At 44.8% G+C, this 72089-nt stretch overlaps 2 non-coding genes across 2 annotated transcripts; both read right to left on the bottom strand.

Annotated features, from left to right (window-relative positions):
- Nucleotides 1-37664: 37664 nt before the first annotated feature.
- trnar-ucg (transfer RNA arginine (anticodon UCG)) lies at nt 37665-37754 on the bottom strand. The gene is given in 2 exon segments: nt 37665-37700; nt 37718-37754. It is a non-coding gene; the product is annotated as a tRNA-Arg (tRNA).
- A 22853-nt stretch (nt 37755-60607) lies between these two features.
- trnas-uga (transfer RNA serine (anticodon UGA)) lies at nt 60608-60690 on the bottom strand. The gene has a single exon. It is a non-coding gene; the product is annotated as a tRNA-Ser (tRNA).
- Between the last annotated feature and the right edge of the window lie 11399 nt (nt 60691-72089).

Here is a 72089-nt window from a genome sequence, read left to right as displayed (position 1 = left end):
TGTGACAGGTAAGTGTTGGATAGATATTGCCTCTCTCGTTCTCTGACAATATGTGACAGGTGAGTGTTGGATAGATACTGCCTCTCTCATTCTCTGCTACTATGTGTCAGGTAAGTGTTGGATAGATACTGTCTCTCTCATTCTCTGACAATATGTGACAGGTGAGTGTTTGATAGATTGGTGCATCTCTCATTCTCTGACACTTTGTGACAGGTAAGTGTTGGATAGATACAGCCTCTCACATTCTCGTACAATATGTGACAGGTGAGTGTTGGATAGATACTGCCTCTCTCATTCTCTGACACTATGTGACAGGTGAGTTTTGGATAGATACTGCCTCTCTCATTCTCTGAGATTATGTGACATGTGAGTAAGGATAGATACTGCCTCACTCATTCTCTGACAATATGTAACAGGAGAGTGTTGGATAGATACTGCCTCTCTCATTCTCTGAGACTATGTGACAGGTAAGTGTTGGATAGATATTGCCTCTCTCATTCTCTGACAATATGTGACAGGTGAGCTTTGGATAGATACTGCCTCTCTCATTCTCTGACACGAAGTGACAGGTGAGTGTTGGATGGATACTGACTATCTCATTCTCTGAGACTATGTGACAGGTGAGTGTTGGACAGTTACTGCCTCTCTCATTCTTTAATACTGTGACACGTGTGTGTTGGATAGATACTGCCTCTCTCATTCTCTGACACTATGTGACTGGTAAGTGTTGGACAGATACAGGCTCTCTGTTTCTCTGACACTATGTAACAGGTGAATGTTGGATAGATGCTGCCTCTCTCATTCTCTGACACTATGTGACAGGTGAATGTTGGATAGATACTGCCTCTGTCATTCTCTGACACTATGTGACAGGTGAGTGGAGGATAGATACTGTCTCTCACAATCTCTGACACTGTTGACAGGTGAGTGTTGGATAGATACTGCCTCTCTCATTCTCTGATACTATGTGACAGGTGAGTGTTGGACAGTACTGGCTCTTTCTTTCTCTGACACTATGTAACAGGTGAGTGTTGGATAGCTACTTCCACTCTCATTCTCTGACACTATGTGAAAGGTGAGTGTTGGATAGATACTGCCTGTGTAATTCTCTGACACTATGTGACAGGTGAGTGTTGGATAGATTAGTGCATCTCTCATTCTCTGACACTATCTCACAGGTAAGTGTTGGATGGATACTAAACATAGAAACATATAAAATAGGTGCAGGAGCAGGCCATTCAGACCTTCTAGCCTGCACCGCCATTCAATGAGTTCATGGCTGAACAGGAAACTTCAGTACCATATTCCTGCTTTTACGCCATACCCCTTGATCCCCCGAGTAGTTAGGACTTCATCTAACTCCCTTTTGAATATATTTCGTGAATTGGCCTCAACTACTTTCTGTGGTAGAGAATTCCATAGGTTCACCACTCTCTGAGTGAAGAAGATTCTCCTTATCTCGGTCCTAAATGGCTTACCCCTTATCCTTAGACTGTGACCCCTGGTTCTGGACTTCCCAACATTGGGAACATTCTTCCTGCATCCAACCTGCCCAAACCCGTCAGAATTGTAAACGTTACTGCCTCTCTTTCTCTGACACTATGTGACAGGTGAGTGTTGGATAGATACTGCCTCTCTTTTTCGCTGACACTATGTGACAGGTGAGTGTTATATAGATACTGCCTCTCTCATTCTCAACACTATGTGACAGGTGAGTGTTGGATAGACACTGCCTTTCTCATTCTCTGAGAGAGTGTGACAGGTGAGTGGGGGATAGATACTGCCTCTCTCATACTCTGACACGATGTGACAGGTGAGTGTAGGAGAGATAACGTCTCTGTCATTTTTTCACACGATGTGACTGGTGTGTGTTAGTTAGATACAGCCTCTCTCAATCTCAGACACTATGTGACAGTTGCGGGTTGCATAGATACTGCCTCTCTCATTCACTGACATTCCGAGACAGGTGAGTGTTGGTTAGATACTGTCTCTCTCATTCTCTGAGACTATGTGACAGGTGAGTGTTGGATAGATACTGTTCTCTCATTCTCTGACACGATGTGACAGGTGAGTGCTGGATAGATACTGCCTCTCACATTGTGTGACAGTGTGTGACAAGTGAGTTTTGGAGAGATACTGCCTCTCTCTTTCTCTGAGACGATGTGACATGTGAGTGTGGGATTGATACTGCCTCACTCATTCTCTGACACTATGTGACAGGTGAGTGTTGCATAGATACTGTCTCTCTCATTCTCTAACTCTATGTAACAGGAGAGTGTTGGATAGATACTGCCTCTCTCATTCTCTGACACTATGTAACAGGAGAGTGTTGGATAGATACTGCCTCTCTCATTCTCTGATACTATGTGACAGGTGATTGTTGGATAGATACTGCCTCTTTCATTCTCTGACAATATTTGACAGGTGAGTGTTGGATAGATATTGCCTCTCTCATTCTCTGACACTTTGTGACAGGTGAGTGTTGAATAGATACAGCCTCTCTCATTCTCTGACACTATGTGACAGGTAAGTTTTGGATAGATACTGCCTCTTTCATTCTCTGACACTATGTGACAGGTAAGTGTTGGATAGATACTGCCTCTCTCATTCTCTGATACTATGTGACAGGTGAGTGTTGGATAGATACTGTCTCTCTCATTCTCTGACACTATGTGACAGGTGAGTGTTGGATAGATACTGCCTCTCTCATTCTCTGACACGATGTGGTAGGTGAGTGTTGGATAGATACTGCCTCTCTCATTCTCTGAGGCTATGTGACAGGTGAGTGTTGGATAGATACTGCCTCTCTCATTCTCTGACACGATGTGGTAGGTGAGTGTTGGATAGATACTGCCTCTCTCATTCTCTGAGGCTATGTGACAGGTGAGTGTTGGATAGATATTGCTTCTCTCATTATCTGAAACTATGTGACAGGTGAGTGTTGGATAGATACTGACTCTTTCATTCTCTGAAATTTTGTGGCAGGTGAGTGTTGGATAGATACTGCCTCTCTCATTCTCTGATACAATGTGACAAGTGAGTGTTGGATAGATACTGCCTCTCTCATTGTCTGATACTATGTGACAGGTAAGTGTTGGATAGATACTGCCTCTCTCATTCTCTGATACTATGTGACAGGTGAGTGTTGGATAGATACTGCCTCTCTCATTCTCTGACAATATGTGACAGGTGAGTGTTGCATAGATACTGCCTCTCTCATTCTCTGACACCTTGTGACAGGTGAGTGTTGGATAGATGCAGCCTCTCCCATTCTCTGACACTAAGTGACAGGTAAGTGTTGGATAGATACTGCCTCTCTCATTCTCTGACACTATGTGACAGGTGAGCGTTGGATCGATACAGCCTCTCTCATTGTCTGACACTGTGTGACAAGTGAGCTTTGGATAGATACTGCCTCTCTCATTCTCTGAGATTATGTGACATGCGAGTGTGGGATAGATACTGCCTCACTCATTCTCTGAAACTAAGTAACAGGAGAGTGTTGGATAGATACTGCCTCTCTCATTCTCTGAGACTATGTGACAGGTAAGTGTTGGATAGTTACTGCCTCTCTCTTTCTCTGACACTATGTGACAGGTGAGTGTTGGATCGATACTGCCTCTCTCATTCCCTGACAATATATGACAGGTGAGTGTTGGATAGATACTGCCTCTCTCATTCTCTGACACGATTTGACAGGTGAGTGTTGGATCGATACTGCCTTCTCATTCTCTGAGATTATGTGACATGTGAGTGTGGGATAGATACTGCCTCACTCATTCTCTGACACTATGTAACAGGTGAGTGTTGGATAGAAACTGCCTCTCTCATTCTATGATACAATGTGACAGGTAAGTGTTGGATAGATATTGCCTCTCTCATTCTCTGACAATATGTGACAGGTGAGTGTTGGATAGATACTGCCTCTCTCATTCTCTGCTACTATGTGTCAGGTAAGTGTTGGATAGATACTGTCTCTCTCATTCTCTGACAATATGTGACAGGTGAGTGTTTGATAGATTGGTGCATCTCTCATTCTCTGACACTTTGTGACAGGTAAGTGTTGGATAGATACAGCCTCTCACATTCTCGTACAATATGTGACAGGTGAGTGTTGGATAGATACTGCCTCTCTCATTCTCTGATACTATGTGACAGGTGAGTTTTGGATAGATACTGCCTCTCTCATTCTCTGAGATTATGTGACATGTGAGTAAGGATAGATACTGCCTCACTCATTCTCTGACAATATGTAACAGGAGAGTGTTGGATAGATACTGCCTCTCTCATTCTCTGAGACTATGTGACAGGTAAGTGTTGGATAGATATTGCCTCTCTCATTCTCTGACAATATGTGACAGGTGAGCTTTGGATAGATACTGCCTCTCTTTCTCTGACACTATGTGACAGGTGAGTGTTGGATAGATACTGCCTCTCTTTTTCGCTGACACTATGTGACAGGTGAGTGTTATATAGATACTGCCTCTCTCATTCTCAACACTATGTGACAGGTGAGTGTTGGATAGACACTGCCTTTCTCATTCTCTGAGAGAGTGTGACAGGTGAGTGGGGGATAGATACTGCCTCTCTCATACTCTGACACGATGTGACAGGTGAGTGTAGGAGAGATAACGTCTCTGTCATTTTTTCACACGATGTGACTGGTGTGTGTTAGTTAGATACAGCCTCTCTCAATCTCAGACACTATGTGACAGTTGCGGGTTGCATAGATACTGCCTCTCTCATTCACTGACATTCCGAGACAGGTGAGTGTTGGTTAGATACTGTCTCTCTCATTCTCTGAGACTATGTGACAGGTGAGTGTTGGATAGATACTGTTCTCTCATTCTCTGACACGATGTGACAGGTGAGTGCTGGATAGATACTGCCTCTCACATTGAATGAAAGTGTGTGACAAGTGCGTTTTGGAGATATACTGCCTCTCTCTTTCTCTGAGACGATGTGACATGTAAGTGTGGGATAGATACTGCCTCACTCATTCTCTGACACTATGTGACAGGTGAGTGTTGCATAGATACTGTCTCTCTCATTGTCTAACTCTATGTAACAGGAGAGTGTTGGATAGATATTGCCTCTCTCATTCTTTGAGATTATGTGACATGTGAGTGTGGGATAGATACTGCCTCACTCATTCTCTGACACTATGTAACAGGAGAGTGTTGGATAGATACTGCCTCTCTCATTCTCTGATACTATGTGACAGGTGATTGTTGGATAGATACTGCCTCTTTCATTCTCTGACAATATTTGACAGGTGAGTGTTGGATAGATATTGCCTCTCTCATTCTCTGACACTTTGTGACAGGTGAGTGTTGAATAGATACAGCCTCTCTCATTCTCTGACACTATGTGACAGGTAAGTTTTGGATAGATACTGCCTCTTTCATTCTCTGACACTATGTGACAGGTAAGTGTTGGATAGATACTGCCTCTCTCATTCTCTGATACTATGTGACAGGTGAGTGTTGGATAGATACTGTCTCTCTCATTCTCTGACACTATGTGACAGGTGAGTGTTGGATAGATACTGCCTCTCTCATTCTCTGACACGATGTGGTAGGTGAGTGTTGGATAGATACTGCCTCTCTCATTCTCTGAGGCTATGTGACAGGTGAGTGTTGGATAGATATTGCTTCTCTCATTATCTGAAACTATGTGACAGGTGAGTGTTGGATAGATACTGACTCTTTCATTCTCTGAAACTATGTGACAGGTGAGTGTTGGATAGATACTGCCTCTCTTATTCTCTGATACAATGTGACAAGTGAGTGTTGGATAGATACTGCCTCTCTCATTGTCTGATACTATGTGACAGGTAAGTGTTGGATAGATACTGCCTCTCTCATTCTCTGATACTATGTGACAGGTGAGTGTTGGATAGATACTGCCTCTCTCATTCTCTGACAATATGTGACAGGTGAGTGTTGGATGGATACTGTCTCTTTCATTCTCTGACACGAAATGACAGTTCAGTGTGATATAGATACTGCCTTTCTCCATCTCTGACACTATGTGACAGGTGAGTGTTGGATAGATACTGCCTCTCTCATTCTCTGACACTTTGTGACAGGTGAGTGTTGGATAGATACTGCTCTCTCATTCTCTGATACTATGTGACAGGTGAGTTTTGGATAGATACTGCCTCGCTCATTCTCTGAGATTATGTGACATGTGAGTAAGGATAGATACTGCCTCACTCATTCTCTGACAATAAGTAACAGGAGAGTGTTGGATAGATATTGCCTCTCTAATTCTCTGACAATATGTGACAGGTGAGTTTTGGATAGATACTTCCTCTCTCATTCTCTGACACGAAGTGACAGGTGAGTGTTGGATAGATACTTACTATCTCATTCTCTGAGACTATGTGACAGGTGAGTGTTGGACAGTTACTGCCTCTCTCATTCTCTGATACTGTGACACATGTGTGTTGGATAGATACTGCCTCTCACATTCTCTGACACTGTGTGGCAGGTGAGTGTTGGATAGATATTGCCTCTCTCATTCTCTGACACTTTGTGACAGGTGAGTGTTGAATAGATACAGCCTCTCTCATTCTCTGACACTATGTGACAGGTAAGTGTTGGATAGATACTGCCTCTCTCATTCTCTGACACTATGTGACAGGTGAGTGTTTGATAGATTAGTGCATCTCTCATTCTCTGACACTTTTTGACAGGTGAGTGTTGGATAGATACAGCCTCTCTCATTTTCTGACACTATGTGAAAGGTAAGTGTTGGATGGATACTGTCTCTTTCATTCTCTGACACGAAATGACAGTTCAGTGTGATATAGATACTGCCTTTCTCCATCTCTGACACTATGTGACAGGTGAGTGTTGGATAGATACTGCCTCTCTCATTCTCTGATACTGTGACACGTGTGTGTTGGATAGATACTGCCTCTCACATTCGCTTACACTGTGTGGCAGGTGAGTGGAGGATAGATTCTGTCTCTCACAATCTCTGACACTGTGTGACAGGTGAGTGTTGGATAGATACTGCCTCTCTCATTCTCTGATACTATGTGACAGGTGAGTGTTGGACAGATACTGGCTCTTTCTTTCTCTGACACTATGTAACAGGTGAGTGTTGGATAGATACTGCCACTCTCATTCTCTGACACTATGTGACAGGTGAGTGTTGGATAGATACTGCCTGTGTAATTCTCTGACACTATGTGACAGGTGAGTGTTGGATAGATTAGTGCATCTCTCATTCTCTGACACTATCTCACAGTTAAGTATTGGATGGATACTAAACATAGAAACATATAAAATAGGTGCAGGAGCAGGCCATTCAGACCTTCTAGCCTGCACCGCCATTCAATGAGTTCATGGCTGAACATGAAACTTCAGTACCCCCTTCCTGCTTTCACGCCATACCCTTGATCCCCCGAGTAGTAAGGACTTCATCTAACTCCCTTTTGAATATATTTCCTGAATTGGCCTCAACTACATTCTGTGGTACAGAATTCCACAGGTTCACCACTCTCTGGGTGAAGAAGTATCTCCTTATCTCGGTCCTAAATGGCTTACCCCCTTATCCTTAGACTGTGACCCCTGGTTCTTGACTTCCCCAACATTGGGAACATTCTTCCTGCATCCAACCTGTCGAAACCCGTCAGAATTTTAAACGTTACTGCCTCTCTTTCTCTGACACTATGTGACAGGTGAGTGTTGGATAGATACTGCCTCTCTTTTTCTCTGACACTATGTGACAGGTGAGTGTTGTATAGACACTGCCTTTCTCATTCTCTGACACGATGTGACAGGTGAGTGTTGGAGAGATAACGTCTCTGTCATTTGTTCACACGATGTGACTGGTGTGTGTTAGTTAGATACAGCCTCTCTCAATCTCTGACACTATGTGACAGTTGCGGGTTGCAAAGATACTGCCTCTCTCATTCACTGACATTCCGAGACAGGTGAGTGTTGGATAGATACTGTCTCTCTCATTCTCTGAGACTATGTGACAGGTGAGTGTTGGATAGATACTGTTCTCTCATTCTCTGTCACGATGTGACAGGTGAGTGCTGGATAGATACTGCCTCTCACATTGTGTGACAGTGTGTGACAAGTGAGTTTTGGAGAGATACTGCCTCTCTCTTTCTCTGAGACGATGTGACATGTGAGTGTGGGATTGATACTGCCTCACTCATTCTCTGACACTATGTGACAGGTGAGTGTTGCATAGATACTGTCTCTCTCATTCTCTAACTCTATGTAACAGGAGAGTGTTGGATAGATACTGCCTCTCTCATTCTCTGACACTATGTGACAGGTAAGTGTTGGATAGATACTGCCTCTCTCATTCTCTGACACTATGTGACATGTGAGCGTTGGATAGATACTGCCTCTCTCATTCTCTGAAACTGTTTCACAAGTCATTTTTGGATAGATACTGCCTCTCTCATTCTCTCAGACTATGTGACAGGTGAGTGTTGGATAGATACTGCCTCTCTCATTCTCTGAGATTATGTGACATGTGAGTGTGGGATAGATACTGCCTCACTCATTCTCTGACAGTATGTAACAGAAGAGTGTTGGATAGATACTGCCTCTCTCATTCTCTGAGACTATGTGACAGGTAAGTGTTGGATAGATACTGCCTCTCTCTTTCTCTGACACGAAGTGACAGGTGAGTGTTGGATAGATACTGACTATCTCATTCTGTGAGACTATGTGACAGGTGAGTGTTGGATAGATACTGCCACTCTCATTCTCTGACACTATGTGACAGGTGAGTTTTGGATAGATACTGCCTCTGTAATTCTCTGACACTATGTGACAGGTGAGTGTTGGATAGATTTGTGCATCTCTCATTCACTGACACTATCTCACAGATAAGTGTTGGATGGATACTAAACATAGAAACATAGAAAATAGGTGCAGGAGCAGGCCATTCAGCCCTTCTAGCCTGCACCGCCATTCAATGAGTTCATGGCTGAATATGAAACCTCAGTACCCCCTTCCTGCTTTCACGCCATACCCCTTGATCCCCCGAGTAGTAAGGACTTCATCTAACTACCTTTTGAATATATTTCGTGATTTGGCCTCAACTACTTTCTGTGGTAGAGAATTCCACAGGTTCACCACTCTCTGTGTGAAGAGGTTTCTCCTTATCTCGGTCCTAAATGGCTTACCCCTTATCCTTAGACTGTGACCCCTGGTTCTGGACTTCCCAACATTGGGAACATTCTTCCTGCATCCAACCTGTCCAAAGCCGTCAGAATTTTAAACGTTACTGCCTCTATTTCTCTGACACGATGTGACAGGTGAGTGTTGGATAGATACTGCCTCTCTTTTTCTCTGACACTATGTGACAGGTGAGTGTTGGATAGATACTGCCTCTCTCATTCTCTGACACTATGTGACAGGTGAGTGTTGGATAGACACTGCCTTTCTCATTTTCTGAGAGAGTGTGACATGTGAGTGTTGGATAGATACTGCCTCTCTCATTCTCTGACACTATGTGACAGGTGAGTGTTGGATCGATACTGCCTTTCACATTCTCTGACACTCCGAGACAGGTGAGTGTCGGATAGATACTGCCTCACTCATTTTCTGACAATATGTGACAGGTGAGTGGAGGATAGATACTGTCTATGTCAATCATTCACACAAAGTGACAGGTGAGTGTTGGATAGATACTGCCTCTCTCGTTTTCTGACACTATGTGACAGGTGAGTGTTGGATAGATACTGCCTCTCTCATTCTCTGACACTTTGTGAGAGGTGAGTGGAGGATAGATACTGTCTCTTTCATTCTTTGAAACAATGTGACAGATGAGTGTTGGTTAGATACTGTTTCTCTCATTCTCTGACACTATGTGACAGGTGAGTGTTGGATAGGTACTGGCTCTCTCATTCTCTGACACTATGAGACAGATAAGTGTTGGATAGATACTGCCTTTCTCATTCTCTGACATTATGTGACAAGCGAGTTTTGGATAGGCACTGCCTCTCTCATTCTCTGACACTATGTGACAGGTGAGTGTTGGATAGATACTGGCTCTCTCATTCTCTGACACTATGAGACAGATCAGTGTTGGATAGATACTGCCTCTCTCATTCTCTGACATTATGTGACAGGTGAGTTTTGGATAGGTACTGCCTCTCTCATTCTCTGACACTATGTGACAGGTGAGTGTTGGATAGACACTGCCTCTCTCATTCTCTGACACTATGTGACAGATAAGTGTTGGATATATACTGCCTCTCTCATTCACTGACACTATGTGACAGGTGAGTTTTGGATAGAAACTGCCTCTCTCATTCTCTGACACTATGTGAGGTGAGTGGGATAGATTCGTGCCTCTCTCATTCTCTGACACTATGTGACAGGTAAGTGTTGGAAAGAAACTGCCTCTATCTTTCACTGAAACTATGTGACAGGTGAGTGTTGGATAGAAACTGCCTCTCTCATTCTCTGACACTATGTGAGGTGAGTGGGATAGATTAGTGCATCTCTCATTCTCTGACACTGTCTGACAGGTGAGTGTTGGATAGATACTGCCTCTCTCATTCTCTGACACTATGTGACAGGTGAGTGTTGGATAGATACTGCCTCTCTCATTCTCTGACACTATGTGACAGGTTAGTGTTGGATAGATACTGCCTCTCATTCTCTGACACTATGAGACAGGTGAGTTTTGGATAGATACTGCCTGTCTCATTCTCTGACGCGATGTGACAGGAGAGTTTTGGATAGATATTTCCCCTCCCATTCTCTGACACTATGTGACAGGTGAGTGTTGGATAGATACTGGCTCTCTCATTCTCCAACACTATGTGACAGGTGAGTGTTGGATAGATACTGCCCCTCCTATTCTCTGACACTATGTGCCAGGTGAGTGTTGGATAGATTCTGCCTCTCTCATTCTCAGACACTATGTGACAGATTCTGATTGACAGATGAGTGTAAGCTGGACACTGCCACTTTCAATCTCCGGTGCAGTGTCAGTGTGGTACTGACCGGTGATTATAGGATAGATACTGACACTTTCACTCTCTGATCCATTGAAAGGTAAATACAGAATTAATATTGTGGGTGTCTGCTATGGTGGATTTGAATCTGTATCTTCCCATCTCTGCTATGTGAATGAGTGTTTTACTCTGTATGTCAGTTTCTGATACAAGATCGTGGGTTTTATCTTGTACCTGTCAATTTCTGGTCATTGACTGTGGGTTTCATTCTGTACCTTTCCATTCCTGGTGTATGAGTGTGTGGTTTGTGCTGTACCTGTCCATCTCTGTTATCTGAATGTGCGCTCGACTCCACACCCATCATTCTCCAGTGTGTTAGTATTATTTTACTGTGTACCACCAATTCCTGATAGAGTATTCATTTTACTTTTTCACTGTCAATTTTTGTTGTGGAGGTGAGTGGTTATGCTGAATCTGTCAGTCTCTGGTAAATGAGTCTGAGTTTTACTCTGTCTCAGGTATGTGAGTATGGGCCTTTCTCAGTATCTCCATTTCTGTTATGGGAGTCTCGGTTTTATTCTGTACCTGACAAGTTCTGAGAGGTGATTATGGGCCTTCCTCTATTGCTGCCTTTTTCTGCTTAATTGTGAGTGGGCTTTCATTTGTAGCTGTCAGTTTCTGGTATGGAAAAGAGGTCTTTAACCTGTTCTGATTACTAGTGAATGAGTATGGGCATGTCACTGTATCTGTCAATTTATGTTGTGGGATTTTGGATTTTAATATGTCAGTCTCTGATATGCGAGTGTGGGTTTTATACTGTATCTCTCAGTCTCTGATATACAAGTGTGTGTATTTTTCAGTCACTGTCAGGTTTTGGTGTATGTTGAGGTTTAATCTGTGCCTCTCAGTTTCTGCTATGTTAGTCTGAGTCTCATCTATATTTGCCAGTCTCTGGTATATGAACTTGAGAATCAATTTTACATTTTACCTGTATTTCTCTGATATGTGAGTGAAGATGTTGCCTTCTACCTGTCATTTTTTCTGATGTAGGTGTGGGTTTTACTCTGCCCCTATCAGTTGCTGCGATGCAAGTAACAATTTTACTTACTGCATTTCAGTTTTCCGATATGTGCCCATGGGATTTACACTTTACCTGTCACTCTCTGTTATGCAAGTGGGGATTTTATTTAGTTACTGTCACTTTCATATATGTGGGTGTGTGTTGTATACTGTATCTGTCAGTCTGTGATACGGGAATGAGGGTTTTATTCTGCACCTGCCATCTTCTGGTATGTTCGGTGGGTTAAATACTGAATCTGTCAGATTCTGAAACATGAATATGGCTTTTGCTCTGCAACCATCAGCTTCTGATATGCGAGTGTGGTTTATACTTTCTGTTTGACATGTTTTCCAATAGGCGATTGTGTTTTTTATTCTCTACCTGTCAGTTTCTGGCAAGTGAGTGTGTGTGTTTAATGTATCTGTCAGTGTGATCTGTTTCAATGGTGAAACAGCATCTGATTCTACTGCTCCATGTGGCTGTAAGATTCACAATGTAACTCTGCCACTTCGGATCACTGTGGGACTGACAGCTTCTGCTGTCTGTGACAATAGGATTGAGGCCAGTTCTGTGTCACTGCGCTCTGTGAGTGATAATCTACTTACTGTGTGTGAGAAGGAGCTGCCTGCACTGTTCCTTGTGTTCTGGGTGGAGGAAAGCTCACATTTGTTCAGACTGGATAAAGAAGTTTTTTCTGAGAATAATAATACGAGAACATTATTAGTTCTAAGATATGGATGCGGGGAGAATATGATGTATCTGAGGGAGTGACAATGTATCTCTCGATCATCAGCAACACGGTTCTGGAGAACTCAGCTCACCGAAACAATATAACCCGTCTTTAAAATATCTTCTCCCACACTCCTCTCCTGGTGCCTGCAATAGATGCACTTTGTGAAACTCCCCACATCCTCACTGTCAGGCTGTGTTTCCACTGCTCACTGTCCAAGAACAACAGACACGGTGAGATTGGAACTGAATCAGGAACATTCACTGCTGATTTGCGGAAAAAAAGCAGCAATGATTGGAAAGAGCGAGTCGTTTACTTTCTCTGTTACCTTACACTGTCCACACACAGCCCGAGAATGGGCTCCCACTTCCCCCACTCACATCATGTTCCAGAACTAGTTCCTGCTCCACTCTGCCTCTTACACACAGCCCCCGACGGAACTAAACCAGGAATATGAACAATGGTTTGGAGTGAGAAAGCAGCAGATAATAAATAGCGGATTCTGCCCATTCTGTCTCCCTTACCCTGAACACACACTGTCCACACTCAGCACGAGAATGGCAACTCCCTTTCCCCACTCACACCATTGAGACTGGTTCCTGCTCCACTCTGCCCCTTACACACAGCCCCCGACTCCCCCTAAACTTTCTCCGGACTCAATGCCGATCTCTGAGCCCATCTGCGGACACACTCCCAAAGCGCTGTGCTGCTGTAAGGAGGCTGCTGCTCGCTGCCTTACCCCGGGGTCACGGTGTCTCCATTCCCGGCTGTTTTAAACCATCTTCTGCTCACTGAGTGAATGGTGATTACAGGCAGTGCTGGGGGAGGGGAGGGCGCACGTGCTATTCTGCTCACTGGGAATCGTCACACGGGGTGGGGCTGAACCTCGAATGCGCAGCTCCCTGCAATAATTCAGCCTGTAAAAATCAAAGTTCACTTTTCCCAATTTACTTTTATCAGAATCTGAGCAAAGGAACTGGGCCTGGGGGGAAAGGACAGAGAATGATTAAAGCTGGGAACCTTGTCCCTTGGAGATGCTAAATTTGGGATCATTCCGTGCAGGGTGTTTCTCTCCATGAGCCTGTCTTCACAAAGCAATTCTGCAGAAACATCAGAGGGACGAGGGAGTGGGAGTGTTTGCTGGGACCGTGCAGGAGTTAATATCTGACAGACACAATCTGAGATCAGTTTAATTACAGTAAAACACTGGGTCACTGAGAGTAATACCGAAGTGGATAATCAAGGGGCTATAGTGAGGGAGGAACTTGATACAATCACTATTCATAATAGTACTCAGAAAAATAATGGAATTAAAGGCAGACAAGTCACCTTGCCCTGATGGTTTACATCGTAGGGTCTTAAGAGAAGTGGCTGCAGAGCTCGTGAACACATTGGTTGTAATCTACCAAAATTCCCTGGATTCTGGGGCGGTCCCAACAGATTCGAAAACCTAAAATGTAACGCCTCTATTTAAAAAAGGAGGCAGACAAAAAGCAGTTAAGTATAGACCAATTAGCCTAACATATGTCACAGGGAAAGTGCTGGAGACCATTATTAAGGAAGCAGTCGCGGGACATTTGGAAAAGCATGATTCAATCAAGCAGAGTCAGTATGGCTTCATGAAAGGGAAATCATGTTTGACAAATTTGCTGGAGTTCTTTGAGGATATAATGAGGATCAGGCAGAAACAGTGTATTTTGATTACCAGAAGGCATTTAATAAGGTGGCACATAAGAGGTTACTGCACAAGATAAAAGCTCACTGGTTTGGGGGCAGTATATTAGCATAGATAGAGGATAGGCTAACTAACAGAAAACAGAGAGTCGGGATAAATGGGTCTTTTTCTGGTTGGCAAATGGTGACTAGTGGGGTGCCGCAGGAATCGGTGCTGGGTCCTCAACTATTTACAATCTATATTGATGATTTGGATAAAAGGACCGAGTGTAATGTAGCCAGGTTTGCTGATGATACAAAGATGGGTGGGAAAGCAAATTGAGTACACAAAAAATCTGCAAAGGGATATAGACAGGCTCAATGAGTGGGCAAAAATGTGTCAGATGTAGTATAATATGGGAACATGTGAGGTTATCCACGTTGGTAGAAATAATAGAAAAGAAAATTATAATTCAAGTGGAGAAAAATAGCAAGTGCTACAGGACAGAGAGACCTGAGGCTGTTTGTGCATAAAACACAAAAAGTTAGTATGCAGGTACAGCAAGTAATCAGGAAGGCAAATGGAATGTTGGCCTTTATTGCAAGGGGGAGAGAGTATAAAAGCAGGGAAGTCCTGCTACAACTGTACAGGGTATTGGTGAGACCACACCTAGAATATTGCATGCACTATTGGTCTGTGTATTTAAGGAAGGATATACTTGCATTGGAGGCTGTTCAGAGGTTGATTCCGGCGTGGAGAGGGTTGTCCGATGAGGAAATGTTGACAAGGTGGGCTGATTCCTTTGAACTCCAAAGTGTATGAGAGGTGATCTTATTGAAACATATGATAACGAGGGGACTCGACAAGGTGGATCCAGAGAGGATATTGCCAGTTATAGGTCAAACTAAAACTAGGTGGCATCGTCTCAAAATAAGGGGTCACCCATTTAAAACTGAGATGAGGAGGAATTTCTTCTCTCAGAGGGTAAATCTGTGCAATTATCTGCCCGAGAGCTGTGGAGGCTGTGTCATTGAATATATTTAAGGCAGAGCGAGACAGATATTTGAGCGATAAGGTATTAAAGGGTTATGGGGAGCGGGCAGAGAAGTGGATCTGATTATATGATCATATTGAATGGCAGAACAGGATCCAAGGGCCAAATGACCCACTCCTGCTCCTATTTCTTATGTTATTATGTTCTTATGAGATAATAACCCTGGGACTGCACATGGGGACTCTAGCCCTGTGACTGTACATGGGGACTCTAACCCTGGGACTGTACCTGGGGCTCTAACCCTGGGACCTCTAACCCTGGGACTGTACCTGGGGACTCTAACCATGGGACTGTACATGGGGACTGTAACCCTGGGACTGTACATGGGGACTCTAACCCTGGGACTGTACCTGGGGACTCTAACCCTGGGACTGTACCTGGGGACTCTAACCCTGGGACTGTACATGGGGAATCTGACCCTGGGAGTGAACAGCTCTGGGGCTTTCCTGTTACAAATGTCTGGGATGTATCCAGAAGCTTAGCACTGAGCAGCGCCTTCAGGAGATGGTGAGAAATCCGAGGTGTCGAAAATAAGTAAGCTGTTACTTTACCAAGATGGCCGCGCATGCGCTTTGCTGCTCACTGAACCAAGATGGCGGAGGACTGACCCTGCCTTCCTGTACAAAGATGGCCGCCGTTACCCGGTGCCTGTGACCGGGAGAAAGCCTCGAGGCTGCAGCCGCCGATATTCCGGTTGTTATTCCGGGATTCAGGCGGGCACCGGTTGTTTATGAAGCCTCCCCGACTCCCCGCTGGTCCTTTACTCACCTCCGCCCCGCGGAGAATGGACTGTTTTGCGGAACAGATGTTCACCATGTCCATTCCGCCATTGCACGCACCGCGCATGCTCCAAACACATCTTAGTCTCGCGCCTGCGCACTGGGCCTCTGTAGTCTGGGCTCGGCACGTCCTCCGTCGCGGGGAATGCTGGGTAAATACCCAAGACCACCTCAGTGACCGGGACAGGATTTACTGGGCCCCCATTGGCCACTGAACATGTTCATTCTGGCACTCAGTCATTGTTCCTGCTGCTCTGTATAACCCTGTCCCTGAGCTGGACAGTAATGTTGTGTCTCAGGATTGTTTCAAACACCCTGTGTCTAATATGGAATTTCTCCACAAAAATAGACTCATTAATGTTCCCGTCCCTTCCATTTTGGGCCTTTTCTTACTCTAGATCGTTTCACTTCTCACGCAATTCATCTTTTCCCACATCAAATCCCAAACTTGTTTCATTTGAATATCCGGCTTGTGGATGTCTCAGACTGAACCGGCGTGTCTCACTTTACACTCATTTAACGTTCCTTTCAACCAACCCTTGAAAGAACTATCTTTCCTAAGACGGTAAATCTGTTATTTTCTGTATTTAACGATTGTTGAATGCGGTTAATAGATCTCCACACATACTGCATGTGATCAACTTTGAAATGTTCTGACCTTTGTAATTGCCTTTGCTTATTTTGATGGGTTAGTTGATTACAATTACTTGTTACTAACATACCTTGCAGTATTTCTTGCATCAAAGTAATTGTTTAAATACTTCCTTTATCAAGTCTTTAGCTTCCCCACTGATCTCTGTTTCTTCTTGTGGGAGAATCGAGAGCTCGGTGGCAAAGTCTGAGCATAAGGGGGGCCCCAATTAAAATGGAAATGAAGAGGAATTTCTTCTCTCAGAGGGTTGTGAACCTCTGAAATTCTCTACCGCAAAGAACAGTGGAGTCTGGGTCATTGAAAATATTGCAGATAGAGTGATGTTTGAAAGAGAGTGGAGTCAAGGTTTATGGGGAGAGGGCAGGGAAGCGGAATTGAGGGCAAGATCAGATCAGCCAAGATCTTATTGAATTGCGGGTTGGGCTGAAGGGGCCAGATGGCTACTGCTGCCCCTATTTCTTATGTTGTTCGCGTTGGTTAGGGGCTGGGTTTAGATGTAGGTTTAGTGGTTGTGGTTTGTGGATATTTGTTTAGGATTGGAATTAGTGATTGGGATAGTCAATAGGATATTCGGCTCAGAATAGAATGATTAACTTAGAAAGCACTATTGGTAATATAAGTGTTACTGGACATGCCCTTTTCCATTTCATGTTTTTAACCTCACAGAGCCGAGTCACAAAACAGCCTCACAATGTGTTCATTCAAGGAACCAGCTTTCCTGCACAAGCCTCATTTCTTTCTGTCAACAACACATCGGAATCTCAACATTTCTCATGGAAAAATAAATTAGTGACATTAGATTTGGGTATTTTGGAACAATAACAGATGGATTCAGTTGTTGCACTGGTTACATCTAATCATCAACCTGCCTGAAAAGGACTTCTGGCAATAATCTGTCACCAGGCCCCACCAGTCACCGTCTGATTCCTCCATCGTCTCTTCATTCATTATCCACCATTCCCCCTAACTGGAGCTGCTTTCACCGGCATGACCATTCTCCATACTGAGGCTATCTCATTATCAAGCAGAGCATAATCACCGGCACAGACTGGTTAGCCCGAGTGGCTCATTTCTGTGTAATTCTCTAATTTTGTAGTCTCATTGTAAGTGGTCCCTGGATTTGATGATTCATTGTAACTAGTCCCTGGATTTGGTGCCTCAGTGTAAGGGGTGCCTGGATTTGGTGCCTCAGTGTAAGGGGTCCCTGGATTTGGTGCGTCAGTGTAAGGGGTCAATGGATTTTGTGCCTCAGTTTAAGGGGTCCCTGGATTTGGTGCCTCAGTGTAAGGGGTCCATGGATTTGGTGCCTCAGTGTAACGGGTCCCTGGATTTGGTGCCTCAGTGTAAGGGGTCCCTGGCTTTGATGACTCAGTGTAAGGGGTTCCTGGATTTGGTGTCTCAGTGTAAGGGGTCCCTGGATTTGATTCCTCAGTGTAAGGGGTCCCTGGATTTGGTGCCTCAGTGTAAGGGGTCCCTGGATTTGGTGCCTCAGTGTAAGGGGTCCCTGGATTTGGTGTCTCAGTACAAGGGATCCCTGGATTTGATGCCTCATTGTAAGGGGTCCCTGGATTTGGTGCCTCAGTGTAAGGGGTCCCCGGATTTAATGTCTCAATGTAAGAGGTCCCTGGATTTGATGTCTCAGTGTAAGGGGTCCCTGGATTTGATGCCTCAGTGTAAGTTGTCCCTGGATATGGTGCCTCAGTGTAAGTGGTCCCTGGATTTGATGCCTCAGTGTAAGGAGTCCATGGATTTGATGCCTCAGTGTAAGTGGTCCCTGGATTCGATGCCTCAGTGTAAGGGGTCGCTGGATTTGATGCCTCAGTGTAAGTTGTCCCTGGATTTGATGCCCCAGTGCAAGTGGCCCCTGGATTTGATGCCCCAGTGCAAGTGGTCCCTGGATTTGGAGTTACCATGAAAGTGGTTCCTGGATTTGTTGTCTTAATGTTGGTGGTCCCTGGATTTTGTCATGTATTCAACTATTATTGTAACCCATGTATAAGCTGACCTAAGTTGTACACCTTTAGAACATTGACCACAAGGGGGTGAACTTGTGGCAGACACTCCTAACCTGGACTTTCAGGTATAAAAGGGGAAGCTCCACCCACCTTCATCGCTTGAGATCTTGGTAATAAAGGCAACTGGTCACAGAGTGACCTTCTCTCAAGTATGGGCCTCGTGTCCATTTATACTGTATAGTAAGGACATATCATTTGCGACGAGAAATTGGGATTTACACCACGCGAGCATGGCCACTAGCAGCAGAAAAGAGAGGTACTGTGTTGGTGTTGATTGGGACGACTTTATTGAGAGACTACAGCAAAGTTTTGTCACTAAGGAAAGTTTGGGACAGGATTCGGCCGACAAACGCAGTGCTCATCGCGACGGTTTGTGGATCCAGAATTTACTTCCTGATGAAGGCCCTTTTAGCACCAGAGAAGCCGGGGACAAGACATTCGAAGAGTTCAGTAAATTGATCGGGGAACTCATTAAACCTGCGAGCAGCATGCACAAAGCGAGACACCAGTTTTACATGAACTGGCGGTGAGAAGGGCAAAGCGTTCCTGACTTCGTGGCAGATCTCCAGCGACTGGCGAGCCTATGTAAGTTCACACATGCCGGCAGAGCAGAAATGATGCGAGACTTTTTTATTGAGGGCATCGGGCATGCTGGGGTTTTCAGGAAACTGATTGAGACCAAAAACTTGACCTTGGAAGCGGCTCTGACAGGACAGACTTTAACTCAGGGGAGGAAGAGACCAGAATGATGTATGAAAAAAATCTTGGCTCAAATGCGGCAAATGACCAGGGAGTCAACATTGTTAACGCGGCACACAGTTCTCGAGGCAGACAAGGGCAATCGGACATGTCCCACCATGCAGTTGAACACAAAAGGGGAATTCAACAGAGACAATGGAAAGCTGAACGGTGAATCATGCCATTGTAATGGACAATGCGGCCAGTAATGGGGCAATCAACACGTGTTAATGGTGCATTTAAGGACAGTTACAGAGACAGTCAGAGACAATCGACTGGTAATGTACCTTTAGTTTCCAACAACGGGTCCTCCAGCTCATGCTGGACGTGTGAAGCCAAACATCCAGACAGAGCCTGCAGCTATCAGCAATATACCTGCAGAAACTGCAACGTCAGCGGTCATTTGGCGCATATATGCAGGAAGCCTGCAGCCAGGTTGAAGTACGAGGAGGACAAGCCCGATGTAAGCCCGAAGAGGCCAAATGAATACTGTGGAAAATTACAGGAAGCTGAAGTTCAGCGAGTTCATGTGGAGCACATATACAGTTCATATGCCAGGACGCCACCAATAATGATGACAGTGCTCCTCAAAGGCATCCCAGTATTAATGGAACTGGACACGGGGGCCATCCAGTCCTTGATGAGTATCAACCAGTTTGAAAGGTTGTGGGTGTCCAAGGCCAGGAGACCAAAATTATTGCCGATTGATGCACAGCTACGGACATATACAAAGGAGATTATTCCGGTGCTATATTCGGAGAACAGGTTGCCACTCTGGATTATCCCGGGGGACGGTCCCACACTCCTGGGGAGGAGTTTGCTTGCTGTCATGAACTGAAAATGGGTCGATGTCAATGCATTTCTTTTGTGGAGCGAGTATCATGCTCACAGGTCCTAGACAAATTTGACTCATTATTTCAACCCGGCATCGGCACTTTCATGGGGGCTAAGGTAATGATTCACATAAACCCGGACGCCAGGCCAGTACACCACAAGACCAGAGCGGTGCCGTACGTGATGCGGGAAAAAATAGAATGCGAATTCGACCTCCTGCTGAGGGAATGCATCATCTTGCCAGTTGAATTCAGTGACTGGGTGAGCCCGATCGTGCCGGTGCACAAAGCGGATGGGTCGGTCAGGGTATGAGGCGCATTACAAGGCCACCATCAACCGGGTCTCACTCCAAGACCAGTACCCGCTACCGAGAGTGGATGTCTCTTTGCGACACTATCCACTGGCAAACTTTTTTCAAAATTGGACCTGACCTCAGCTCCCATGACCCAGGAGCAGGCGAGTGATTCAAAAAGGCTGACCACCATCACGACACACAAGGGGTTGTTTGAGTATAACAGATATCTGTTTGGGATTCGTTCAGCCGCCGTGATCTTTCAGCAAAATATGAAAGCCTCCTCAAGTCGATTCCAAGGACGGTGGTTTTTCAGGACAACATCCTCATCACGAGTCGCAATGCTGAAGAACATCTCCACGACGTGGATGAGATACTACGCAGACTGGACCGGGTAGGGCTGCGACTGAAAAAGGCAAAGTGCATCTTCTTAGCTCCAGACGTTGAATTCCTGGGGAGGATGGTAGCAGCAGATGGGATCAGACCTACTTTGTCCAAAACGGAAGCGATCCGGAGAGCACCCAGACCCCGTAACACGACGGAGCTGCATTCATTCGAAAACTTTTTTGGTAATTTTCTTCCGAAATTGAGCATGCTGTTAGAGCCGCTACACGTGCTCCCACGCAAAGGTCGCGATTGGGTCTGGGGGAACAACCAGGAAAGGGCTTTTGATAGAGCACGCAACTTGTTATGCTCCAACAAACTGTTAACATTATATGACCAATGCTCTACCTGCATCTCTCTGGAAAGAGAAAAGACTGCCTGGAAGGATCCCAGAGTGAGGAAATTCAGAATCACGGTCACCTTCACAGCAAGTAGCAGCGCTGTCCTTGTCATAGTGTGAGGCTGCAGGTTTGGTTACAAGAGGTGGCAGAGATCTGTGAGCACCTCCGTTGTAAAGAGCAGAAACCTCCCACACTGCTTCTGGCTCAAGCTGAGGTACAAGAATTGCTCTTGTAAGGCCCTAGTTTGGCAGCAAATTTGAGCTGGAGACAGATCACGAATCCCTAACGTCCCTTTTGGCCAACAACAAGGCCATAAATGCGAATGCGTCGGCCCGCATACAGAGGTGGGCACTTACGTTAGCTGCCTATGACTACACAATTCAGCACAGATCGGGCACTGAACACTCTGCCGATGCACTCAGCAGGCTCCCACTAGCCAACACTGAGGGGGCAACTGAGCACGATGCTGAGATGGTCATGGCTGTTGAAGCTTTCGAAAGCGAAGGTTCACCTGTGAAAGCCCATCAGATTGAAGTCTTGACAAATAAAGACCCGCTACTGTCTTTAGTTAAGAAATGTGTCTTTAATGGGGACTGGGAAGCCACGTACAGGGCATGCCCTGACAAAATTAAACCGTTTCATTGGCGCAAGGTTGAACTCTCCATTCAGGCCGATTGCCTACTATGGGGAAATCGAGTCGTCATGTCCCAGAGGGGCAGAGAGGTGTTTATCAGAGAATTTCACAATGAGCACCCGGGCATTGTCATGATGAAGGCAATTGCCAGGTCACACATTTGGTGGACAGGGATAGATGTAGACCTGGAACTTTGTGTTCGCAGGTGCAACACGTGTGCTCAGCTGGTCAACGCACCCAGGGAAGCCGCCCTTAGCCCCTGGTCCTGGCCCGCCAAGCCATGGTGACGCATCCATGTGGACTACGCAGGTCCTTTCATGGGAAAACTGTTTTTGGTTGTAGTAGATGCCTACTGAAAATGGATTGATTGTGCTATTTTAAATTCAAGCACATCCTCTGCCACGGTCGAAAGTCTACGGGCAATATTCGCTGCCCATGGTCTACCGGATGTCATGGTCAGCTGCAATGGCCCGTGCTTCACAAGCATTGATTTCCAAGACTTCATGGCAGGCAATGGAATCAACCATGTCAGAACGGTTGATTATCTGCACTGTTTGATTATCTGCACTGCTCGTTCAAGCCGGCCTCAAATGTCCAGGCGGAACGAGCAGTGCAGATAATCAAACAGGGGATGCTCAGAATCCAAGGGCGTTCCCTTTAAAGCTGTTTTATCACGCCTCCTTTAGGCCAATAGATCCCGACCACACTCGCTCACAGGGATTCCGCCCGCAGAGCTGCTAATGAAAAGGACGCTCAAAACCAGGTTATCCCTTATACACCCTGCTATGAAAGAAATTGTTGAGAGCAGCCGCCAGTCACAATGTGACTATCATGAGAGGAATGCGAGGGCGCCATTATTGATGTCAATACACTGTTTTTGTCCTTAATTAAGCTGCAGGGCCCAAATGGTTTCCAAACCCTCTGATTGCCAAAGAGAGGAATTAGGGTTTTGGTAGTTAAACTTACCAATGGACAAATCTTCCGAAAATATGTGGATCAAACTAAAAGGAGGTTCAGCAACCCCATAGCAAAAGCAGAGGAAGAACACGACGTAGAGTTTACTCCACCACAGGTGACTGAACACCGGAACCAAGTGGAGGAGAGCCCAGTCACTGTGGGCAGTCCAGACAGGCCTGAGGCACCGCAAACAGCAGACACTCAGGCCAGCGCCCAACAACCGGAGCCCCAACTCAGGCGCTCTACAAGGGAGTGTAAACCACCAGAGAGACTTAACCTGTGATCTCGATAAGACTTTGCCGGGAGGTGATGTCATGTGTTCAACTATCAATGTAATCCATGTATAAGCTGACCGAAGTTCTACACCTTAAGAACATTGAACACAAGGGGTGAACTTGTGGGAGACACTCCTAACCTGGACTTTCAAGTAAAAAAGGGATAGCTCCACCAACCTTCATCACTTGAGGTCTTGGTAATAAAGGTAACTGGTGACAGAGTGACCTTCTCTCAGGTATGGGCCTCGTGTGCATTTATACGGTATAGTAAGGACATGTCAGATTTCGTGTCACAATGTAAGTGGTCCCTGGATTTGGTGTCACTATGTAAGGGAATCCTGGATTTGTTGTCAACCGCACCTCATCATTGGGACTGTGGACAATCCCGCAGCCCAGCAATGCATTCAGCACAGAATGATCCCGCTAAAATCTATTCCCAATTATCACTACCCACATTAATTCACCAGAAACAGCCCAGTGCCTGCAAGGAACTGCAGCCCCATGTCTAACTTCGGTGGAACACAAAATACAAAACATTTTAAAGGGAAAATAAACCCGATGATAGTTCAACAAAGGCAATTAATGGGCAGTAAATACTCCTCACTGATACACCTCCTTCACCTCTACTCTCCAACTATTTCTCCCCAACTACTCTTTCGCCCCTACTCTCCAAACCCTTCACCCCAACTCCTCTATACCCCATTTCTTTCAAACCCTCACACCAACTCCTCTTTCACCCTTCTCTCCAAACCCACCTCCCCCAACTTCTGTTTCAACCCCTACAATTTCATTTTCAACATCACTTACACAAGTCATCCACACTGGAGGTAAATCTGAGGAGCTTCTGTGTGTTGGTGAGGTGATCACTGGACAATAAAGTGCAGAGACTGATGGGAGGCTGCTCATTACCCTCGGTGAGATTTAATCCCCTTACCACTGAATACTGCGCACAGATGGTCACCTTGGTAACGGAATGGACATTGTGACATCACATTATAAACAAGGGCACACAGGACAATGGGTCATCAATAAATGGTAAAGGGATTAAACACTCTGCAATTACATTGTAAATAATAGGAAATAAATGCTGAAAAATAACTGGCGAAGATAATAGCTTATCTTTGTGGAATTCACTAGCAAACAATAAGAATGATGTGTTTAGTTTACACACACACATACTTATACATATATATGTAGCAAAGACTTTGTGTGCACACTTTTCAGTTGTTGTGCTTAAGCTGATCCAATATGGTTTATTAGGTCTTGCTGCGTCAGGATATAAAGATACCGTACTCTATTGCTCCTGGAGGAATGGAGCAGATATTTAAAGGGATAGGGACTCCCTTTTTTCTGCCTAGTTATACATAAAAGAACAGTCCAGTTTATCTCGGAGTGTCGGAGGACTTCACAAGCCGAGCTCCCATTAACAGTCGCTCCCTTCTGTATTGTGCAGTGATTGTAAAGCTGTTTATTTTCAGTGATTTGAGCCTTTCTATAATGTCTCAGTTGTTTTTGATGATCCATTTGAATTGATTTTCTAATTTGAAAGGATTTCAGAATTGTGCATTGTGATGAAGGTTTTGTTTAAAGGTGGATTTAATTTTCTTTGAAAATATTCTTTCTCACCCTCCCCCAACCCCACAAATTTTACAACACTCTGCATTACTGACTGGGAAGGTCCCAATTTCGGTCCTTGATCTGGGCTGTTAGTTGTTCTCAGTCAAGGCAGCAGTTCAGGGGTTCGAATTGTCCTCACTACAACTGGGCTAAATATAAGTAAGAATTATCCAGTGCCCTTGCTCTTGATACCGATCCAGTGACATAAACTGGGAAGTGTGTGGATGTCACTTGAGGGCAGGATTGATCTCGGCTCTGATGCCTATCACAGTGGAAATTTCTATCCTGTATTTAAAGTAACAACTTTTGTAACCTCCATTTGCAGGTTATTAGAAGGGGAGGATCTGCAGCTTGGAAACTCAAATCAACCATCACGTCAAGATTTGAGGGAATCATCAGTTTCATCAGGAGCACCTTATCATCAGCCTTTGGAAAAACACCAATGACAGCGGGGAGAAACAGGACACATGATCTGTGTGTGGATGCACCTTCAACCAATCGTCGAGCCTGTGAGACTCGTGTGCCCAGCTGACTCAACACTGCAAATGTGGGGACAGTGGGAATGGATGCAGATGCACGTCACGTGAAAACACATCAGGGAGAGGCCGTTTACCAGCTGAGTGTGGAAAGAGATGCAGTCGCTTATCTCAACAACTGCTGTAGGCACATGCTAAGTCCTGTCACTGAAAGTGATTAACAGACTGGATTTTGTGTTCAGTGATCCCGGGCGTGTTAGCTATCACGAACCTGGACATCAAGACAAAGAGAGGCACTCTGGAAGGTGTGGGGATCTGGGACTTGTCCCTGAGAGTAACCAAAGGCTTGAGAACTGAAATAATCGAGAATTAGAAAGGAGAAAAGGCCCCAAATGGAGCATTCTGTAACAGGACATCAATAGTCGCCTCTTATCATAGAGATATCAAATATTGACACATTGTGTAATTTGCAATGTCAAAATATTAAACTCCAGCCCAGTTTTCAGAATGATTAACATCAACAGAAACAAATCCCAACTGACAGGACAAACATGATTCAGTCAGAATGTGATTAACAGCAGTAATGACAGTAGAACCCAACCCCAGCAGTCACTTGAGAACTCACAATTCAGATGACTGAATTAAGCTCTTCCCACACTTCACCAGTGTGAACTCGCTGGAGTTTCAGCAGATGATGGAGTGAAACCCTACCCACACACGGAGCAGGTGAATGGCCTTCCTGGTGTGACTGTGACAATGAATTTCTGGATCAGACGGGGAGCTGAATCCCTCCCCACAGTCTCCACATTCCCACGGTTTCTCCATGGTGTGGGTGTCCTTGTGTCTCTCCAGGTTGGACGATCAGTTGAAGATTCGTCCACACACACAACACGTATAGCATCTCTCTGCTGTGAATGGTGCGAAGTTTTTTCAAGATGTGTAACTGGTTGAAGCTCTTTCTAGTGCACTGGAACAATCTAACTCGGATGTTTGTGTGTCGTGGTGCTTTCCCAGATGTTTGAAATATTTTGCCTCAGAGAGAACAGACAAACATTCCTGCTTCCACATTCAAAGGCCGAGGATGTTGATCATTTCCACCTTACATGGTTAGGTTCAGACCTGCAGCAGCTGTGTGCAAAGTGAGAATAAAATCAATGAGATGCTGATTTTCTCTGCTGGCCACTGGGTCTTTTGTGCTGGCCCAATAGGGTGAGACTGTGTTGCCCGATATGTTGAGCCTGGGTTGGCCCAATAGGATGAGGTTGTGCTGGCCCAATAGTGTGAGCCTGTGCTGCCCGCGAGGGTGAGACTGTGCTGGCCCAATAGTGCAAAACTGTGCTGGGCCGATCGGGTGAGCCTCTGCTGGGCCAATAGTGTGAGACAGTGATGACCCGATAGGCTGAGCCTGTGCTGGCCCAATATTGTGAGACTGTGCTGGCCCGAAAGTGTGAATCTGTGCTTGCCCGATAGTGCGAGCCTGGATTGGCTCGATAGGGTGAGGCTGGGCTAGCCCAATAGGGTGAGCCTGTGCTGGCTCAATGGGGTGAGCCAGGGCTGGCCCGAGAGGGTGAGGCCCGGTTGCCCCAATAGGCTGTATCAGTGCTGGCCCAATAGGGTGCGATGTCTGCTGTATAGCGTCCACATATCTGAGCCATACAGAGGGGGCGAATTACACAGCCCTGCAGAACATATGCTTGCTGAAAGATTTGAACTCAAATTGCTGGAGAAATACCATCAACGATGTCTTCACAAAATCCTGCAAATCCCCTTGGAGGACAGATGCACCAACGTTGACGTCCTTGACCAGGCCAACATCCCCAAAATTGAAGCACTGACCACACTCGACCAGGTCCGCTGGGCGGGCTGCATAGTTCACAAGCCTGACACAAGACTCACAAAGCAAATGCTCTCGTCGGAACTCCTACATGGCATGCGATCCTAAGGTGGGCAGAGGAAACGTTTCAAGGACACCCTCAAATCCTGTCTGATAAAGTGCAACATCCCCACCGGCATCTGGGAGTTCCTGGCAAAAGTCCACCCTAAGTGGAGGAAGTGCATCCGGGAGGGCATTGAGCACCTCGAGTCTCATCGCGGAGAGCAAACCGAAATCTAGCACAGGCAGTGGAAGGAGTGTTTAGCAAACCAGTCCCGCACACCCTTTCCTTCAACCTCCGTCTATCCCAACTGGGACAGAGGGTGTAATTCCCGTATTGGACTGTTCAGTCACCTGAGAACTCACTTTTAGAGTTGGATAAAGATATCCTCGATTTCGAGCGACTGTCTATGATGATGATGAATAGGGTGAGCTTTTGATGGCCCAATAGGGTGAGCCTCTGCTGGCCCAATAGGGTGAGCATGGGATGGCCCAATAGGGTGAGCGAGAGTTGGATCAATAGAATGAGCCCAGGCCCAAGTTCACCAGACAACAAGGCTCTCTTTCTGGGGCCATTAACCTGGGCACAAACATGTGATAAATCAAGCTGATATACACCCTGAAGCCCCGCCCACACGTTGTCCCTGCACGAAGGACCACACCTGCGCCGTGAGATCCGCCCTGACCAAGATGGCGGCCGCTGAGCCCACTCACCTCCCAGAAAACAGTTACCACCAAGAAAGTAATCAAGAAAACATCACCGAAGGGCGTCAACGAGAGCAGAAGGTGGAGGACGGAGGGTTACTCCATCTACATCTACAAAGTTCACCCCGACACCGGCATCTCCTCCAAGGCCATGGACATCATGAACTCGGTTGTGAACGATATTTTGGAGGGCAGCACGAGTGAGGCTTCACTCCTGGCCCATTACAACAAGCGCCGCACCATCAGCTCCCGGGAGATCCAGACCGCCGTGCGCCTGCTGCTGTCGGAAGGGACAAAGGTGGTGACCAAGTATACCAGCTCCAAGTAAAACTGCACGCTGTCCTGAGAGATCAAACCCAAACACAACGGCTCTTTTAAGAGCCACCCACAACCTTTCTGAAAGAGCTGCACAAACCCATCTCCCTTTAGACTCAATTTGCTGTAATTATTTCCTGAACAAGTGTGTGGGGACCTTTGCAGTTACAGCTGTAGATTTAGTTTTAAGTTCTCAGATAACTGATTTTACTGTCCGGTTCTTCCTTTTCCCGCCCTAATCTACAAACACGGTCCCTGGTCGCCCTTTCCCTTTGCTCTCAGACCCGTTCATTTGCAGCGCCTGCCGAAGAATTAGAAATTTGTTTTCGGATGAGACTCAGACTTTAGCCACCTCGTTCTCTCTCACGCCCTTTTCAATTTAAAAGAAAATTCTACTTAGGATTCAAACCGTTTATTAACCTTCGAGTCCGAGTGTAACAACCCAGAATGGGAGTTCTTACAGAGACCAGAACCGGGGCAGTTTGAAAACTCTGTCCCTCTTCCCTTTTCACAGAAGGACTCCCAGTTCTGGTCTCACTGCTGCCTGTGCGGGGGAATGATCGATAATCTATGTAATCCAACTTTTACAAAGATTGAGCTGGAATGTGTCCCGTTACAGAATGAGTGGGGAGTGATTCCCTCCCATTACATATAGTTTGAAACTGAACCCGAATTTAGTCCTGATTGTAACAGCCTGGAATTTGCAAGTGAAATGTGAATTAAGCCAAAGGGAAACAAAAAGTGTTTGGAAATATTTGGCTAATGGGGAAGTTACGAACATAATCCGCAATTTTAACAATTATTGGCGGGATTTTTGAATTTCTAAATCCTTCGAAGACTGAGTGATCAGAACATTCATTTCCGCCCAGGTTTATTTGGTGGGCTAAACAAACTGCGATTGGTCAGCGGAAAGGACAAATGCAATTCACCGCAGAATCACAAGTTCGCTCCCTGCATTCCTCCAGAAGGTATAAGGCAGATGTGGGACGAGTTTCTCATTCTTTCCATGAATGTGTAGATTGTGGAAATGTCTAGACGAGGAAAAACGAGCGGTAAAGCTCGGGCCAAGGCCAAGTCTCGCTCCTCCCGGGCCGGACTGCAGTTTCCTGTGGGCCGTGTTCACAGGCTCCTGCGAAAGGGGAACTAAGCTGTGCGTGTGGGTGCCGGAGCCCCGGTCTACATGGCTGCTGTGCTCGAGTATCTGACCGCTGAAATCCTGAGCTGGCCGGCCACCCGGCCCGCGGCAACAAGAAGACCCGCACCATCCCCAGACACCTGCAGTTGTCCATCCGCAACGACTAGAAGCTCAACAAGCTGCTAGGAAAGGTGACCATCGCTCAGGGCGGGATGCTGCCTGATATGCAGGCTGTGCTGCTGCCCAAGAAAACCACCAGTGTGTCCAAGAGCAAGTAAAGCGGACAGGATTTAATCTAATAAAACAAAGGATCTTTTCTCAGCCACCCACAGTATCAGTGTAAGGGCAGGTTAATGCTCTATGGATCACAATTGTCCCAGATCGAAATATACATTGAATCTCTGCAATTACGTGGTTAGTTTCCTGATCGGAAATGACCCTCAGACATTGTCGCTTATAAACTGGTCACCACCGACAGACAGTGCAACAGGTTTGCTGTTATAAAATCCTGCTGTAAGGTACCATAAATCATTTCTGGCCTGCGAGGCGGTAAACCTACCCTACTTGCGATGGCCGGGTAGGTCTGTGACTGAAAAAGGTGAAGTGCATCTTCCTAGCTCCTGAGGTAGAATTCCTGTGGATGAGGGTAGCAGCAGACGGGATCAGACCTACTGTGCCCAAAACGGAAACGATCCAGAGAGCACCCAGACACCGTAACACGACGGATTAGCATTCATTCCTGGGGCTCCTTAATTAATTTGGTCACATTCTTCCCAAATTGAGCAGGCTGTTAGAGCCGCTACACGTGCTCCTGCACAAAGGTCGTGAATGGATCTGGGGGGGATAGCCAGGAAAGGGCTTAAGTTTGAGCACAAAATTTGTTATCCTCCAACAATATGTTAACGCTATATGACGCATGTAAGAAACTTGTTTGAACATGCGATGCATCGTCCTATGGGGTCAGTTGTGTGTTGCAGCATGTGAATGCCAATGGTCAGTTACAGCCGGTAGCTTATGCCTCCAGATGTCTGTCCCAGGCAGAATGATGGTAGAAAAGTAAGCGCTTGCATGGATATATGATGTAAAGAAATGCACCAGTACCTGTTTGGCAGGAAGTTTGAGCTGGAGACACATCACAAACCCCGAACGTCCCTTTTGGCCGACAACAAGGCCATAAATGCAAATGCATTGACCGCCATACAGAAGGGGCACTCACCTTGGTCGCCTATGACTATACAATTCAGCGCAGACCGGGCACTGAAAACTGCAACGATGCACTCAGCAGGCTCCCACTAGCCACCACCGAGAGGTCAACCGAGCAAGCTGCTGAGATGGTCATGGCTGTTGAAGTTTTCAAAAGCGAAGGCTCACCTGTGACAGCCCGTCAGATCAAAATGTGGACAAATAGAGACCCAGTACTGTCTTTAGTCAAGAAATGTGTCCTAAATGGGGACTGGGCAGCAACGTACGGGGCATTCCCTGAGGAATCAAAACCATTTCACTGACGCAAAGATGAACTCTCGATTCAGGCAGGTTGTCTACTATGGGGAAATCGTGTAGTCATACCCCAGATGGGCAGAGAGATGTTCAACAGAGAACTCCACAATGAGCACCCGGGCATTGTCACGATGAAGGCAATTGCCATGTCACACGTTAGTTGGCCAGTGATAGATGCAGACCTTGAATTTTGTGTTCACAGATGCAACACGTGTGCCCAGCTGGGCAATGCGCCCAGTGAAGCCCTCCCTTAGCCCCTGGTCCTGGCACGCCAAACCATGGTCATGTATCCATGTAGACTACGCAGGTCCTTTCATGAGAAAAATGTTTTTGGTTGTAGTAGACGCCTACTTCAAAGGGATCGAGTGTGACATTCTCAATTCAAGCACATCCTCCGCCAAGGTAGAAAGTCAACGTGCAATGTTCACTGCCCATGGTCGACCGGACGCCTTGGTCAGCGACAATGGCCCGTGCTTTACAGGCATTGAATTGCAGGACTTCATGGCAGGAAATGCTATCAACCATCTCAGAACGGCACCGTTCAAGCCGGCCTCAAATGGTCAGGTGGAACGAGCAGTGCAGATAATCAAACAGGGGAGGCTCAGAATCCAAGGTGTTTCCCTACAAAGCCGCATATCATGCCTCCTGTTGGCCAATAGATCCCGACCATACTCGCTCACAGGGGTTCCACCCGCAGAGCTGCTAATGAAAAGGGCACTCAAAACCAAGTTATCCATTATACACCCCACCATGAAAGAAATTGTTGAGACCAGGCGCCAGTCACAATGTGACTACCATGACGGGAATGCGAGGGCGCGATGTATTCATGTCAATGACTCTGTCTTTGTCCTTAACTACGCTGCAGGGCTTATATAACTCGCAGGCACTGTGCTTGCCCAAAGAGGGGAATAGGATTCTGCTAGTTAAACTTACCAATTGACAAAGCTGCCACAAATACGTGGATAAAACAAAATGGGGGTTCAGCAACCCCATAGAAGAAGCAGAGGAAGAACACGATATCGAGTTCACTACTCCACAGGTCACCGAACATCGGAACCAAGCGGAGGAGAGCCAAGTCACTGTGGGCAGTCCGGACAGGCCTGAAGCACCGCAAACAGCAGACACTCAGGCCAACGCCCAACAACTGGAGCCTCAACTTAGGCGCTCTACAAGAGAGCGTAAACCACCAGAGAGACTTAACCAATGATCCAAAAAAGACTTTGGGGAGAGGTGATGTCATGTATTCAACTGTCATTTTAACACATGTATAAACTGACCTAAGTTGTACACCGTAAGAACATTGACCACAAGGGGGTGAACTTGTGGGAGACACTCCTAACCTGGACTTTCAGGTATAAAACGGGAAGCTCCACCCATCATCATCACTTCAGTGCTGGCTAATAAATGTTACTGGCCACAGAGTGACCTTCTCCAAAGTATGGGCCTCGTGTGCATTTCTACTGTATAGTTAGAACATATTAAACAGAGTGTTCAAACTGCCCCGGTTCACTGTAAGAACTCCCATTCTAGATTGTTATACTGCGGGGACTGAAGCAAAAGGAATTGAAAAATAAATTTGATCAGTAATTGCGAGAGAGAATGTGTGACTGAAATCTGAGTCATAGCCCCGAAACATGCTTTTAATTCAGCAGGCGGTGTAAATGAACAGGTCTGAGAGTGAAGTTGCTTATCTGAGAATTCAAAACTAAATCTACAGCTGGAACTCCAAAGGTTCGCAAACAATTGTTCAGGAAATAATTAGTGATTTAAGTTTAAAGGGAGATGCGTTTGTGCAGCTCTTTCAGAGAAGTTGTGGGTGGCTCTTAAAAGAGCCGTTGTGTTAGGGTTTGAACTCTCAGGACAGCGCGCAGTTTTACTAGGAGCTGGTGTACTTGGTCACCGCCTTTGTCCCTTCCGACATGGCGTGCTTGGCCAGCTCCCCGGGCAGCAGCAGGCGCACGGCGGTCTGGATCTCCCGGGAGCTGATGGTGCGGCGCATGTTGTAATGGGCCAGGTGGGAAGCCTCACCCGCGATGGGCTCCAAAATATCGTTCACAACCGAGTTCATGATGTCCATGGCCTTGGAGGATATGCCGGTGTCGGGCTGAACCTGCTTCATCACTTTGTAGATGTAAATGGAGTAACTCTTGTTCCTCGACTTTCTTCGCTTCTTGCCGCTCTTTTGTGGTGTTTTACTGACCGTTTTCTTGGCGCCTTTCTTGGCAGTAACTAATAAGAACATAACAACATAAGTATTTTGAACACGAGTAGGCCATCTAGCCCCTCGAGCCTGCTCCGCCATTCAACAGGATCATGTCTGATCTGGCCGTGGACTCAGCTCCACTTACCCGCCCGCTCCCCATAACCCTTAATTTCCTTATGGTTTAAAAATCTATCTATCTGTGACTTGAATACATTCAATGAGCTAGCCTCAACTGCTTCCTTGGGCAGAGAATTCCACAGATTCACAACCCTCTGGGAGAAGAAATTCCTTCTCAACACGGTTTTAAATTGGTTCCCCTGTATTTTGAGTCTGTGCCCCCTAGTTCTAGTCTCCGCGACCAGTGGAAACAACCTCTCTGCCTCTATCTTGTCTATCCATTTCATTATTTTAAATGTTTCGATAAGATCATCACTCATCCTTCTGAACTCCAACGAGTAAAACTGTTTCCCCCGGTGGAGGGAGCGTGCTCAGCGGTCGCCATATTGCTCAGGGCAGTCTCACGGCGCATGCACGGTCTTTTGTGCAGGGACAACGGGTGGGCGGAGCTTCAGGATATCTGTCAGTTTGATTGGTCACATGTTTATGTCCAGCTCAGTGGCCCTTGAAAGGGAGCCTTGTTGTTCTGATAGTTGCCTGGTGAACCTGGGCCAGCACGGCTCACCCTATTGGGTCAGCCCAGCCCAAGCTAACCTTAATGGGCCAACCCAGACTCACCCTATTGGGCCAACACTGTCTCACCCCATTGGATCAGCCCGGGCTCACATAATTGGGCCACACCGGGCTCACCCTATTGGGCCACCCAGGCTCATCCTATTCGGCCAGCCCGGGTTCACACTATTGGGCCAGCACAAAAGGCCCAGTGTTCAGCAGAGAAAATCAGCAGCTCATTTATTATATTCTCACTTTGCGTACTTACCCAACCATGTAAGCTGGAATTGAAAAATACCATCGGCTTTGGAATGTGGAACGAGAAAGATTTTTCTGTTCTGTCTGTGGGAAAACATTTCAAAGATCAGTGTGACTGGAAAAGCACGGATACACACATATCCTTTCTGCATGAGAATGTTCCAGTGTACTGACTGTGGGAAGAGCTTCGACCAGTTACACAGCCTGAAAAACATCGCACCATTCACAGCGGTGAGAAACTACACGTGTTCTTTGTGTGGACGAAACTTCAACTGATCGTCCAACCTGGAGAGACACAAGGACACCTGTTCCATGGAGAAATCATGGAAATGTGAAGACTGTGGGAAGGGATTCAGTTCCCCGTCTGATCTATAAATCCATCATCGCAGTCACACTGGGGAGAGACCATTCACCTGCTCTGTGTGTGGCCAAGGTTTCACTCAGTCATCTGATCTGCTGAAACTCCAGCGAGTTCACACTGGGGAAGTGTGGGAGGGATTTACTCAGTCATTTGAATTGCAAGTTCGCAATTCACTGCAGGGGTTGTGTTCTACTCTCATTACTGCTGTTAATCACATCCTGACTGAATCGTGTTCATTCTGTGAGTTGGGATTTGTTTCTGCTGATGTTAATCACCCATAAAACTGGGCTGGAGTTTACTATTTTGATATTTCAAATAAAACAGTGTGTCGATAAGTGATGTCTCCATGATAAGAGGAGACAAATTGATGTCTTGTTATTGACTGCTTCATTTTGCGCCTTTACTCCTTTCTAACTGTAGATTGTTTCAGTTCTCAGACCTTTGGTTACTCTCAGGACAAGTCCCAGTTCCCCATACCGTCCAGAGTGCCTTGATGTCCAGGGTAGGGGTAGCTAACAAGCCCGGGATCACTAAACACAAAATCCAGTCTGTTAATCACTTACACATACTGGAATTTTCATGTGTCCACAGCATCTCTCTCACCTTCAATGTGTGAGTAGAGTATCACACCTGGAAAGCTGGTTTCAATTTAAATTTGAATCCACTCAGTAAATGTATTTTTAAAAATATCTACAAGTAAACCGATCACAACAACTAATTGGCAAAGGTTTACAGTCAACTAGATGAATAAGTAAAAACATCATGGCCCAATAACACAGCTCTATATTCACAGGAGAAAGTCTGTTATCTAAGTCCTCGAATGTCAGTTGGTGAGATGAGAGACTGAATCTCTTTCCACACTCAGCTGGTAAACGGTCTCTCCCTGATGTGTTTCCACCCAACACACATCTGCATCCATTCCCATTGTTCCCACATTTAAAGTGTTCAGTCAGCTGGGCACACAAGTCTCAGAGGTTGACGAATGGTTGAAGTTCCATCCACACACAACATGTGTACTGTTTGTCACCGCTGTGATTGGTGTTTTTCCAAAGGCTGATGATAAGGTGATCCTGATGAATCTGGTGAATTTCTCAAATCTTGATGTGATGTTTGGTTTGAGTTACCAAGCTGCAGAACTTCCCATTCTAATAACCTGCAAATGGAGGTGACAAAAGTTGTTACTAAAGTACAGGATATAAATTCAGAATAGACAAATCTAGATTCTATAGGACATTCTGTCCCCTCCTGTCCCTCCAAAGTTGTAAAAGCCTTATTCTAGACACTCTCCCTCCATCCTCACGGTCTAAAATCAACTGCGAGTTACTTTCTCCAGGAAGTGCTAAATCTGGCTGGGTACAAATCCACAGAAATTTGTCAACCTCTGGTGCTTCACCAACAGTCGACTCAGTGAGTGTCAGCAGGATTTCCACTGTGGTAGACATCAGAGCCGAATCCAATGCTACCTCCAAATGACATCCACAAACCTCCAAATTGATGTCACTGGATCAGTATCAAGAGCAAGGGTAGTGGCTAATTTTTACTCATATTTAGCCCAGTGGTACTGAGGACAATTATATCCCCTGAACTGCTGCCTTGGCTGAGATCAACTAACAGCCCAGACCAAGGACAGACATTGGGAACTTCCCAGGCAGTATTGTAGAGTGTTCTAAAATTTGGGGGGTTGAGGGAGGGTTGGAAAGAATATTTTGAAACACATTTTGCTCCACCTTTAAACAAAACCTTCGTCACACTGCACAATTCTGAAATTTTTCCAAATTAAACAAGCAAGTCAAATGGATTATAAAAACAATGTGCCATTTTAGAAAGGCTCAAGTCACTCGAATAGACAGCTTTACAATCACAGGACAATACAGAAGGGAGCGAATGTTAATGGGAGCTCGGTTTGTGAAGTCCGCCAACACTCTGAGATAAACTGGACTGATCCTTTAAGTATAAATAGGCAGAGAAAAGAGAGTCCCTGTCCCTTTAAATAGCTGCCCCATTCCCCCGGGCAGTGGGAGGAGCAACGGCGCGCAACCTCTTGAGATACTGACACAGCAAACACCGCGGGATGGGTTCCCGCAGGTTCCTAAAGTCCGAAGAAATAAATTGCATCAGGTTAAGTAGAACAACTGAAAAAAATGCACACAGAGTCGTTGCTATGTGCGTGTGTGTGTGTGTAAACAAAACACATCATTGTTAATCTTTGCGAGAGATAAGATACTTTCTGCACCAGCTATTATCCAGCATTTTATTTCCTATTATTTACAATATAATTGCAGAGTGTTTAATTCAGTTACCATTTATTGATGACCCATTGTCTTGTGTGCTATTGTTTAGAAAGTGATGACAGAATGACCATTCCGTTACCAAGGTGACCATGTCTGTCCGTAGTATTCAGTGGGAAGTGGATTAAATCTTTGCTCTAGGATTTGGACGCTGTGGGAATATCGGCGCAAAATCACACGTTTTAATGTGAAATATGTCTGTTTTCTCACATGTCGACCGGCTGTGAGAAATGGAACTTTGAGTAACAAATGGTGGGGAACGTCCGCGATCCTCTCACATATCAAATGTGATCATCCCTAAGCAAAAAATCATAGCTCTAGACCAACGAGTCGCCGACAGCAAGGAGTGTAGCTCTCAGATTCTGACGACAGTGAGAAAAGATATTAGGCCCATCGTGCTTGTGCTGTCCCTCAGTTAACTATCTAATTCGTCCCCCTCTCCATAGTCCTACAAATGTTATCCTTTTGACGAATATATTATTAATTTGAGACATGACATGAGCAAAGTACAGCATCCTTGCAAATAAAAGGGGAATTTGACGATGAGGTTAAATGTGAATGACAAAACGACCAGGAAGGTCAAAACTGTAAGACAATGACGACGAGAATGGGATTCAAAGCCATTATGCAGAGCCCATTAGCAGTCCATCGCATTAACCTCTCGGCCACCTTGTCACTTATGCAGGGCATTGTCAGCCATTCAAGCTCCTGCTTTTTGTATCCAAACAGAAATAATGTGCAAGAAAGTCCACTTCACAGCTTGCTCTGCCCGTGCATCTAGATCGACAATGATGAAAACGTGTCATGAGATTCTTTAAGCAAACAGACTTCCTTTACTTCAGGTGAGTGACTGGAAGAGATGGGTGGTTTCTCGGCAGTATCGCAACAAAGAATATAAAAGTTCACACAGTGATGGAATTCGACCGCGGCAGGATTCGAACCTGCAATATTCTGATAATTGCACGATTTGTGATCGAAGTCAGACGCCTCATCCATTCGGCCACGCGGCCTCTGCGAGCACCGTCGGTTGTACATTGTGTATATTGGGCGCAAATTCGGGGCAACTGCAATATCACGGAGTGGATTTAAGAAAAGATGAGTATATTTCGAGTGATTATCCAGATGCACTGCAATCTGGGTGCGCACAGGCGCAGGCAACCCCAATGCAAATTGGAACACAACAGTTTAACAATTCGGTCATTGCAGCTGAAATCATACTCCTTCTCAAACTATACAGGATGACCCGGGTTAAGGAGAAAATCCATTTTAAAAGAAAAGATTATGAACCGGAACTGACAACCAGCCCGTTTAAACAGACACAGAATGACCCGGGACTGCAAGGACATCCCTTTTACCCACATGCAGAATGACCGTTGACTGACAGCAGTTCCCTTTTAAAAGAATAAAGTGAGATTTCTATCATCCCTGAAGGCAATTGTGCGGTGGGGCATCAGGACCACGCGGCGCAGAGACTGTTATTGAAGACACAGGTGATGGACAGGCAGGAAGGAGGGAGGGACGTAAAACCAGCCCAGACTGAAATATATAGATATTTAACATTTTAAGAAAATAAATGCATTTGCATTTATTTTTTTTTAATTGAATTAATTTGTTTTAAATAAATAAATAATTGATTCATAATCTATATATTTTTTGATTGAACGAACGCTGTGTGACTGCAAGAATTTCATTGGAAATGAGGGGTGCAGTCAATAAATACCCAAACACATTAAGTCCATGGTGGAAGACAAGCCACGAGGGAAGATGTGGGCTACAAAAGCGATCTTTTAAAGTCACGTGTATCCTTCTGCTGGATCTGACAGCATCTGCTTGTGCTGTGAAAGAGGTCAAATGTAATAGAGCTCGATGCAGGCAGAACAGAAAAAGTATATTTATTTTGGAAGTTAAAAATTAAGGATTATATTTAAATATACACATATATGTACATGTATAAAAAAAGTCAGTCAGTCAGTCATGTATTGTCTTGTCTTGATTTGATTTGATTTAATTAGTTAATAAGGATGGAGGATGTCATCATGTCTCACAGCCTTGGCTAAAATCGCTATATTTCTAACTTGTGTATTTTCCCTTCTTTCAGATGTGGAATCGCAAAATCCCACAGCAGAGTCATCGACCGTCAGAGAATCCACGAAGGAGTGTTCAGTCAAATTAGTTACGGTTTCAAGTTGCATGTAATGCATTTTTCTCACATGACAGTAAGATCGCACAGCACGTTTGCACACACTCTAACTTACACAAACACACAAACAAACTAAATTTCCATCACCCTCCAAAGGCAGTTTTTCAAATTTGAAATTGTAAATCCGGGACAGACAGCACATCGCTTTTAAACAGACACAGAATGATGCGGGTCTGATAGCACTCCATTTTAAACAGACAGAGAATGATCCCGGACAGACAGCACATCCCCTTTAAAGGGACACGGAAATAGAATGAATTAAATCAGATAAATATGTAAAACTCGGCAGATCATGCACATTCTGTGGAGGAAGAATCCGGTTTCACCTTCTGTCAGATAATCATTCCAATATTTTAGGAAAAAGTTAAAGATTACAGATTTTTTCAACAAAAATAACGCCTGGAAAAAATACGCAGCGAGCAAGGTCGAATGGGAACGTGTGTGATACAGTGGAACGCAGGAGTGATTAAATAATAAATGGCACAATGGAGAAAGGCAAAGTGGTTGGTAATCGGGCAATAACGTAACAAAGGATGGTCCAGAGGAGGTGTTAGTGGGAATAGCAGAACCATTGCCAGACAATGGGAGCAGTGCTTATGATCCGATACGTTGAACCTAATGTTGAGGCCTGAAGACGAGAACATGCCTACAATATAAGATGTCACCGCTTTTTAATCACACCAGGCAGCTTGGTCAGCCCGGATTGATTTCTTGTCCGCTTTGAATTCGGCAGCCAAGTGTCTAATTCAAAAGCCAGCTTCTCTCATCTTTTCAGCTCTTGAGAAACAGGACGTACTCATATTCAGGGCAGAGGTGGGATTGACGCTGAATGTATGCTTATCCCAATTGAGGTGAGCTTATGCGTACAGAGAGGTAGATATGCTGATCAATTCTTGGCCGGAACAAAACAAGGGTTCAGCTTATCCAACGAGTCACAGAGCCGAGTACCTCTGAGATACATTAACTTTACTCAGTTTGGCGGGGTTCACTTTGCTCTGGGATTTGGACGCTGTGGAACATCGGCGCAAAATCACACGTTTTAATGTGAAATATGTCTGTTTTCTCACATGTCGAGCGGCTTTGAGAAGCGCAACTTTGAGTCAAAAATGGAGGGGTTCGTCCGGGATTTGGCCCGAGATCTCTCGCATTTCAAATGTGATTATCTCCAAAACAGTATCATAACCCTAGACCTAAGACGGTGAAGAGCGAAGCTCTCAGATTCTGACGGTAGTGAGAAAAGATATTAGGCACATCGTCCTTGTGCTGTCCCTCAGAGACCTATCTGATTAGTCGCCCTCTCCAGAGTCCTGCAGCTGTTCTCCTCTTGATGAATATATTATTAATTTGAGACATGACATGAACAAAGTTCAGCATCCTTGTCAGTAAAAGGGAAATTTGGCGAAGAGGTTAAATGTGATTGACAACACGACTCGGGAAGTCAAAGCTGTAACAAAGCGACGACGACGATGGGATACGAACCCATGCGTGCAGAGCACAATGGGTTAGCAGTCCTGTGTCCTGTATGGGGACTGGGCAGCCACGTACGGGGCATTCCCTGAGGAATTCAAACCATTTCACAGGCGCAAGGATGAACTCTTGATTGAGGTCGATTGCCTACTATGGGGAAACCGTGCAGTCATGCCCCAGATGGGCAGAGAGATGTTCATCAGAGAACTCCACAATGAGAACGCGGGCATTGTCATAATGAAGGCAAATGCCAGCTCACACGTTTGGTGGCCAGGGATAGATGCAGACCTGGAACTTTGTGTTCACAGATGCAACACGTGTGCCCAGCTGGGCAATGCGCCCAGGGAAGCCCCCCCTTAGCCACTGGTCCTGGCCCGCCAAACCATGGTCACGCATTCATGTGGACTACGCAGGTCCTTTCATGAGAAAAATGTTTTTGGTTGTAGTAAACGCCTACTCGAAATGGATCGAGTGTGACATTCTCAATTCAAGCACATCCTCTACCATGGTAGAAAGTCGACGTGCAATGTACGCCGCCCATGGTCTACCGGACGTCTTGGTCAATGGCCCGTGCTTTGCAAGCATTGAATTCCAGGCCTTCATGACAGGAAATGGTATCAACCTTGTCAGAACGGCACCGTTCAAGCCGGCCTCAAATGGTCAGTTGGAAGGAGCAGTGCAGATAATCAAACAGGGAATTTCCAGAATCAAAGGGGGTTCCCTACAAAGCCGCTTATGATACCTCCTGTTGGCCAATAGATCCCGACCACAATCGCTCACAGGGGTTCCACCCGCAGAGCTGCTAATTAAAAGGACGCTCAAAACCATGTTATCCCTTATACACCCCACCATGAATGAAATTGTTGAGAGCACGCGCAAGTCACAATGTGACTACCATGACGGGAATGCGAGAGCGCGATGTATTGATGTCAATGACTCTGTATGTGTCCTCAACTACGCTGCAGGGCCCAAATGTCCCGCAGGCACTGTGATTGCCGAAGAGGGGAATAGGATTCTGATCGTTAAACTTACCAATGGACAAATCTGCCTCAAACACATGGATCAAACAAAAAAGAGGTTCAACAACCCCATAGAAGAAGCAAAGGAAGAACACGATATCGAGTTCACTACTCCACAGGTGACCGAACATCGGAATCAAGCGGAGGAGAACCCAATCACTGTGGGCAGTCCGGACAGGCCGAGGCACCGCAAACAGCAGACACTCAGGCTAACACACAAAATTGGAGCCCCAACTCAGGCGCTCTACAAGGGAGCGTAAACCACCAGAGAGACTTAACCTGTGATCCCAATAAGACTTTGGGGAGAGGTGATGTCATATATTCAACTGTAATTGTAACCCATGTATAAACTGACCGAAGTTGTACACCGTGTGAACAATAACCACAAGGGGGTGAACTTGTGGGAGACACTCCTAACCTGGATTTTCAGGTATAAAAGGGGAAGTTCCACCCACCTTCATCACTTCAGTGCTGGCTAATAAATGCTACTGGTCACAGAGTGACCATCTCTCAAGTATGGGCCTCGTGTGCATTTATACTGTATAGTAAGGACATATTAGATAGAGTGTTCAAACTGCCCCGGTTCTGGTCTCTGTAAGAACTCCCATTCTGGATTGTTCCACTGCGGGGAGTGTAGGTTAATAAACGGACTGACGCAATAGGAATTGAAAATTAAACTTGATAAGTCCTTGTGAGAGAGAATGTGTGACTGAAATCTGTGTCTCAGCACCTGAACATGCTTTTAATTCAGCAGGCGGTGTAAATGAACAGGTCTGAGAGTGAAGCTGCTTATCTGAGAATAAAAACTAAATCTACAGCTGGAACTCCAAAGGATGTCACACACTTGTTCAGGAAATAATTAGTGATTTAAGTATAAAGGGAGATGCGTTTGTGCAGCTCTTTCAGAGAAGTTTTGGGTGGCTCTTAAAAGAGCGTTGTGTTTGGGATTGACCTCTCAGGATAGCGCACAGTTTTACTTGGAGCTGATGTACTTGTTCACCGCCTTTGTCCCTTCCGACACGGCGTGCTTGGCCAGCTCCCCGGGCAGCAGCAGGCGCACGGCGGTCTGGATCTCCCTGGAGCTGCTGGTGCGGCGCTTGTTGTAATGGGCCTGGCGGGAAGCCTCACCAGCGATACGCTCCAAAATATCGTTCACAACCGAGTTCATGATGCCCATGGCCTTGGAGGATATGCCAGTGTCAGGGTGAACCTGTAGATGTAAATGAAGTAACTCTCCTTCTTCGACTTTCTGCGCTGCTTGACGCTCTTCGGTGTTGTATTCGTGACCATTTTCTTGGTGCCTTTCTTGGCAGTAACTGTTTTCCCCGGTGGTGGGAGCTTGCTCAGCGGCCGCCATATTGGTCAGGGCGGTCTCACGGCGCATGCACTGTCCTTTGTGCAGGGACAAAGGGTGGGCGGGGCTTCAGGATGTCTGTCAGTTTGATTGGTCACATGTTTATGTCCAGCTCAGTGGCCCCTGAAAGGGAGCCTTGTTGTTCTGATAATTGTCTTGTGACCCTGGGCCAGCATGCCTCACCCTATTGGGTCAGCCCAGCCCAAGCTAACCCAATTGGGCCAATCCAGGCTCACCCTATTGGGCCAGCACAGTCTCACCCCATTGGGTCAGCCCGGGCTCACACTATTGGGCCAGACCGGGCTCACCCAATTGGGCCAGCACAAAAGGCCCAGTGACCAGCAGAGCAAATCAGCAACTCATTGATGTTATTCTCACTTACCGAATTGTACCCAATTATTTTAGCTGGAAATGATGAATACCATCGGCCTTTGAATGTGGAAGGAGAAACATTTTTCTATTCTGTATGTGAGAAGATATTACAAACATCAGTTTGACTGGAAAAGAATCGAGACACACATATCCTATCCGAGTGAGAATGTTCCAGTGTACTGACTGTGGAAAGAGCTTCAACCAGTTACACAGCCTGAAAAACATCGCACCATTCACAGCGGGGAGAAACTACACGTGTTCTGTGTGTGGACGAAACTTCAACTGATCGTCCAACCTGGAGAGACACAAGGACACCTGCTCCATGGAGAAATCATGGAAATGGGGAGACTGTGGGAAGGGATTCCCCGTCCGATCTAGAAATCCATCATCGCAGTCACACTGGGGAGAGACCATTCACCTGCTCTGTGTGTGGCCAAGATTTCACTCAGTCATCCAACTTGCTGAAACTCCATCGAGTTCACACTGGGGAAGTTTGGGAAGGGATTTACTCAGTAATTTGAATTGCGATTTCGCAAGTGACTGCAGGGGTTGGGTTCTCCTATTATTACTGCTGTTAATCACATCCTGACGGAATCGTGTTCATTCGGTGAGTTGGCATTTGATTCTGCTGATGTTAATCACCAATAAAACTGGGCTGGAGTTTACTATTTTGATATTTCAAATAACAATGTGTCGATACTTGATGTCTCGATGATAAGGGGAGACGAATTGATGTCTTGTTATTGACTGCTTCATTTTGCGCCTTTACTACTTTCTAACTCTAGATTGTTTCAGTTCTCAGAACTTTGGTTACTCTCAGGACAAGTGGCAGTTCCACATAACGTCCAGAGTGCCTTGATGTCCAGGGTAGGGATAGCTAACATGCCCGGGATCACTAAACACAAAATCCAGTCTGTTACTCACTTACACATACTGGAATGTTCGTGTGTCCACAGCATCTCTCTCACCTTCAATTTATGAATAGAGTATCACACCTGCAAAGCTGGTTTCAATTTAAATTTGAAGCCACTCAGTAAATGTATTTTTAAAAATATCTACAATTAAAGCGATCACATCAACTAATTGGCAAAGGTTTACAGTCAACTAGATGAACAAGTAAAAACATCATGGCCCAATAACACAGCTCTATATTCACAGGAGAAAGTCTGTTATCTAAGGCCTCGAATGTCAGTTGATGAGATGAGAGACTGAATCTCTTTCCACACTCAGCTGGTAAACGCTCTCTCCCTGATGTGTTTCCACCCGACGCACATCTGCATCCATTTTCACTGTCCCCACATTTACAATGTTCAGTCAGCTGGGCACACGAGTCTCACATGCTCGACGATTGGTTGAAGGTGCATCCACACACAGAACATTTGTCCTATTTCTCCCCGCTGAGTTTGGTGTTTTTCCACAGGATGATGATAAGGTGATCCTGATGTATCCGGTGAATCTCTCAAATCTTGACGTGATGTTTGGTTTGAGTTACCAAGCTGCAGATCCTCCCCTTCTAATACCCTGCAAATGGAGGTTACAAAAGTTGTTACTTTAAGTACAGGATAGAAATTCAGAACAGACAAGTCGAGATTCTTTAGGACATTCTAGCCCTCCTGTCCCTCCTAAGCTGTAAATGCCTTATTCTAGACATTCTCCCTCCATCCTTACTGTCTAAAATCAACTACGAGTTACTTTCTCCAGGTAGTGCTGAATCTGGCAGGGTGCAATTCCACAGACATTTGTTAACCTCGGGTGCCTCACCATCAGTCGACTCAGTGAGTGTCAGCAGGATTTCCACTGTGGTACGCATCAGAGCCGAGTCCAATCCTACACTCAAATGACATCCACACACTTCCCAATTGATGTCACTGGATCAGTATTAAGAGCAATTGCAGTGGCTAATTTTTACTCATATTTAGCCCTGTGGTACTGAGGACAATCATAACCCCTGAACTGCAGCCTTGGCTGAGATCAACTAACAGCTCAGATCAAGGACCGAACTTGGCACCTTCCCAGTCAGTATTGCAGAGTGTTCTAAATATTTTTTTTTGTCGGGGGGCGGTGAGGGAGAGTTAGAAAGAATATTTTGAAACATATTTTACTCCAACTTTAAACAAAAACTTCGTCACACTGCACAATTCTGAAATTTTGACAAATTAGACAAGCAAGTCAAATGGATTATAAGAACAATGTGACATTTTAGAAAGGCTCAAGTCACTGAAATAGACAGCTTTACAATCACAGCACAGTACAGAAGGGAGCGAATGGTAATGGCAGCTCGGTTCGTGAAGTCTGCCGACACTCTCAGATAAACTGGACTGTTCCTTTAAATATAAATCGGCAGAGAAAAGGGAGTCTCTGTCCCTTTAAATAGCTACCCCATTTCCATGGCAGTGGGAGGAGCAACGGCGCGCTATCTCTTGAGATACTGAAACAGCAAACACCGCCTGATGGCTCCGGCGAGTTCCTAAAGTCCGAAGAAATAAAATTGCATCAGGTTAAGTGCAACAACTGAAAAGAATGCACACAGAGTCGATGCTTTGTGTGTGTTTGTGTGCAAACAAAGCACATCATTCTTAATGTTTGATAGAGATAAGCTATTAACTGCACCAGTTATTACCCAGCATTTTATTTCCTATTATTTACAATGTAATTGCAGAGTGTTTAATTCATTTACCATTTATTGATGACCCATTGTCTTTTGTGCTGTTGTTTAGAAAGTGATGTCACAATGACCAATCCGCTACCAAGATGACCGTCTGCCCGCAGTGTTCAGTGGGAAGGGAATTAAATCTTTTCTCTGCGATTTGGAAGCTGTGGGAACATTGGCGCAAACTCACACGTTTTAACGTGAAATATGTCTGTTTTCTCACATGTCGAGCGACTGTGAGAAACGAAACTATGAGTAAAGACTGGAGGGACTCGTCCGCGATTTGTACCCGAGACCTCTCGCATATCAAATGTGATCATCCCAAAGCAATAATCATACCCCGAGACCAACGAGCCACCGATAGTAAAGAGCGTAGCTCTCAGATTCTGACGGTCGTGATAAAACATATTGGGCCCATCGTGCTTGTGCTGTCGCTCAGAGAACTATCTAATTAGTCCCCCTCTCCATAGTCCTACAAATGTTATTCCTTTGACGAATATATTATTAATTTGAGACATGACATGAGCAAAGTGCAGCATCCTTGTCAGTAAAAGGGAAATTTGGCGATGAGGTTAAATATGATTGACAAAACGACTCGGGGGGTCAAAGCTTGCGACACAACACCTACGAGGATGGAATTCGGAACCATGCGTGCCAGAGCACAGTGGATTAGCAATCCATCGCCTTCACCTCTCGGCCATTTCATTTCTCACTCAGCGCAGCCTCAGCCGTTCAATCTCCTGCTTTTTGTATCCAAACATAAATAATGTGCAAGAAAGTCCACTTCACAGCTTGCTCTGCCCGTGCAAGCAGATCGACAGTGATGGAAACGTGCGATTAGATTCTTAAAGCAAACAGCCTTCCTTTCCTTCAGCTGAGTGACTGGAAGAGATGGTTGGTTTTTTGGCAGAATCACAACAAAGAATATAAAATTTCAGGCAGCAAGCGAATTGACCGAGGCAGGGCTCGAATCTGTAATCTGATAACTTCGTGGTTATAATCGAAATCAGACGCTTTAACCATTAGGCCACGCGGCCTCTTCCATCAGCTGTCAATGTGTTGTTGTGTATATCGGGAGCAAATACGGGGCAACTGCTATATCAAGGCGTGGATTTCGGAAAAGATGAGCATATTTCGAGTAAATGAACAGATGCCCTGCGATTTGGGTGTGCACCGGCGCAGGCAACCCCTATGTAAGTGGGAACACAACAGTTTAACAATTCGGTCATTGCAGCTGAAATCATACTCCTTCTCAAACTATACAGGATGACCCGGGTTGATGAGACAATCCGTTTTAAAGGGAAAGATTATGAACCGGAACTGACAACCTGCCCGTTTAAACAGACACAGAATGATCCGGGACAGCAAGGACATCCCTTGTACCCAGATGCAGAATGAGCCTGGACTGACAGCAGTTCCCTTTTAAAAGAATAAAGTGAGATTTCTATCATCACTGAAGGCAATTGTGCAGTGGGGCTCAGGACCGCGGGGCAGAGACGATTATTGAAGCTACAGGTGATAGACAGGCAGGCAGGAAGGAGGGAAGGACGTAAAACCAGCCCAGACTGAATGCCAATTTTTAAATAAATATATATTTAACATTTTAACAAAAGAAATACATTTAATTTGTTTCATTGAATTTGATTTGTTTTAAATAAATAAATAATTGATTCACAATCCATATATCTTTGACGAACGAAGGCTGTGTTACTGGAAGAATTCGATTGGAAATGAGGGGGTGCAGTCAATAAATACCCAAACGCAGGAAGCCCATGGCGGAAGACAAGCCACGAGGGAAGCTGTGGGCTACAAAGGCGATCTTTTAAAGTCGCGCGTGTCTTTCTGTTGGATCTGACAGCAGCTGCTTGTGCTGTGAAAGAGGTCAAATGCAATAGAGCCCCGTGCAGGCAGAACAGAAAAAGTACATTTATTTTGGAAGTTAAAAAGGTTGGATTGGATATAAATATACATATTTATATATAACAAAGTCAGTCAGTCAGTCATGTCTTGTCTTGATTTTATTTTATTTGATTTGAATTTGAAAATAAGGGTGGAGGATGTCATCATATCACACAGCCCACACGCAAGCCCTCGATAAAATCGCTATATTTCTAACTTGTGCATTTTCCTTTCTTTCAGATGTGGAATAGCAAAATCCCACAGCAGATTCTTCTACCGTCAGAGAGTCTACGAAGGAGTGTTCAATCAAATCAGTGCGGTTTCAAGCTGCATGTAATGCATTTTTCTCACATGACAGTAAGATCGCACAGCACGTTAGCACACACACTGGCTTACACAAACACACAAACAAATTAAATTCCTGCACCCTCAAAAGGCAGTTTTTGAAATTTGAAATTTGAACTCCGGGACAGACAGCACATCGCTTTTTAAACAGACACAGAATGATGCAGAGCTGATAGCACACCATTTTAAATAGACAGAGAATAATCCTGGACAGACAGCACATCACCTTAAAAGGGACACGGAAACAGAATGAATAAAAACAGATAAATATGCAAAACTCGTGCAGATTCTGTGGATTAAGAACCCGGTTTCACGTTCTGTCGGATAATCATTCCTATATTTTAGGAAAAAGTTCAAGATTACAGTTTTTTGCAACAAAAATAGCGCCTGGAAATAATACGCAGCGAGAAAGGTCAAATGGGAACATCTGTGATAGAGTGGAACGCAGGAGTGATTAAATAATAAATGGCACAATGGAGAAAGGCAAAGTGGGTGGTAATCGGTCAATAACGTAAGAAAGTATGGTCAAGAGGAGGAGTGAGTGGGAACAGCAGAATCATTACCAGACAATGGGAGCGGTGCTTATCACCCGATATGTTGAACCTAATGTTGAGGCCAGAAGACGATAACGTGCCTACAATATAGGGTGTCACCGCCTTTTAATCAGACCAGGAAGCTTTGCCAGCCCGGATTGATTTCCTGTCCGCTCTCAATTCGGCAACCAAGAGACTAATTCAAAAGCTAGCTTCTCACATCATTTCAGCTCTAGAGAAACAAGACGCACTCATATTCAGGGCAGAGGTGGAGATTGACGCTGAATGTATGCTTATCCCAATTGAGATGAGCTTATGCGTACAGACAGGAAGATATACTGATCAATTATTGGCCGGAACTAAACACGGGTTTAGGTTATCCAACGAGTCACAGAGCCGAGTACCTCTGAGATACTTTAACTTTACTCAGTTGTGTGAGTTTCACTTTGCTCTGGGATTTGGACGCTGTGGGAACAATCGGCGCAAAATCACACGTTTTAATGTGAAATATGTCTGTTTTCTCACATGTCGAGCGTCTGTGAGGAGCGGAAATTTGAGTAAAAAATGGCGGGGCTCGTCCGGGATTTGGCCCGAGACCTGTCGCATTTCAAATGTGATCATTCCAAAGCGAGAATCATACCCCGAGACCAACGAGCCGCCGACAGTGAAAAGCGCAGCTCTCAGATTCTGACGGTAATGAGAAAAGATATTAGGCCCATCGTGCTTGTGCTGTCCCTCAGAGACCAATCGAATTAGTCCCCCTCTCTGCAGTCCGACAAATGTTATCCTTTTGACGAATATATTATTAATTTGAGACATGACATGATCAAAGTGCAGCATCCTTGTCAGTGAAAGGGAAATTCGGCGATGAGGTTAATGTGATTGACAAAGTGACCAGGGGAGTCAAAACTGAACAAAATACGACGAGGATGGGATTCGAACCCATGCGTGCAGAACAAAATTGATTAGTAGTCCATCGCCTTAACTTTTCGGCCACCTCGTCTTTTATTCAGCCAAGCGTCAGACTTCCATTCTCCTGCTTTTTGTAACCCAACATAAATAATGTGAAAGAAAGTCCACTTCACAGAATACTCTGCCCGTGCATGCAGATCGACAATGTTCTTAAAGCAAACAGCCTTCCTTTACTTCAGGTGAGTGACTGGAAGAGATGGTTGGATGTTCGGCAGAATCGCTACAAATATAAAATTTCACGTAGCGAGTTAATTGACCGCGGCAAGATACGAATCTGCAACGGTTATAATCGAAGTCAGACGCCGTATCCATTAGACCAAGCGGCCGCTGCCATCGTCATTCAATGTGTTGTTGTGTATATTGCGAGAAAAATCAAGGAGTGGATTGAGGAAAAGATGAGCATATTTCGATTGAGTACACAGATGCACTGCGATCTGGGTGCGCACCCGGCGCAGGCAACCGCAATGCATCTTGGAACACAAAAGTTTAACAATTCGGTCATTGCAGCTGAAATCATACTCCTTCTCAAACTATACAAGATGACCCGGGTTTATGAGAACATCCGTTTTAAAGGGACAGATTATGAACCGGAACTGACAACCTGCCCTTTTAAACAGATACAGAATGATCGGGGACTGCAAGGACATCCCTTTTACCCAGATGCATAATTACCCTCGACTGACCGCAGTTCCCTTTTAAAAGAATAAAGTGAGATTTCTAACATCACTGAAGGCAATTGTGCTGTGGAGGTCAGGACCACGCGGGGCAGAGACGGTTATTGAAACCACAGGTGACAGACAGGCAGGAAGGAGGGAGGGACGGAAAACCAGCCCAGACTGAAAGACAATTTACAAATATATATATATTAAACATTTTAAGAAAATAAATACATTTAATTTTTATTAAAAAAAATTGAATTTGATTTGTTTTAAATAAATAAATAAATGATTCATAATCTCGATATTTTTTGATTGAACGAAGGCTGTGTGACTGGAAGAATTCCATTGGAAATGAGGGAGTGCCTTTTATCAACAAAGGCAGACATTGATGTGGAGATTCAGCATCGCCTCCAGTGCTCCAGTGCAGCCTTCGGCCGCCTGCGGAAAAGACTGTTTAAAGACCAGGCCCTCAAATCTACCATCTAACTCATGGTCTACAGGGCTGTGGTAATACTCGCCCTGCTATATGGGTCTGAGGCATGGACAATGTGCAGAAGGCACCTGAAGCCGCTGGAGATATTTCACCAACAATGTCTCTGCAAGATCCTGCAAATCTCCTGGCAGGACAGGCGCATCAACATCAGTGTCCTCGACCAGGGTAACATCGCCAGTATTTAAGCACTGTCCACACTCGATCAGCTTCGCTGGGCAGGCCACAAAGCACGCATGCCAGATGCGAGATTCCCTAAGCAAATGCTTTATGCGGAACTCCTTCATGCTAAACGAGCCAAAGGAGGACACCATAAATATTATAAGGTCACCCTCAAAGTCTCGCTGGAAAACTGTGACATCACCACTGACATCTGGGGTAACCTGGCCGCAGATCGCCCGAGGTGGAGAAAATCCATCCGGGAGGGCGTTGAGCTCTTTGAGGCTCGATGCAAGGAGCATGAAGCGCCCAGGTGCACTCAGCAGAAGGAGCGCGCGTCAAACCAGCCCTACCGACCCCTTCCCCTGACGAATGTCGGTCCCACCTGTGAAAGGGTCTGTGGCTCTCGTATCAGACTGCTCAGCCATCAAAGAATTCACTTTGGGAGTGGAAGCAAGTCCTCCATAGGACCCCTGGACCTGATGGCTTATATCCTGTGGATACAACCAATGCATCCATAGGATATGAGCCATCAGGTCCAGGGACTTGTCCGCCTTTAGTCCCATTATTTTACCTCATACTGCTTCATCAGTGATAATGATAGTATTAAGTTCCTCCCTCCATATAGCACTTGGATTATCCACTATTTGGATGTTCTTAATGACTTCTACCGTGAGAACTGAAACAAAATATTTGTTCAAAGTCTCTGCCATTTCCCTGTTCTCGATTATTAATTCCCCAGTCTCATCCTCCAGGAGACTAACATTTACTTTAGCCACTATGTTCCTTTTTACATACCTGTAGAAACTCTTACTATCTGTTTTTATATTTCGTTCAAGTTAACATTCATAATCTACCCTCTTTTAATCATATTTTTCGTCGTTCTTTGCTGGATTTTAAAAATGTCCCAATCCTCTGGACTCACACGAGTCGATGATTGGCTGAGCGTGACGGAACAGGTGGCCTAAAAGGTGCTGCAAAATAATTCAGAACAATTACACCTCAAATGACCTCAAAACAGAGCGGATTACGTGCCAATGCCTACACCTACTGATTTACTGTGAACAGGGCTCGAATTTAATCAGAAGCAATTCGATTACATTCATAATCCAACGATTTAACCACCCAGCCATGGCAGCTAGCACGTCGCATTTTTTTAAACACACACTGAATGAAGCAGCACTGAGAGCGCAAAACTTTTAAACAGATAAAGACTGATCCGAGACTGACAGTACAACAACTTGATGTCGCTGTATTACACAATAGAAAGCGGGAATGGCTGAATCGCTTTCAGCGGGAATTAAATGATGTACTCCCTGCTTGTCTCAGCTAATCAGCTCGTTGGTCAAGGGGTATGATTGTCACTTATATAGGAAAATAATGGAACCCTTACGAATGGAGAAAATAGAAGAACATCTAGAAACCAAAAGTATAAAAATGAATAATCAGCATGGATTTCAACAGGGAAAGTCCTGCTGGACCAAACTCATAATTTTTGAAGAGGTTATAGAGTGGGTACACATTGATCATGCAATACGTGTAATGTATCTAGATTTTCAAAAGACCTTCGCTATGAAACCCAATAATAGTCTGCTGAGCAACGTCAGGGGATAAGCAGCAGAATGAATAGCGAGCTAGCTTCAAGACTGAAATTAGAGATTGGAGATAAAAGGCAGATATTCACATTGGCAGAAGATGGGTAGAGGTGTTCCAAAAGTATCAATGCCGGAACCACTATTGTTCACAATTTATATTAACGATTTAGAATTTGGAACTAAAAACAGATTTTCCACATTTGCCAATGATACCAAATTGGAGGAAATTTATACTGAGGAGGACTGCAACAAATTAAGGACAACATTAATGAACACGCAGAATGGGCAATAATTTTCAATTAAGTTCCACACACATACATGTGAGGTATTACATTTTGGTGGGACGAATATGGAGGTCACTTATTACTTGGTACAAACGACTCTAGGTCGGGTAGAGGAATAATAGGATCTCTGAGTACAAATACACAAATCACAAAAATTGTGACAGAGTTTAGCAAGGCAAAATAAAGGTAACTAAGCAGTGAAGGTTATTTCTAGTGGTATAGAATTGCAAAATAGGAAGGTTATGCCAAACCTGTATCGAACCTCGGTTAGACCACACTTAGAGTACTGCATGCAGTTCTGGTCATCCAATTATAAAGAAGATATAGAGGCACTTGGTAGTGTGCGGAGAAGATTTACACGGATGCTACCAGAAATGGGAGGTTATTCATAAGTGGAAAAAATGAACAAGCTGGGTCTCTTTTCTCTTGAAGATTGATCTATAGGGGTGACCTAATAGATTTATTTAAAATTATGAAAGATTTTGATCGAGTGTTTACAGAGAGAATGTTTTCACATGTGGGGAAGAGCATAACTGGAGGCCACCAATATAATATTGTCATCAAGAAATCCAGGTATCAAATAGAGATATCAGAAGCAACTTCTTTCTGGAAAGAGTGATGAGAATATGGAACTGAAAAGCGTAGGAGTGGTTCAAGCGAATAGTATAGATACATTTAAGGAGAGGCTAGACAAGCATATGAGGTAGAAAGGAATAGATGGCTATGCTGATAGATTTAAATCAAGAAAGACTCCAGAATATTCGAGTGGAACATAAACGCTGGCATGGTCAAAATAGCCAGAAAGGCAGTATACGCTATGCTGTCCTTTGTAAGCCTATTTAATTCAGTTATCTGCAGCATTATGCATTGGATTCAATGATAAGCTCTCTGAGTATAGGTAGGAATGTCTGGGTCACTGTAAGAGATTTCTGTTTCTGTGTAATAGTTTCTGAGTCCCTTTAGGTGCAGTCTGGGTCTGTGTTGCAGCTGCCTGTGTCAGATTTTGAGCTGACTGTGTCTGTTTAAGTGTTGTCCGGGTTTGTGTAGGAGCGTCGGGGTTTGTATTGCAGCTCCATGCTTCAGGTTTGGAGCTGACTGGGTCTGTGCAAGAGTTGTCTGTGTTTGTGCCGGAGAGTCTGAGTCTGTGTTGGAGTGTGTCGTTCTGTGGTTGATCTCCCTGGGTCAGTGTGGTTCTGTATTGAGCTTTTTGATTCATTACCATTTGATCTTTAAATGAGATGTCTGCATCTCCGAAGCGAGCTGTCTGGCTCGGTGTAGGAGCAGACTGGTCCTTTGCTGGAACAGTCTGCGCCCGTGTAAGAACTGCTTATCTCTGTGTAGGAGCTCTTGGATCTGTGTTGGTGATGCCTTGGCCAGAGTAGAGCTGTCTATGTCTATGTAGGAGGGAATTAATCTGTCTTCGAGATCCCTATGTCTCTGATAGGAGCTGTGTGGGTCTGTGTTTTAAAGTTTGTACCTGTGCTGTTAATCCGTGCTTCAGTGTAGCACCTGTCTGGTTCTGTACAGGAGCTGCCTGTTTCGCGAAGGAAATGTCAGTGTCTCTGTCGAAGCTCTCTGGAAATGTGTTGGTGTTGTCTGCGGCTGATGAGGACATGTTTGCTCCTGTGTAGGTGACGCTGGGTCTGTGAAAGGAACTGTCTCAGTCTGTACACAAGCATTTTGATGCGGTGTATGCGCTTTGCCTGTCTGCACTGGTGTGTATGGATCTGGGCAGTAATGTCTGGCTCAGTGTAGGATCAGTACTCCTATGTACGGGAGCTGCCTGGGTCTGTTTAGCCGCTGTCTGGGTCGGTGCAGGAAAACCTGGATCTGTGAAGGTAGAATCTGGGACTGTGAAAGAGCCGTCTGAATATGTGTTGCAGCTTTCTGGGTCTGTGAAGGAATAGTCTGGGGCTGTGAAAGTAAATAGAAATCTAGAAATCCACAGCGCTGAAGGAGGCCACTTCGGCCCATAGTATACATGCCAGCCGACAAAGAACCACAGGGCCCTTTGATCAACAACCCTGAAGGCTATATATGAACCTGTGAAGTATGACAATGGCGGAAAGATAAAGAACGCCCAGACCAATAAGTCCGCCCCAGACAACTTCTACACACCTTGCACCGAAAAATTATACACACCACCCCAACCCGAGCTATGCAAATGCATGGGAGAAGCAAAAAACAGAAAAAAAAACAGGCTAATTGTGGGAAAAGAAATCTGTTAAAATTCCGCTCCATCTACGCGATCAAAATTAGTCCAAAAGATCAACTTGGTCGAATTGGAATCCCTGCAGTACTTACCATCGTATCTGCGCCAGCCAACAAGAGGCTATCCAGCCTAATCCCACTTACCAGCTCTCGGTCCATAACTCTGCTGATTACAGCAAGGACATTGTACTTGACTGTATACAACATTGGTTAGGCCGCAGCTGGAGTACTGTGTGCAGTTCTGGTCACCACATTTAAAAAAAATGATGCGATTGCGCTGGAAAGGGTACTGAGGAGATGTACAAAAAAAGTTGCCTGGACTGGAGAATTTTTGTGATGAGGAAAGATTGCAAATACTGAGTCTGTTTTCTTTGGACCAGAAGAGGCTGAGGGGAGACTATATTGAGGTGCATAACTTTATGAGGGCTCTAGATAGAGTTGGTAGGAATGTCCTATTTCCCTTTGCAGAGTGGTCAAAAAACAGGAGGAATCGATTTAAACTAATTTCGTGTTGGACCAATTCCCCTATCTCGGGCGCCTCCTATCAACAAGAGCAGGCATTGATGATGAGATCCAACACCGCCTCCAGTACGCCAGTGCAGCCTTCGGCCGCCTGAGGAAAAGAGTCTTTGAAGATGAGTCCCTCAAAACTTTCACCAAGCTCGTGGTCTACAAGGCTGTAGTAATACCCACCCTCCTGTATGGCTCAGCGACGTGGACTATGTACAGTAAACACCTCAAGCCGCTGGAGAAATGCCACCAGAGATGTCTCCGCAAGATCCTGCAAATCCCCTGGGAGGACAGACGCACAAACATTCGCGTCCTCGTCCAGGACATCATCCCCAGCATTGCACCACTTACCACAATTGATCAGCTCCGCTGGGCATGCCATATGCCAGACACGAGACTGCCATAGCAAGCGCTCTTCTCGGAACTCGGCCACGGCAAATGAGCCAAAGGCGGACAGAGGAAAGGTTATAAAGACACCCTCAAAGTCTCCCTGATAAAGTGTGACATCCCCACTGTGACCTGGGAGTACCTTGGCCATAGATCGCCCTAAGTGGAGGAAGTGACTGCGGGAGTGTGCTGAGCTCCTCGAGTATCGTCGCCGAGAGCATGCAGAAATCAGGTGCAGGCAGCCGAAGGAGCTGCGGCACACCAGGCTCCCTGCCCATCCTTTCCCTCAACGACGGTCTGTCTGACCTGTGACAGAGACTGTGGTTCCCGTATGGAACTGTACAGCTATCTAAGAACACGTGCCAAGAGTGGAAGCAAGTCTTCCTCGATTCCGAGGGACTGCCTATGATGATGAATTCGGGGGAGGGTTAGATGAGCTGTGAGGATAAATGTCTTTACCGTGGGCGTCGTGGCAGTCGCGAACTCAATGCCTGAATGGGTAGTAGCGGCAGAAAACCTGACACATTTTAAAAATATTTGGATACCACTTAAATTGCTGTAACCGAAAGGACGCACTTAGAGCTGGGAAGTGGGAATTAGGCTGGAAAGCTCTTGATCGGCCTCCACGGGCACTATTGGCTGAAATGCTGTACATTTTTGCATTTCCTGCACGACAAAGTGATCACATTTTAAAAGTAATTAATTTGCTCTGAACTGCTTTGGGAAGTGCTGAGCTGAAAGTCGCTATAGGAATGCTATCATTTTAATGTAAACGTGCCATAAGAAAGTACATAGCATGAAGACCGGTTTCCTCACTCGGTTAGCGCTTGGTGTTATTAACGCCAAATTGGCGAGTTCGAACCTATTACGGGTCATTTATTTTATTTTTGGTGGTGCGATTGGGCTGCAAGTATTTTAGAGCAACTTAAACATTCAGGGACGAAACTCACACCAAACCTGTAATACAATGAAGCAATGCTGCAAAACATTACTTCTGCCTAGAGCTGGTGGCCCTGCCGAGTGTTTCCAGCATTAAATGAACAATTCCATATCCTCCGGGGATTTGTGACTTCTCGTATTTCAATCAGTGAAAGGCTCAAAGCCGCTGATTGGTTTGTAGTGCAAAGTATGGAACTGATCTAAATTCAATTCCACTGCGTAATCCCTCATTATAAGAACATAAGAATTAGGAACAGGAGTCGGCCATCTAGCCCCTCGAGCCTGATCCGCCACTCAACAAGATCATGGCTGATCTGGCCGTGGACTCAGCTCCACTGACCCGCCCGCTCCCAGTAACCCTTAATTCCTATATTGGTTAAAAATGTATCTACCTGTGTTTTGAATACATTCAATGAGCTAGCCTCAACTGCTTCCTTGGGCAGAGAATTCCACACATTCACAACTCTCTGGGAGAAGAAATTCCTTCTCAACTCAGTTTAAAATTGGCTCCCCCGTATTTTGAGGCTATGCCCCCTAGTTCTAGTCTCCCCGACCAGTGGAAATAACCTCTCTTCCTCTATCTTCTCTATCCCTTTCATTATTTTAAATGTTGCTTTCAGATCACCCCTCATCCTTCTGAACTCCAACGAGTAAAGACCCAGTCTACGCAATATATCATAATAATCAGCCTCGTGAATGGTCTCTGTGCCCCCTTCAAAGCTAGTATATCCTTCCTAAAGAAAGGTGATCAAAACTGCACGCATTACTCCAGGAGCGTCCTCAACAATGCCCTATATAGTTGCAGCAGGACCTCCCTGCTTTTGTCCTCAATCCCTCTCGCAATGAAGGCCAACATTCCATTCGCCGTCCTGATTACTTGCTGCAACTGCAAACTAACATTTTGGGATTAATGCACAAGGACCCCCAGGTCCCTCTGCACCTCAGCATGTTGTAATTTCTCCCCATTCAAATAACATTCCTTTTTACTGTTTTTTTTCCCCAAGGTGGATGACCTCACATTTTCCGAAATTGTATTCCATCTGCCAAACCTTAGCCCATTCGCTTCACCGATCTAAATCTCTTTGCAGCCTCTCTGTGTCCTCTACACAATCCGCTTTCCCACTAATCTTTATGTCATCTGCAAATTTTGTTACACGACACTCAGTCCCCTCTTCCAGGTCATCTATGTATGTTGTAAACAGTTGTAGTCCCAGCACCGATCCCTGCGGCACACAACTAACCACCGATTTCCAACCCGAAAAGGATCCATTAATCCCGACTCTCTGCTTTCTGTTAGCCAGCCAATTCTCTATCCATGCTAATACATTTCCTCTAACTCCGCATATCTTTTATCTTCTGCCGTAACCTTTTGTGTGGTACCTTATCAAAAGCCTTTTGGAAATCTAAATACACCACATCCATCGGTACACCTCTAGCCACCATGCTCGTTATATCCTCAAAGTATTCCAGTAAATTATTTAAACATGCTTTCCCCTTCCTGAATCCATGTTGCGTCTGCTTGATTGTCTATTCCTATCTCGATGTCCCGCTATTTTTTCCTTAATGATAGCTTCAAGCATTTTCCCCACGACAGATGTTAAACTAACCGGCTTATAGTTACCTGCCTTTTGTCTGCCCCCTTTTTTAAACAGAGGCGTTACATTTGCTGCTTTTTAATTCGCTGGTACCTCCCCAGAGTCCAGAGAATTTTGGTAGATTATAACGAATGCATCTGCTCGAACGTCTGCCATCTCTTTTAATATCCTGGGATGCATTTCATCAGGACCAGGGGACTTGTCTACCTTGAGTCCTGTTAGCCTGTCCAGCACTACCCCCCGAGTGATAGTGATTACCTCAAGGTCCTTCCTTCCCACATTCCCGTGACCAGCGATTTTTGGCATGGTTTTTGTGTGTTCCACTGTGAAGACCGAAGCAAAATAATTGGTTGAGGTCTGAGCCATTTCCTCATTTTCCCATTATTAAATCCCCCTTCTCATCTTCTAAGCGACCAACATTTACTTTGGTCACTCTTTTCCGTTTTATATATCGGTAAAAGCTTTTACTAACTATTTTTATGTTTTGTGCAAGTTTACCTTCGTAATCTATTTTTCCTTCCTTTATTGCTTTCTTCGTCATTCTTTGCTGTCGTATAAAACTTTCCCAATCTGCTAGTTTCCCACTAACCTTGGCCACCTTATACGCATCGGTTTTTATTTTGATACTCTCCTTTATTTCCTAGGTTATCCATGGCTGGTTATCCCTTCTCTTACCGCCCTTCTTTTTCACTGGAATATATTTTTGTTGAGCACTATGAAAGAGGTCCATAAAAGTCCTCCACTGTTCTTCAATTGTGTCACCGTTTAGCCTGTGTTTCCAGTCTACTGTAGCCAACTCTGCCCTCATCCCACTATAGTCACCTTTGGTTAAGCAGATTGTTCGCTCGTTTGCGACACTACTTCCTCACCCTCAACCTGTATTACAAATTCAACCATACTGTGATCACTCATTCTGAGAGGATCTTTTACTGGGAGATCGTTTATTATTCCTGTCTTATTAAACAGGACCAGATCTATGATAGCTTGCTCCCTTGCATGTTCTCTAACATACTGTTCTAAGAAACAATCCCGTATGCATTCTATGCATTCCTCCTCAAGGCTACCCAGTGCGATTTGATTTGACCAATCGATATGTCGGTTAAATCCACCATAATTACTGCCGTTCCTTTTTCACATGCCTCCATTATTCCCTTGTTTATTGCCCGCCCCACCATGAAGCTATTATTTGGGGGCCTATAAACTACGCCCAACTGTGACTTTTTCCCCGTACTATCTCTAATCTCCACCCACATTGATTCAACATTTTGTTCATTAGAGCCAATATCGTCTCTCACAACTGCCCTGATATAATCCTTTATTAACAGAGCTACCCCACCTCCTTTCCCTTCTTGTATATCTTTCCGAATTGTCAGATACCCCTGTATGTTTAATTCCCTGTCCTGGCCAACCTGCAACGTTTCTGTAATGGCCACCAAATCATACCCATTTATGATGATTTGTGCCGTCAAATCATTTATTTTATTTCGAATGCTGCATGCGGTTAGGTCGAGTTTTTTAATACTAGTTTGTAAACCATGATTTTTAGTTTTGACCCCTCCTGCAGCCCCTTTATATTCATACATATTGTCCCTTCCTATCACTTTGTCGTTTCCACTTACCCCAGTGCTCGTCTGCTCTATTGCCTCCTGCTTTTTGCATTTTTTCTTGGTGTCCTGTGATCCGAGCTCTCACCCACTCTAACTAGCTCAGAACCCTCTCCTGGGTTCCGAATACTCCTTGCATTGCGGCACCGAGATTTCATGCTTGCCTTTTTATTACACTTTGACCCTTTAGAATTTTGCTGTACATTCGTCTGCTGGAAACTGCAGGGGCCACGTCGCTTAATGGATAAGGCATCTACTTTGATGCAAACACTGATGTAATCAGAAAATTGCAACGTCAAACGCTGCCGTGGTCATTTTGGCAAATCTCGTTCATCTTTATAAAACCAAACCACGTTCGCACTCATAAACGAAAGGTGAGTTCCTCCCAAACAATGCACTGATCTTTATTAAAAGGCATTTGTTCATGCTGTGTTTATTGCTCACTGATTTTTGGAGATAGTGTCCAACAAACCAACAATTAATATCGATAAACTATTAATGTTTCCAGTTCGAACAACAGCTTCGCGTCAATCAGTTTAATAAAGGGCAGTGGAGGGAATTGGGATCAGATTCCAATGAGATCCCCGTGAGTCGATAAAAAAAGGAGCACTTGCAGAATCGCTGCGAGCAGGGTTCGAACCTGCGCAGGGAAACCCCCATTGGATTTCAAGTCCAACGCCTTAACCACTCGGCCATCGCAGCTCTCCAGTAGAGCTGCTTTAATAGTCGAATCGTTGGTGCAATTTATCAGAGAGACCGCCTGCCTGCTTTCCCGATTGCATCTCCCAGACGATGTGAACATTAAATCGTAGAATCACAGAATCTTACAGCAAAGAAGGAAAAATGTCGGTCAGAACTGAAAGAATTTACATTTCGGGAAAAACTGAACAGTCTGGAGAGCTTCTTTCTCGAAAAACAAGTGACATATATTTTTAACATGATGAAGGTATTTGATCGAGTTGATGTGGAGAAAATGTTTGCTATTTTACAGGAGTTCAGAACGGGAGGTCACCGATAAATTCAGGAGACAATTCAAGAGCAACTTATTTACCAAAGAGTGGTTTGAATGTGGAAGATGCTACATAAGCAGTAGTTGAGGCGAATAGCACAGAGTCATTTTAAAGGGAATTAACAAAGCACATGACTGAGATAGCAACAGAACAATATGCTGATAGGATGAAGTGAAGTAGCGTAGTGTGCAGCATTAACTCGAGCAACACCAGTTAGGTACAATTGTCTCTTTCTGTGATGCAATATCTATATAACGTTATGTAACACTCATTTTAAACAACAACAACTTATATATAATTAGCACCTTGAAATTAGCGAAACGTCCAAGGCGCTTCACAAGAGTATTATGCGATACAAATTTGACACCGAGCCACTAAATACAAATTAGCGCAGGTGACTAAAAGTTTGGCCAACCAGGTATGCTTGATAATGAGGAAGAAAGCTGTACATTTCAGGTAGATATCAAAGAACTGGTTAGGGGTTTAATGTAATTCAAACCGTAGAAGTGTTAGATAATGCATTTGGGGAGTGCTTATAGGGAAAGCGAATAAACATTAAATGTTAGGCCACTGATAAGTGTAGTGGTGAAAATGACCTTGGAGTGCATGTCCACAGAATCCTTGATGGTAGCAGGGCAGGTAGATAAGATACTTGTGAAGGATAGACAGAAAGGAAAATGAGGCGGGGTGGCGTTGCTGGTTAAAGAGGAAATTAATGCAATGATAAGGAGAAACATTAGCGTGGATGATTTGGAAGCGGTATGGGGGGGAGCTGCAGAATACCAAATGGCAGAAAACGTTAGTGGGAATTGTGTACAGACCTCCAAACCGTAGTAGTGAGGTTGGGGACAGCATCAAACAAGAAATAAGGGATGTGTGCAATAAAGGTACAGCAGTTACCATGGGTGACTTTAATCTATATATTGATTGGGCTGACCAAACTGGTAGCAATGCGGTGTAGGACGATTTCCTGGAGTATAATAGGGATGGTTTTCCAGATCAATATGTCGAGGAACCACCTAGAGAGCTGGCTATCGTAGACTCGGTGATGTGTAATGAGAAGGGACTAATTGCCAATCTTGTTGTGCAAGGCCCCTTGGGAAGAGTGACCATAACATGGTAGAATTCTTTGTAAGATGGAGAGTGACACAGTTAATTCAGAAACTAGGGACCTGAACTTTAGGAAAGGTAATTTCGATGGTATGAGGCGTGAATTGGCTATAATAGACTCGCAAATGATGCTGAAGAGGTTGACGTTGGAGAGGCAATGGCAAACATTTAAAGACCACATGGATGAACTTCAACAATTATACATCCATGTTGGAGTAAAAATACAACGGCGAAGATGGCTCAACCGTGGCTAACAAGGGAAATTAAGGATAGTGTTAAATCCAAGAATAGTTATATAAATTGGCCAGAAAAATCAGGGAACCTGAGGACTGGTAGAAATTTAGAATTCAGCCAAGGAGGACGAAGGGATTCGTTAAGAGGGGGAAAAAAGAGTACGAGACGAAGCGTGCCAGAAGCGTAAAAAATGACTGCCAAAGCTTTTACATATATGTGAAGAGAAAAAGATTAGTGATGACAAACGTAGGACCCTTGCAGTCGGATTCAGGTGAATTTATAATGGGTAACAAAGAAAAGGCAGACTAATTGAACAAATACTTTGGTTCTGTCTTCACGACGGAAGACACAAATAACCTTCTGGATGTACTAGGGGACTGAGGGTCTAGTGCGAAGGTGGAACTGAAGGATATGCTGATTAGATGGGAAATTGTGTTGGGGAAATTGATAGGATTGAAGGCCGATAAATCCCCGGGGCCTGATAGTCTGCATCCCAGAGTACTTAAGGAAGTGTCCAGAGAAATAGTGGATGCATTCGTGATCATTTTCCAATAGTCTATCGACTCTGAATCAGTTCCCATGGACTGGAGGGTTGGTAATGTAACACCACTTTTTAAAAAAGGAGGGAGAGAGAAAATGGGTAATTATAGATCGGTTAGCCTGACATCAGTCGTGGGGAAAATGTTGGAATCAATTAAAGATGAAATCGCAGCGCATTTGGAAAGCAGTGATAGGGTCGGTCCAAGTCAGCATCGATTTATGAAGAGAAAATCAAGCTTGACGAATCTTCCAGAATTTTCTGAATATTTAACTTGCAGAGTGGACAAGGGAGAACCAATGGATGTAATGTATTTGGTTTTCTAAAGGCTTTAGATAAGGTCCCACACAAGAGATTTCTGTGCAAAATCAAAGCACATGGTATTGGGGGTAATGTACTTACGTGGATAGAAACAGAGAAGCAAAGAAAATAGGTGCAGGAGTAGGCCATTCGGCCATTCGAGCCTGCACCGGGAGTCAATCAGATCATGACTGACCATTCTTTCAGTACCGCTGTCCTGCTGTATCTCCATACCCCTTGATCCCCTTAACCGTAAAGGCCATATCTAACTCCCTCTTGAATATATCTATGAGATTGCATCTCATCCTTCTAAACTCCAGTGAATACCGGCCGAGTCATCCCAGTCGCTCCTCAAACGTCTGTACTGCCATCCCGTGAATCAGTCTGGTGAACCTTCGCTGCACTCCCTCAATAGTAAGAACGTCCTTCCTCAGACTAGGAGACCAAAACTGAACACAATATTCCAGGTGAGGCCTCATTAAGGCCCTGTACAACTGCAGTAAGACCTCCCTGCTCCTATATTCAAATCCCCTAGCTACGAAGGCCAACATACCATTTGCCTTCTTTACCACCTGCTGCATCTGCGTGCCCACTTTCAGTGACTGATGAACCATGACATCCAGGTCTCGCTGCACCTCCCCTTTTTCTAGTCTGCCACCATTCAGATAATATTCTGCCTTCGTGTTTTTGCCCCCAAAATGGATAACCTCACATTTATCCAGATTATACTGCATCTGCCATGTATTTGCCCACTCACCTAATCTGTCCACATCACCCTGCAGCCTCTTAGCGTCCTCCTCACAGCTCACACCGCCACCCAGTTTAGTGTCATCCACAAACTTGGAGATATTACACTCTATCCCTTTATCCAAATTGTTAATGTATATTGTAAAGAGCTGGGGTCCCAGCACTGAGCCCTGCGGCACTCCACTAGTCACTGCCTGCCATTCTGAAAACGACCCGTTCAGCCCGACTCTCTGCTTCCTGTCTGCCAAACAGATCTCTATCCACGTCAGTACATTACCACCAATACCATGCGCTTTGATTTTGTATACCAATCTCTTGTGCGGGACTTCGTCAAAAGCATTTTGAAACCCAAATACACCTCCTTGTGCACTCTACTAGTTACATCCTCAAAAAATTCCAGAAAATTCGTCAAGCACGATTTCCCTTTCATAAATCTATGCTGACTCGGTCCGATCCTGTCACTGCTTTCGAAATGGGCTCCATAATGATTGATTCCATTACGGATGTCAGGCAAAGCGGTCTATAATTACCCGCTTTGTTTCTCCCTCCATTTTTAAAAAGTGGCGTTACATTAGCTACCCTCTAGTCCATAGGAACTGATCCAGATTCGAGAGATTGTTGGAAAATGATCACCAATGCATCCACTATTTTTCGGGCCACTTCTTTAAGTACTCTGACATGCAAACTATCAGGACTCGGGGATTTATCGGCCGTTAATCCTATCAAATTCCCCAACACAATTTTCCACCTAATAAGGATATCTTTCAGTTCCTCATTGTCACTAGACCCATTGTCCCCGAGTACATTCGGAAGGTGATCTGTATCTTCCTTTGTGAAGCGTCGAGAACTGGTTGGCAGACAGGAAGCAGAGAGTCGGGATGAACGGGTCCTTTTCAGAATGGCCAGCAGTGATTAGTGGAGTGCCGCAGGGCTCAATGCTGGCACCCTAGCTCTTCACAGAATACATTAATGATTCAGATGAAGGAATTGAGTGTAATATTTCCAGGTTTGCAGATGAAACTAAATTAGCTGGCGGTGTGAGCCGTGAGGAGGACGCTAAGCGGCTGCAGGTTGACTTGGACAGGTTAGGTGAGTCGGCAAATACATGGCAGATGCAGTATAATGTTGATAAATGTGCGGTTATCCACTTTTATGGCAAAAAAACGAAGGCAGAATATTATTTGCATGGCGGCAGATTAGGAAAAGGTGAGGTGTAACGAGACCTAGGTGTCATGGTTCATCAGTCATTGAAAGTTGGCATGCAGGTACAGCAGGCTGTGAAGAAGGCAAATGGTATGTTGGCCTTCATAGCTAGGGGATTTGAGTATAGGAGCAGGATCGTCTTACTACAGTTGTAAAGGGCATTGGTGAGACCTCACCTGGATTTTTGTGTTCAGTTTTGGTCTCCTAATCTGAGGAAGGAAGTGCTTGCTATTGAGGGAGTGCAGCGAAGTTTCACCAGACTGATTCCAGGGATGGCTAGACTGACATATGAAAAGAGACTGGATCGACTGGGCCTTTATACACTGGAGTTTAGAAGGATGAGAGGGGATCTCATAGAAACATGTAAGATTCCGACGGGACTGGACAGGTTAGATGCGGATAGAATGTTCAAAATGTTGGGAAAGTCCAGAACCAGGGGACACAGTCTTAGGATAAGGGGTAGGCCATTTAGAACGAAGATGAGGCGAATCTACTTCACTCAGAGAGTTGTTAACCTGTGGAATTCCCTGCCGCAAAGAGTTGTTGATGCCAGTTCATTGGATAAATTCAACAGGAAGTTATTGTGGCCCTTATGGCTAAAAGGATCAAGAGGTAGGGAGGAAACAGGAAAGCGGTACTGAGGGAATGATTAGCCATGATCTTATTGAGTGGTAATGCAGGCTCGAAGTGTCGAATGGCGTACTGCTGAATCTATTTTCGATGTTTCTCTGTTGAGAAGCAACACGGAATACTTGCCTTCATTAGATGAGCCACAGAATATAAGATCGCGGAAGTTATGCTTCAAATGTGTAAAACTGTAGTTGGGCCACAGATAGATTATTGCATGTTTCTCTGGTCACCGCATTACAGGAATGATCAGGCAGCACTCGTGAGCATACATGTTAGATTTAGGCGGATCGTAAATTTAGCTCTGAGTAAATATTACATCGGCTGGGTTTGTTTTCTTTTGAAGAGAGGAGGCTAAGGGGGTCCGTATTGAAGTGAATAAAATTATGAGTGGCCTAGATCAAGTGCATAGAAAGGATCCATTTCCCTTAGCAGAGTGGTCAACAACCAGGCGTCATAAATTTAAAGTAATTGGTAGGAGGTTTTCCGGAATTTGAGGTACACTTTTTTCACCCAGGGGTGGTGAGAGTCTGGAACTCACTCCTGAAAGTGATTAAGAGGCAGAAGTCCTGACCACCTTTAAAAGTCCTTGAATGTGCACTTCAATTCCAGTAACCTAAAAGGCTATGGACCAAGAGCTGGAAAGTGGCATTAGTCTGGATAGGTCGGATTTTAGTCGGAATTTAGGTCATGATCTTCTGTTTCTTCGGTAGCTCAGTGCATTTTGCAGCAAATCAATACTTCAGAGAAGGGAAACTGCGTTCCCTGCAATTCCTGCTACACAAGTGGCTCCAATCCTACCCACTTTTTAATTGAGTTCTCTTAGATCCTGAGTCTATTACACAGGAACAAGAGCAAGCCATCGAACCTGTTACAGAAGGACAGCAAAATTCCATTAGCCCCTCGAGCCAATTGCAGAGGACAAGAAGAAGTAATTCAGATCCTTGGGCTTTTTATACAAGAATAGTAGAACGTTTTCGGCCGCTCGTACCTGCTGCATAGATGACGAGGAGGCACACTTTCCTGTTGCACAGAATTAGCTGGAAGCCATTCAGCCGCACTGCACTGTTGCACAGGGAAAGGAGGAGGCCATTAACGCCTCAAATCTGAGCCTTAGGAGAGGCAGAAGCCGATCAGTTCCTTGAGCTTGCTCTACAAGAAGAGTATAAGTCCATTTAGATCCTAGAACATAGAAACATAGAAAACGGGAGCAGTAATAGTCCATTCGGGCCTTCGAGTCTGCACCGCCATTTAATATGATAATTCCTAATGCTCTATCTCAACACCATATTCACGCTTTCCCCCCATATAACTTGATGTCTTTTGTGTCTGGAAATCTATCTCCCTCTTAAGTATATTCAGTGACTCGCCATTCACAGCCTTCTGTGGAAGGGAATTCCACAGCTGCACCACTCTGTGAATGAAAAGAAAATCTCGCCTTCTCCTTCCTACATTTCCTACCTCGTATCCTGAGACTGTGACCCCTTGTTATAACCTTCCAAATCAGGTGAATCATCTTCCCGCATCCAGTCTATTCAACCCTTTCAGAATGGTATACGTTGCAATGAGATCCTCTCTCATTCTTCTAAACTCTGCAGAATACAGGCCGAGTCGACCCAATCTCTGCTCATACGACAGTTCTGCCATCCCAATCATCCAGCTGGTGAACCTTCGCTGCACTCCCTCTATGGCAAGTATATACTTTCTTGGGTAACGAAAGCAACACTGCACACAATACTCCAGGTGCGGTCTCACCAAGGCCCTGTAGAACTGTAGTAACACATCTTTACTCATTTACTCACATCATCTTGGAATGAAGGCCAACATAACATCTGCCTCCTAACTGCTTGCTGCACCTGCATGTATGCTTTCAATAGACTATTTTACAAGGACACCAGGTCCCTCTGCCCATCGATCCTGTTTCCTGTCCATTAACCAATTTTCAATCCATGTTAGTACATTACCCCCAATCATATATGCTTTAATTTTGCACACTACATCTTACGTAGGACTTTATCAGAGGCCTTCTGAAAATCCAAATACACTATATCCACTGGTTTCCCTTAACTTTTCTATCAGTTACATCCTCAAAAACTCGAGTAGGTTTGTCAAACATGATTTTCTTTTCAGGAATTCATGTTGACTTTTTCTAATCCCTTTGGTATTATCTAAGTGTTCCGTTATAATATCCTTTAATATAGATTCTCGCATTTTCCCTGCAACTGGTGTTCGGCTAACCGGTCTGTAGTTCCTTGTTTTCTCTCTCTCTCCATTTTTATACAGTGGGGTTACATTTGTCACCGTGCAAACTGCAGGAACTGTTCCATAATCTATAGATGTTTGGAAGTTGTCAACCAATGCATGCACTATTTCCATTGCAACCTCTTTTAGTACTCTGGGATGCAGATCATCAGGTCCTCGGGATTTATCGGCCTTCATTCCCATTAGTTTCCTCAGCACTATTTTCTTACTAATAATCATGTCCGTTAATTCCTCTTGCTCACTAGACCTTTGGTTCACAAGCATTTTTGGGATGTTATTTATGTCCTCCGTGAAGACAGAACCGAAGTATTTATTTAATTGTCCTGCCATTTCCTTGTTCCACATTATAAATTCCCCCGTTTCTGTCTTTAAAGGGCCAACATTTGTCTTCACTAATCTTTTCCTTTTTACGAACTTGTAGAATCTACTGCAGCCGGTTTTTATGTTCCTAGCAAGTTCACTCTTATACTCTATTTCCCGCCTCTCAATCAATCTCTTGGCACATTTTTGCTGAATTCTAAATTGTTCCCCATCCTCATGCTTGTACTTTTTCTGGCAACTTTGTATAACTCTTCTTTGAATCTAATACTATCCTTAATTTATTTTGTTAACCATGGTTGGGCCAGCATCCTTTTTTGTTTTTTTACACCAGAAAGGAAAGTATAACTGCCGCAATTGATGCATTCGTTCCTGAAATGTTAGTCGTTGCCCATCCACCAACATAACGTTTATTGACTCTTCCCAGTCTATCATAGCCAATTCATTCCCCATGCATTCGTAGCTTCCTTTGCTTAGATTTAGGACCATAGATTCGAATTGGGCTGCTACACTTTCCATCTTAATAACGAGTTAATCGTGTTATTGCCACCCTTCGCTAAAGGACCACAGACAACTAAACTGTTAATTAACCCCTTCTCATTAGACAAGACCCAATCTAGGATATTCTGTTCCCTAGTAGGCTCCGCAAAATACTGGGCTAAAAAAACAAATCGTACAAACGACAGGAATTCATCGGCCACATTATTATTACTTTAATTTACATGTACTTTAAAGTCACCTTCGATGATGGTAGTACCCTTGTTACATCCAGCTATAATTTCCTGTTAATGTTATCCTCTACACTACCACAAATGTTTGGAGGCCTATGGACAACTCACACCAATCTTTTCTGGTCCTTCATTCTCCTTAGCGCCATCCAACTGAATCTACATCTTGTCTTTCTGAGCCGAATAACTTTCTCATGATTGCGATGATATCATTCCTTACCAACAACACAACACAACCCGCTCTTCTTGTTTGCCTGTCCTTCCTAAATACCGAATATGATTTGATATTCAGTTCCCAACCCTGGTCACCGTGCAACCATATATCTGTAATTGCAACGATATTGTATCTGTTTACATCTATTTGCGCTGTTAATTCTTCTATCTTATTACAGATGCTTCGTCCATTCAGATACAATGCTTTTGGATTTGTCTTTTTAACATTATTAGAGATCGTAACATTATTTTGCACTATTGCCCGATTTATCTTATCGCTTTTTTTCTTATCAGGATCCTATTTTTTAGTGCACTCTTTTGTTTGTATACTCTGTCCCTTCTTGACATAATGTGATTACATTACAACAATCACTTTCCGGCATTGCTTCATTTTCATTTCTCTTTAGCATTCTAGATTTCTCTGGATTGCGACCGTATTCCCCACCGCCTCCCCTCCCCCACTCCGCTCTCCCCTTAATAGAAGATGTTGCATAGGATTAGGACGAGGCATTTCAGACACACCGACCTGTTATGCAGGAACAGGTTGAGATTAATTAACCCCTAGAACCTGTTACATAGGACGCGGGGGATGACATTCCGTCCCTCAAACTATTGCACAGGAACAGCCTGAGTCATTCAGCCCCTCTAGCACATTACACAGCCGGAGGCCTGTGGCAATGGACTAGTAATCCAGTGAGAGAAAATCACAGTCCACCAAGAGAGTAGGAAAATTTAAATTCAATTAAATACATCTAGAATTTTAAAAGTATTAATAATGTTGACCATTGACGCAACACACCCATCTAGTACAATAATCTCCTTTAGTGAAGGAAATCTGCCGTCCTTACTGGTCTGGGCCCAAATGTGGCTCCAGATCCAGAGCAACGTGGTTGTTTCTTTACTGCCCTCTGAAAAGGCCGAACGAGAAACTCATTTGCATAAGGTGGCTAACCATCACCTTCACATAATAGAATGAATAAAAGAAACAATAGGATCTATAGATTGTTACACAGGAAAAAGAAGAACCGCATGTGAGGTCAGAGAATGTGGAGTCCGGAGACAACTAGACAAATGCATAGCTAGCTGGCTTCAATACGGAAAGCAGAGAGTAGGGGTCAAAGTTAATTTTTTAGAGTGGCAGAAGGTGGGTAGTGCTGCTCCACAAGGATCGGTGCTGGGACCACTGTTGTTTACAATTTATATTAATGACTTCTACCTCGGAATCAAAAACACAATTTCTCAATTTGCGGATGACGCCAAATTAGTTGGATATTCAATACTGAGGATGACTGCAACAAATTCGGTCACGCGAACCTGTTGCATAGATGACGAGAAGGCAATGCCAAACCAACGAACCTGTTGCACAGAAATAGTAGGAGGCAATTGAACCTCTCCAGTCTGTTACATAAGAACAGGAGAAGTCCATTAACGGCTTGCTCGCGATGTCAATATGCTTGAATGAATAAAATTTAAAAAATAGATTGTTACATGGATACAAGAAGAGTTGGAAAGTGGGATTAGGCGGGATAGCAATTTTCGTATGGTGTGGACACGCTGGGCCGAAGAGGCCTCCTTCCATGCTGAAAGGTTCTATGAGACTATGACAAAATATCCCTTTCAAACAGAAACATGATGATTCGGGTCTGACAGGGCATCCGTTTTAGATGGCGGAGGTTGATCCAATGGCGATGAAAGTTCATCGACCTGAAACGTTCACTCTGTTTCTCTCTCCGCGGATTCTGCCTCATCTGCTGAGTGTTTCCAGATTTTGTTTTTGGCTCAGATTACGCATCAACACTATTTTACTTTTGTATCGATGCAAAATTTGGCGACTCTGTGCCGCAATGGATAGCACGTTAGATTTTTAATTCTTGGCATATTAAACATTCAAAGTTTTTGTGCTCGACTCCCACCAGAGTCAACATTTGAGCCTGGGCCGCACAGTGAAATTTGCATCAAAGCAATACTTCAGAGAAGGCTAACTGTGGTCCCTGCAATTTCTGTTGCACAAGTGGCTATAGTCCTTCCGAATTATCATCTGAATATTTCGCACAGTAAAAGATGCAAGCAATCGAGCCTGTTACACAGGGACAGGTGGAGGCCAATGAGTCCCTTAACCCCTCAAACCAATTGCAAAGGGCAGGAGGAAGCCATTCCGCTCTGTGCGCATGTTTTACAAGAAATGTCGAACTCCATTCGGTCGCTCGAAACTTTCACATAGTTGACCAGAAGGCAATGCCAAACTAACGAAGCCGTGGAGCAGAATTAGAAGGATGCCATTGAGCCTCTCCAGTCTGTTGCACAAGGACAGGTGAAGGCCATTAACCCCTCGAGCCTGAGACACAGGACTGGCGGAAGCCATTCAGCTCCTTGAGACTTATCTATAAGAAGACTAGAAGTCCATTTAGCCATTCGAAACTGCTACATTGGTTGAGGATGAGGTATTTGCGACTCACTAACCTGTTATACAGGAACAGGAGGAGGCTAATCAATCTCCCGATCCTGTTTCGTAGGAACAGGGCACACCATTCCTTCCCTCAACCTGTTGCAAAGGAATAGGTGGTGTCATTCAGCCCCTTGAGCGCATTACACAGATGGAGGTCAATCATAGTAGCATGATGGTTATGTCACTGGACTAATAATCCAGAGAGAAGAAGTCATAGCCCACCACGAGAGTGGGGAAATTTAAATTCAATGAATTTATCTGGAATTTTAAAAGTGTCAATAATGATGACCATTGTAACAAACTCCTCATCGGGTTCACTTGTCTCCTTTCGGGAAAGAATTCTGCCGTCCTTACCGGTCTGGGCC

This window comes from Pristiophorus japonicus, unplaced genomic scaffold (assembly GCF_044704955.1).
Source record: "Pristiophorus japonicus isolate sPriJap1 unplaced genomic scaffold, sPriJap1.hap1 HAP1_SCAFFOLD_195, whole genome shotgun sequence".
Lineage (NCBI taxonomy): Eukaryota > Metazoa > Chordata > Chondrichthyes > Pristiophoridae > Pristiophorus > Pristiophorus japonicus.
The sequence above is the reverse complement of the archived record's forward strand: the minus strand, read 5'-3'. Positions and strand labels throughout refer to the sequence as shown.